This window comes from Helianthus annuus, chromosome 5 (assembly GCF_002127325.2).
Source record: "Helianthus annuus cultivar XRQ/B chromosome 5, HanXRQr2.0-SUNRISE, whole genome shotgun sequence".
Lineage (NCBI taxonomy): Eukaryota > Viridiplantae > Streptophyta > Magnoliopsida > Asterales > Asteraceae > Helianthus > Helianthus annuus.
Genome location: NC_035437.2, coordinates 157,552,862 through 157,624,950, shown reverse-complemented (window position 1 = coordinate 157,624,950; position 72,089 = coordinate 157,552,862). Strand labels below are relative to the sequence as shown.

Below are 72,089 nucleotides of genomic sequence, written 5' to 3'. Positions count from 1 at the left end.
TGTATTATAACACTATATATAAGACCATATAACACCATATAAAGACCGTATAACACTATGTAACACCATATAACACTATTTAAGACTATATAACAATATATAACACTATACATCTATCATAGACATGCTATCAGACAAAATATAATGTTATATTTGTTATATAGTGTTATATAGTATTACATAGTGTTATATGGTGTTATGTGGTGTTACATAGTGTTATACGGTGTTTATATGGTGTTATATAGTGTTATATATAGTGTTATAATACACTTCTCACACTTCTGGATTAATGTACATGATCCTCAACCTATATATATATATATATATATATAAAGTGTATCATACATTTTGTCTTAACGTATAAAGCGTACACAATGACAAGTTCGCATGTTATAACAAAGGTCGCATGTTGTAAAAGTTTGAAGATCGCATGTTCAAAAGAAAAAAAAGAAATCGCATGTTTATAAAAAAAACAATTTCGCATGTTGATTATATATATATATATATATATATATATATATATAATCAATAGTGACATGCTTCAGAAGCATCCCAACAACATCGCCTGAAATTCTTTCGGCCTTGATTTTCCGATGTTGGATCTTAGCATCTGTTTCTTTCTCGAGACGCTTCACGTTTGCACCCGAGTCTCCTCTAGTCTGTAATCAGAAAATAAATGCACAAAAAAAAAATCCCAAAATCACTATATTCAAAATATTATATCATTAATGAAATAAAACAAATTTTTTTGTCTTTGAGCCAAAAGTGTGGTCAACCAGAACCGTACAAAAATACTTTTTGACCCATTAGCAAACCCGCTTGACCCGCCAATTTCGCAACCATTCTATTGCCCTTTGGCTGCAAATATCGGTTACATTGTAATGAACCATTGGAATGCAATATTCGTTGGACTTTCGCTGCAATATTACACGCGATTGTAATGCACTATCAGATGCAATATTGGCTCCACTTTGGCTGCACTTTGGTAGCGATATAACAAGCAAATCTAATGCAATATTGCTGCACTTTGGCTGCAATATTTCTGCACTTTGGCTGCAATATTGGCTCCAATATAACAAGCGACTTTGATTGCAGAACTAAACCAAATAACCTAGCCTACTACATTCATATACAGAATTGTAATGTTTAAATAGCCCATACATTGATTAAAGATAAATGGTTTAAATCAACCAAAATACAATTTTAAGCCATACATAGAAAAAGTTTTTAAACCAAAAGACATACTAAAAGACTACAGTAACATCCAAAACATGGTTTAAACCAACCAAAAGACAGTTTTAAGCCATACAAACTGTAGTAACATCCTAAGACTGTTCTTGTCCCTTGCAGGTCCTGCTATTATGCCTTGCTTTGCCACACTTTGAACAAGTCTTTATAGCCCCCCTCTTTGAAAGTCTTCCACCTTTTGTTGCCTCTTCCAACTCAATTGTTGACTTCTTTCTAGCCTTTTTGGGCCTACCAATAGGCTTGTGATACTTGGGTGCTGTCAGAATGCTTGGGATATTAGTCTTAGGCCACAATGTCCTGCCATTGATTGGATAAATCTTGAACCTATACACCTTCTGTATTGTTGGGATAATGCCCTATTTTGAAACAATCAACATAAGTAATGGCAATCAACACATAAAAGCTAGGTTTCGCCAAACAACAAAGTAATAATAGGAGTTACCTTTTGCCTGTCACTAATGAAGGTAAAGTATGAGTTATGATCTAAGTTTATATCAACACCAAGGCATTGGAAGAACCAGGTCCAAGAATCTACATTTTCAGCCTTAACTATTGCATAGGATAGTGGGTATATCACATTGTTAGGGTCAACACCCACAACACACAGAACCTGACCAGGGTAGGGACCCTTTTATAAAAGCACCATCAAGACCCAATAATGGCCTACCAATAGCCTTAAACCCCTGCTTTAGTGAGCCCAAACATACATATATTCTTCTTAACTTTCTAGTATTAGATCTTGGATCTGTGCATGGTCCTACCTTGTAACACCTCGAATTTTTGCGTCCAATAATGTGTTAACACGTGTCATTTGTTTACACGTGGCATTAATATTAAATAAAGGACTAATTTTGACAAACCTTGAAAATATATAAATTCGAGGGTTATAAATGACAACAAGGGTAAATATACTGTATAGTAACCCTAAATAATGCTTGTACCTTCAAACGAATAAATCATAAATCGTACGGAAGCGAAACGCGGAAGAAAGTGAGAGATTACGAGCTACAGGGGTTAACTGTGTCAACATGTTTAATTATACCTCTGAGTGACCCTTTAACGTTCCCAAGGCTTCGTAACAGTATTATACGCTCACTAGAATATACTGTATAAATCCCGCGAAGTTCCGTCTTAAAACGAGAGAGTTATACTCAAATTCGTATGAGAAGGGTTAAAAGCGTCAAACAGTGAAAGTTAAGGCTTTCCAAATAATTAATAAACTAACCGGGGACTTAACAACGCGGGTAAATAACACGAGGCCCCTATCGGTAAATAACCGAGGGCCAAACCGCAAAGTTACCCCTTCAAACCCGAAAGGTCAGGTAAATCATTACGAAAGATTTCGTTATTAATTACCGGATTCTGATAATCATTACAAAAGATTTTAAAAATCTGAAAAACAGACCCCTCGCGACCCGCGTGAAGGTTATGGTTAAGTTGAGGCGGGCCGCGAGCCTCCTCTATTACGCGTCTGTTATTTGAATCCCAGGCGACCCGCATTAAAATGGCATGGAACTTCCATGCGGGTCGCGTAAAGTGCCCAGATGCAGAAACTTTGTAGTTTCTTGCCTTTTGAGCATTGTGAACGATCAAAACTCAATAAATGAGGCATGGGCACCCTACACTTGACCCATACACCTTAGGGACACCTGCCCATGATCCATGATCAAATGTAGGCTGAGTTGTGATGATCTTGAGGGCTTAGTTTCACTATAAATAGCCAAGTTTGGCTCATAACATTCACACAACACAAAACACACTATCTGATCATTCTAAGAAGCTCTCAAGCATCCCTCTGAGTTCTTAAGTCTTCACTCAACTTCTGTAAGTGATCTAACCCTTTGTGGTTTCACATTTCCTTAGTAAATGGCTAAAAACCAAACCGTCGTAAGTACGGTTTGACCTTAAAATAACTCAGTGATGGTTCAGTCTTATGACGAATCAAAAGTGGTTATGAGTTGGTATTTATGTGGGTAATAAACCTCTAAAATGGTTCCCCCTGATCACCACTCTAACTATGTCAAATATCGAGTCAAACGTGCGGTTAAAAAGTCAACAGAAAGCTATTTTAGCAATTTATGCATAATCTGTAATGTATATGCTATGGAACCTGTTTTGACAATCATAAAACATGACAATAAGTATATAAACTTGTTTGCGCTCGTTTGAATCGACCGTTTGCTATATTGAACCGGTTCGGAGCCGAATGTCGCAAAAGTTTGACTTTTGCTTTGACTTCAGTTCTGACCCGTTTTAGTGAGGTATAGATATGCCTTAGAACTCTCTTAGGACCAGGTCACATGTTGGTATAAACCTCTGTGATCGGTTCATGAGTTATCCGAGTCTTTTGCGCATTTCCGTCATTCGCCTAAAAGTTGACCGTAACGACCTTTTGAAATTAAAACGAGTATTTCGGACACGTGAACGGACCAGAACCTTGCTGATTAAATTATAAGCATGTCCTTAAAGTTTCACGTCAATCCGAGGTCTAGAATGATAGTTATGCTAAATGGCGCATTTAAAGTAAACTTTTGTAATTAACGGCGCAATTAGCATAACACCTATCTAAACCAAGATTTCGTCACCAAAACTTTTACCCACTGTATTAAAATAATATTTTGGGAATTTTAAAGATTTTTAATAATTTTTACCTCGCTCATAACCTGCGGTTATGGCTACGGTTCGGTAAATACCGAATATGCCCTTTTCGGCCAAAACATGAGTTCTACAAGGTCTTTTGACCCGATTCCAATTGCTACTGGTTTTAAATAATAAATAGAGTATTTTAAGCTTTATAAGCTGTTCGGGAAACTCAGATTTCCTGTAGAACTCGAAAAGCTCTTTAAAAGTCTTTAAAATGACCGAAAAGCCCCTACGGGGCATAATATTAACTTAAACTCGTTACGGGCGTCACGGAAGGTATCCTACTGATACCACAACCCATTTAAGGCATATTGACTTAGGAAATAAGCGTACGACTCTCATGGTTAACCGTTTCGCCTATTGCGCGCACGGTTCGGCTTATGAAACTAGTTTTCATAAATTAGTCGATACGGGTCAAATTATACTATTTGAACCCCAAAATCCAGAGTGTGAACCATAAACCCGTATAAAACAAGTCTCTGAACTTGTTGGGTCAGAATCACACTCCATTCTCGGTTTTCGCCTTTCACGCGATTAAACCATATCTAAATATATCGGAACCAACCAGTCTAGGCTACGGCCATTATAACGACTCGTTAGGATTCTAAGAGGTTAATTAAAACCTTCGTTCCAGATTAGGAGCCCCAGTAAAAGCTATCGGTGATTTAATCCAAATTAATATACTTGCAAAGGTAAATACTTTAACTTATTTCCCCTATATGGGCTTGGGTTACGGTATATTAATACCGCTTGATTGAGCATTATATTCTTCCATCGCTTAGGTGGTTAATTAAATAATATGATCGGCTCATTTAAACAGTTTTGTTTCTTGTAAGCCTTTGGGGGGTTTAATGACCGTTGTCCCGGATATCCTTGGCATCATTTTACGAAATGGCCACGACCATCGACATCCCGGTGTAGGCGTACACCCGGTATATATTGTCGACATTAAATTAAAAGACGTAGCCGTTGGTTTTTATACTATGGTTTTACGCAATGTGGTGTGTCTATAAATCTTTAACCCGGCACGACCCGTGCTACTGAACGCATAAAAGAACATGTAAAACGTTCACAAGATTTTATTATAATTTTCCCAAGTTATAAAAGAATTTGTGCCTTGTGCATTCAAATCAATTTTAATAAACATTTTCAAATGTGTCAGTTGAATGTATTTACCAGTATAAACTGACGTATTTTCCCCAAAAAGATTAAATGCAGGTACTATACGTAATGGGCTGGTATAGGCGTCCTAAGCATCGTACATAGTCTCGCAAACTCGATGCTGCATCTGAATGAACAATATTTATTACCTTTTGATCCGCTGTGGATATATTCAACTTCTGTAATACATTTGATATTACAACCAGAGGTTGAAGTTTATATATTTATCTTAAGCTTCCGCTGTGCATTATATAATTGTGTGATTTGACTATATGGTTGCCAACATCGTCACGGTAATCCCCCACCGGGCCCACCGGTGAGACACGTGGAAATCGGGGTGTGACAGGTTGGTATCAGAGCCAACATTGAGTGAATTAAACACTATCCTATTGTGTTTAATCTCAATGACACAATTGCACATACTTGAGTCTAGACAAGAACTTAGGACAAATTCGAATTGTTATTCCAATTTTGTCTTTTCTTTTATTATTGGTATTTAAAGTTTTATTAAGCAGGAAAATGCCACCTGTTATATTCCGAGGAAGAGGAAGGGGAAGAAGAGGCAGAGGAGAAGTCGTGACACATCACGATAACGAAGCTGGACCATCCGGTACAAGACATCCTTCGATGACACGGAGCGAAGAGCCACAACGATGAAGAGATCTTTACGAACCCGCAAGGCATTCTACCTCGCACAGCTCGACGCCATCTTATCGACACTCCTTTGGCCCAAATTCAGAAAATGATCCCAACAACCCACAACCTTCCTTCATACCTCTACAACGTTCGGTATCGACCCGGAATTATGACGACCCTACTCCCTACTACATAGGTCAGTTTAATCCAGCTGACTACATACAGGAACCTTCAGGTTTTGTTCCACTAGGGCCACAAGATCATTTCTCCGAGGACCATATGGATGAAGATACTGATCCAACTGAACCTGCGCGTGGTACGCCCACGCATCCGATAGAAGTCTCTGATGGGTCATCCTTCCATGGCACGCCCTATCAAGGACCTGACAGTTTCCAAGCGATGTTTGACCGACATGAGTGGTACTACACACCACCTCAACAGACATCTCAACAACCGCGACATCCACAGGATCCCTCTGAGGATTCACGCTTTGAGACAGTTACGCCACCACCTCCGCCACCGGCGCAACCAGTAATACCTGATCCGCCAAGGCGTAGGAGGACAAATGCTCGTATGTCTACACGAGGAGGAGGGGGTATCCACTTCAGCACTCCTCGACATTCTAGTAGTAGCCACTATCCGCCACTACAAGAAGAAGGACCTTCAAGTCCTATACAGGAGGCGAACTCCGCACCAGCTGCACAAAATTCGCCACCATTTGGGTATGACCAACCCATACCTGCTTACACGGGTCCAACGGCTTACAACCCGTTCGAACCGTCACAAGCACAATACAACTACGGCTATGAGCGCGACCCATATGTGGTGTCGGCAAGATATAATGCGCGCTACCCCGACGGAGCACATGGAAACATGGGACCACCGGACTACTCAGTTCATGGGTATCCAATACCTCCCAGACCTCCAGTTCCGCATCAAGCGCCACAACCACGTTTCTCTCCTCCTGAACAGGAAGAGATACTCCATCGACTAGATCGTGTGGAGAGAGAGTTTGAAGAAGAGAAAAAGAGCCACCGAGGATTTCTCAAGGGCTTGGCGAACCTACTAAAGGGCAAAAAGAAGAAACGTGACCATTAGCCCTTAATAGTTGTACTAATGTAATTTCTACTTTGAAATAAGTCCCTGCGTGGACACTTATCATATTTCAGTCCCTACGAGGACTTATCTTTTAGTCCTTGCATGGGCACCTATCTTGTATTAGTCCCTGCGTGGACTTGTCACTTATTTTAAAACCTCTATGGAGGTATGTACTATTTGAAAGACCCGTTTAGGGCAATATGTAATTGTATTTGAGATTATGGAATGTATGTTATGAGTTTTGTTTTAAATATGTATAAAGTAAATCAAAACCATTCCTTTTATATTGATCTGCCTAGCTAAAGAATCTTAAAAGGTGAAACCTAGCTTGGTGTCTTTTAAGATCCAGTCAAGATGGTACGACCTAATTAAAAAGATTCTGATCCCCTGTTAACCTCTGTACGCATGTTAACATTCATGGCAGACGTGATTCGTTAAAATCACGCACGTCATTCTTATACGATAATCCTTTAAGGATTCCAAAACCCAAATAAATGATTTATAAATCATGGGTTAAATCACCAATGAAGGTGATCAATATTATTAAAACATCCATTAGTGATGTAATGCCTACGGGCCAGTATTATTAAAACATCCATTAATGATGTAATGCCTACGGGCCAGTATTATTAAAACATCCGTTAGTGATGTAATGCCTACGGGCCAGTATTATTAAAACATCCATTAGAGATGTAGTGCCTACGGGCCAACCATATTAAAACATCCATTAGAGATGTAGTGCCTACGGGCCAACCATATTAAAACATCCATTAGAGATGTAGTGCCTACGGGCCAACCATATTAAAACATCCATTAGAGATGTAGTGCCTACGGGCCAACCATATTAAAACATCCATTAGAGGTGTAGTGCCTATGGGCCGTATTAATTGTCTTATAACGACAAAAGACAGTGGTGGTCTATGACTCCCTGTCAGAAAAAGATAAAAGAACTACGGTTCAAATCTCTATGCCTTTGATTCTCTGAAATCTCGGCTAATATTATAAAACATCCTCGTGATTAGGCTTTGTGCCGCCAATACTATTTATATAGCTGAAATAGGATATATTCAAATCCTAATATGTAATGAAATAATAAGTTAACCAAATATGGTCTTTGTACCATGGTTGACAAATTGTCATAAAAAGACAATTATATAATAATCTCCTGAATAAAATTTTGTTATCTTCTGTAACAGATTCAAGTTACAATGGCAGATCCCAACGGAGAGAATAGCCATACTAATGATAATGACTACGACAATACGCCAGTACATCTGACAGGCGCACAACTGAAGGCTCTGATTAACAATGCTATTCAGGCAGCTCTTGATCGTCAATATACTGAGTCCCAAGGCAGAACCGTGTCAAAGCCACCCTCTAAACCAAAGACACACTCCAAACCACCCTCTCAACCCAAGAAAGATGACGACAAACACTCGTCCACTGAGAACAGCGTTCATCGCGATAGAGAATATACTGATGCATCAAATGCTAAGGGTTGCACCTACAGATACTTTGTATCGTGTAAGCCCCGGGAATTTACAGGGGAGAAAGGTGCTGTTGAATGTATCACCTGGCTAGATGAGATGGACACTATTGTGGACATCAGCGGGTGTGCAGCGAGGGATGTAGTGAAATATGTGTCCCAGTCATTTAAGGGCGAGGCCCTGGCATGGTGGAGGGCGTTGGTGCAAGCATCTGGTAAGTCTGCTTTGTACAAAATGACATGGGAGGAATTTATTGCTCTCATTAAGGAAAACTACTGCCCTCAGCATGAGGTTGAGAAGATCGAGGCTGACTTTGTGTCACTGGTGATGACGAACCTGGACTGCCAGGCATATTTGACGAGTTTCAATACAATGTCTCGTCTGGTCCCGTACCTTGTGACCCCAGAACCTCGAAGAATCGCCCGTTTTATTGGGGGCTTGGAGCCCGCAATAAAGGCAAGTGTAAAGGCCTCTCGGCCGACGACCTTCAGGTCAGTTACTGACCTCTCCTTGTCTCTCACCTTAGATGCTGTCCGTCTGAGGACACTAAGGAGCAAGGAGGCTGAGAAAAGAAAACGTGAGGATGATACCTCACGAAGATCAGGGAAGAAGCACCGTGGAAACGGTGAAGGCAAAAGAGGGTCGGAGGCGAAGAAAGATGGGCAAGCTGGTGACAGGCCCAACTGCAAGATCTGCAAGAAACCCCACTCTGGGAAATGCAGATTTGCATCAAACTCACAGTCGCAATCAAAGACTCCTTCCTGTGGACTATGCAAGTCCAAGGATCATAAGACTGTGGAGTGCAAGAAGATCAAGGATGCAACCTGCTATGGTTGTAATGAAAAGGGGCATATCAAGAGTAACTGCCCTAAGTATGCCAAGAAGGCGGAAGAGACAAAGAAGTCAAATGCGAGAGTTTTTCGCATGGATGCAAAGGAAGCGGTTAAGGACGACAATGTGCTTACAGGTACTTTTCTCGTAAATAATATATTTGCAAGAGTACTATTCGATTCTGGCGCTGATAAATCCTTTGTAGACCAGAAATTTTGCCAACTACTAAATATGCCTATCAAAACCCTTGACGTGAAATACGAAGTAGAGTTAGCAGACGGCACGATAGAAACCGTCTCAACTGTTCTAGAAGGATGTGAAATGTCCATTAGGAACCATTCTTTTCCTTTATCTCTACTTCCTTTCAAATTAGCGGGTTTTGACATTGTGCTAGGCATGGACTGGTTATCCCGTAATCAGGCCCAAATCATTTGCGGCAAGAGGCATATAGTGCTAAAGACTCCGAGTGGTGAATCACTTACCATTCGAGGGGATACGCAGTACGGATTGCCCGAAGACGTATCTATGCTCAAAGCTTCAAGGTGTTTGAACAGAGGCTGTGTAATTTACATGGCTCAGGTTATAATTGAAGAACCTAAACCGAAGATAGAGGATCTTCCTGTCATTTCTGAATACCCCGAGATAGGCAAGTGGAGTTCAGAATAGACATCATTCCTGGAGCGGCTCCGATAGCAAGAGCACCTTACAGATTAGCTCCGACGGAAATGAAAGAACTGAGGACCCAGTTGGATGAACTGCTGGCGAAAGGTTTTATCAGACCTAGTTCATCTCCCTGGGGAGCACCAGTCCTATTTGTAAAGAAGAAGGACGGATCGATGCGGTTGTGCATCGACTACCGAGAGCTAAATAAAGTTACCATAAAGAACAGATATCCTTTGCCGAGGATCGATGATCTGTTCGACCAGCTGCAAGGAGCGAACTACTTCTCAAAGATCGACTTAAGGTCGGGCTATCATCAACTAAGGGTCAGAGATGAAGATGTACATAAGACAGCATTTAGGACTCGCTATGGTCATTACGAGTTCCTAGTGATGCCTTTTGGGCTCACAAATGCACCGGCTGCGTTCATGGATCTCATGAATCGCGTCTGCAAGCCGTATTTGGACAAATTTGTCATAGTCTTCATCGACGATATCCTTATATATTCCAAGAACCAAGCTGACCACGAGAAGCACCTCCGTTGCATTCTCGAATTACTACAGCGTGAGAAACTCTACGCCAAATTCTCGAAGTGTGAATTCTGGCTACGAGAGGTTCAGTTTTTAGGGCACGTTGTGAGTGAGCGTGGTATCCAAGTGGATCCCGCTAAGGTAGAGGCAGTCATGAACTGGCAAGAGCCAAAGACGCCTACCGAAATCCGTAGCTTCCTGGGATTGGCAGGATACTACAGGAGGTTTATAGAGAATTTTTCGAGGATTGCTGCGCCCTTGACTTCCCTAACCAAGAAGAAAGAAAAGTTTATTTGGGGACCAAAGCAGCAAGAGTCATTCGAAATCCTGAAGCAAAAGCTGAGCAACGCACCTGTGTTGACATTACCTGAAGGTACTGATGAATTCGTAGTTTACTGCGACGCATCACACACGGGCATGGGGTGTGTGCTTATGCAGAAGGGCAAGGTGATTGCCTATGCTTCAAGGCAATTAAAGGTGCACGAAAAGAATTACACCACCCATGACTTGGAGTTGGGTGCCGTTGTATTTGCACTGAAATTATGGAGGCATTACCTTTATGGTATTAAGTTCGTGATTTATTCTGATCACAAAAGCCTCCAGCACCTGTTCAACCAGAAGGAGTTGAACATGAGGCAGCGCCGTTGGATGGAGACCTTGAATGACTATGATTGCGAGATCAGGTACCATCCCGGCAAGGCGAATGTAGTCGCCGATGCCTTGAGCAGAAAGGAAAGGGTAAAACCCATTCGAATCAATGCCAAGAGCATTGAGGTCAAGAACAATTTGATTGAAAGGATATTAGCTGCACGGCGAGAGGCTGTGTTGGAAGCTAATTACCCTAATGAAAAGCTGGGAGTAACTGAGGAGCAGTTGACTCTTAGCAAGGATGGAATTCTTAGACTGAACGGACGTATATGGGTTCCGATTTATGGAGGACTACGAGATGTTGTTCTCCAGGAAGCCCATAGTTCCAAATACTCAGTCCATCCTGGTGCTGACAAAATGTACCAAGACTTAAAGGCAAATTATTGGTGGATAGGCTTGAAAAAGTCTGTAGCCGCCCATGTAGCAAAGTGCTTGACTTGTGCTCAAGTCAAAGCCGAGCACCAAAAGCCGTCTGGCCTGCTACAACAGCCTGAGCTTCCCGAGTGGAAGTGGGAATGCGTAACTATGGACTTCATAACCAAGTTACCCAAAACCAGGAAAGGAAACGATACAATATGGGTCATAATCGATAGGCTGACTAAATCAGCTCATTTTCTACCCATCAAGGAGACGTATAGTTCCGATATGTTAGCCCAACTTTATGTTGATAAGATTGTAGCCTTACACGGCATACCTGTGTCTATTATCTCCGACAGGGATACTAGATACACATCTCACTTCTGGAAAAGTTTCCAGCAATCTTTGGGCACGCGTTTAAACTTTAGTACGACTTACCATCCACAGACGGACGGTCAGAGTGAGCGTACCATTCAAACGCTAGAAGACATGCTTCGTGCATGTGCAATCGATTTAGGTGGAAACTGGGATAAGAACCTACCCCTGATCGAATTCTCCTACAATAATAGCTACCACACCAGCATAAAGGCTGCGCCCTTCGAGGCATTATACGGTAGGAAATGTAGATCGCCTGTTTGTTGGGCGGAAGTAGGAGAGGTCCAATTATCGGGACCAGAGATTGTTTTCCAGACAACGGACAAGATTGTCCAGATCCGGGAACGTCTCAAGGCTGCCCGCGATAGGCAGAAGAGCTACGCTGATCCAAAGCGTAAGGATTTTCACTTCGATGTGGGTGAAAAGGTATTGCTTAAGGTGTCACCCTGGAAGGGGGTGATGCGTTTCGGCAAGAAAGGCAAACTGAGTCCGAGATACATAGGACCTTTTGAGGTCATTGAACGTGTCGGATCAGTCGCCTATAAGTTGAACTTGCCTGAAGAGCTCAATGGAATCCACAATGTGTTCCACATCTGCAATCTCAAGAAGTGTTTCGCCGATGAATCATTGGTGATTCTGCATACAGATGTGCATATAGATGAGAGCTTAAAATTCATAGAAAAACCTTTGTCGATTGAGGATCGGCAGGTAAAGAAGCTTCGCAGAAAACACGTACCGATTGTAAAGGTCAAATGGGATGCTCGTAGAGGTCCTGAATATACGTGGGAAGTCGAAGACACAATGAAAGAAAAGTACCCCTACTTATTTGAGTAAATCTCGGGTCGAGATTTATTTTAAGGGGGTGAGGATGTAACACCTCGAATTTTTGCGTCCAATAATGTGTTAACACGTGTCATTTGTTTACACGTGGCATTAATATTAAATAAAGGACTAATTTTGACAAACCTTGAAAATATATAAATTCGAGGGTTATAAATGACAACAAGGGTAAATATACTGTATAGTAACCCTAAATAATGCTTGTACCTTCAAACGAATAAATCATAAATCGTACGGAAGCGAAACGCGGAAGAAAGTGAGAGATTACGAGCTACAGGGGTTAACTGTGTCAACATGTTTAATTATACCTCTGAGTGACCCTTTAACGTTCCCAAGGCTTCGTAACAGTATTATACGCTCACTAGAATATACTGTATAAATCCCGCGAAGTTCCGTCTTAAAACGAGAGAGTTATACTCAAATTCGTATGAGAAGGGTTAAAAGCGTCAAACAGTGAAAGTTAAGGCTTTCCAAATAATTAATAAACTAACCGGGGACTTAACAACGCGGGTAAATAACACGAGGCCCCTATCGGTAAATAACCGAGGGCCAAACCGCAAAGTTACCCCTTCAAACCCGAAAGGTCAGGTAAATCATTACGAAAGATTTCGTTATTAATTACCGGATTCTGATAATCATTACAAAAGATTTTAAAAATCTGAAAAACAGACCCCTCGCGACCCGCGTGAAGGTTATGGTTAAGTTGAGGCGGGCCGCGAGCCTCCTCTATTACGCGTCTGTTATTTGAATCCCAGGCGACCCGCATTAAAATGGCATGGAACTTCCATGCGGGTCGCGTAAAGTGCCCAGATGCAGAAACTTTGTAGTTTCTTGCCTTTTGAGCATTGTGAACGATCAAACCTCAATAAATGAGGCATGGGCACCCTACACTTGACCCATACACCTTAGGGACACCTGCCCATGATCCATGATCAAATGTAGGCTGAGTTGTGATGATCTTGAGGGCTTAGTTTCACTATAAATAGCCAAGTTTGGCTCATAACATTCACACAACACAAAACACACTATCTGATCATTCTAAGAAGCTCTCAAGCATCCCTCTGAGTTCTTAAGTCTTCACTCAACTTCTGTAAGTGATCTAACCCTTTGTGGTTTCACATTTCCTTAGTAAATGGCTAAAAACCAAACCGTCGTAAGTACGGTTTGACCTTAAAATAACTCAGTGATGGTTCAGTCTTATGACGAATCAAAAGTGGTTATGAGTTGGTATTTATGTGGGTAATAAACCTCTAAAAGGGTTCCCCCTGATCACCACTCTAACTATGTCAAATATCGAGTCAAACGTGCGGTTAAAAAGTCAACAGAAAGCTATTTTAGCAATTTATGCATAATCTGTAATGTATATGCTATGGAACCTGTTTTGACAATCATAAAACATGACAATAAGTATATAAACTTGTTTGCGCTCGTTTGAATCGACCGTTTGCTATATTGAACCGGTTCGGAGCCGAATGTCGCAAAAGTTTGACTTTTGCTTTGACTTCAGTTCTGACCCGTTTTAGTGAGGTATAGATATGCCTTAGAACTCTCTTAGGACCAGGTCACATGTTGGTATAAACCTCTGTGATCGGTTCATGAGTTATCCGAGTCTTTTGCGCATTTCCGTCATTCGCCTAAAAGTTGACCGTAACGACCTTTTGAAATTAAAACGAGTATTTCGGACACGTGAACGGACCAGAACCTTGCTGATTAAATTATAAGCATGTCCTTAAAGTTTCACGTCAATCCGAGGTCTAGAATGATAGTTATGCTAAATGGCGCATTTAAAGTAAACTTTTGTAATTAACGGCGCAATTAGCATAACACCTATCTAAACCAAGATTTCGTCACCAAAACTTTTACCCACTGTATTAAAATAATATTTTGGGAATTTTAAAGATTTTTAATAATTTTTACCTCGCTCATAACCTGCGGTTATGGCTACGGTTCGGTAAATACCGAATATGCCCTTTTCGGCCAAAACATGAGTTCTACAAGGTCTTTTGACCCGATTCCAATTGCTACTGGTTTTAAATAATAAATAGAGTATTTTAAGCTTTATAAGCTGTTCGGGAAACTCAGATTTCCTGTAGAACTCGAAAAGCTCTTTAAAAGTCTTTAAAATGACCGAAAAGCCCCTACGGGGCATAATATTAACTTAAACTCGTTACGGGCGTCACGGAAGGTATCCTACTGATACCACAACCCATTTAAGGCATATTGACTTAGGAAATAAGCGTACGACTCTCATGGTTAACCGTTTCGCCTATTGCGCGCACGGTTCGGCTTATGAAACTAGTTTTCATAAATTAGTCGATACGGGTCAAATTATACTATTTGAACCCCAAAATCCAGAGTGTGAACCATAAACCCGTATAAAACAAGTCTCTGAACTTGTTGGGTCAGAATCACACTCCATTCTCGGTTTTCGCCTTTCACGCGATTAAACCATATCTAAATATATCGGAACCAACCAGTCTAGGCTACGGCCATTATAACGACTCGTTAGGATTCTAAGAGGTTAATTAAAACCTTCGTTCCAGATTAGGAGCCCCAGTAAAAGCTATCGGTGATTTAATCCAAATTAAGGAAATATACTTGCAAAGGTAAATACTTTAACTTATTTCCCCTATATGGGCTTGGGTTACGGTATATTAATACCGCTTGATTGAGCATTATATTCTTCCATCGCTTAGGTGGTTAATTAAATAATATGATCGGCTCATTTAAACAGTTTTGTTTCTTGTAAGCCTTTGGGGGGTTTAATGACCGTTGTCCCGGATATCCTTGGCATCATTTTACGAAATGGCCACGACCATCGACATCCCGGTGTAGGCGTACACCCGGTATATATTGTCGACATTAAATTAAAAGACGTAGCCGTTGGTTTTTATACTACGGTTTTACGCAATGTGGTGTGTCTATAAATCTTTAACCCGGCACGACCCGGGCTACTGAACGCATAAAAGAACATGTAAAACGTTCACAAGATTTTATTATAATTTTCCCAAGTTATAAAAGAATTTGTGCCTTGTGCATTCAAATCAATTTTAATAAACATTTTCAAATGTGTCAGTTGAATGTATTTACCAGTGTAAACTGACGTATTTTCCCCAAAAAGATTAAATGCAGGTACTATACGTAATGGGCTGGTATAGGCGTCCTAAGCATCGTACATAGTCTCGCAAACTCGATGCTGCACCTGAATGAACAATATTTATTACTTTTTGATCCGCTGTGGATATATTCAACTTCTGTAATACATTTGATATTACAACCAGAGGTTGAAGTTTATATATTTATCTTAAGCTTCCGCTGTGCATTATATAATTGTGTGATTTGACTATATGGTTGCCAACATCGTCACGGTAATCCCCCACCGGGCCCACCGGTGAGACACGTGGAAATCGGGGTGTGACATACCTCAATTTTAACTGTAGTACCTAGATTTGTCTTCATAAGTTCAGCACAATAATCCCTAAGAACACTATATTGTGCTTCATAATCACCATGTAGCTGTGGAAGTGCTTTATTTTTTGCTCTAAAAGCTTTCATTCTAGAGACCTCTACCTGATACTTTCTATGAAACTGATCCTGGAGTGCCTTTACAGGAATAGTTGGATTTTCCTCAATCTGCTCCATTAATTGTTTATAGAGAAAAGTTGAAGTACAATGATAAACAGATCTGCTTTCAAGACACTTATGTTTAGTGACTAAGGTCTTCGCCATCCAAATCTCAGCATTTTTTTTCTTTGGATACCAAAATAATCCAAGGGCATTCCTTCTTTTGAGGGTCTGACTTATTCCCCCTCCCACCAACATCTTTGTCTTTAATGTTGTCTTTACTACCACTGGCACCTTTAGAAGATGATTGCACATTGTGTCCTTTTCTTTTTGAAGATGACTTGTCACCTTGTTTTTTAACAGATTTCCCATTAGACTTGTCACCTTGTTTCCTAACAGTTTTCCCCTTAGACTTGGCACCACAAATATCGATTTTACTGTATACCCCAACTTCATCAACATGAAAGTTAGGTAATTGGCCCTTGCAAACAGCCTTAACTCTTGACAGATCATCCTTCACAATCATAAGCTCCCTTCTTGTTTCCACTGCATGTTGTTTGATCAAAATTCCTTTACTTCCATCTTGCTTCTAAAGATCTGGCCTAAGTGGAAGTTGCTATTGTTTTCATACTGACTCCTTAAAAACCTAAGCATATTCTTCCTAACACTTGACTCGTCCAAATCAGACTCACTACCACTATCTAATCTATAATTATCCAACACATCTTCATCATGGTTTTCAACAACTACATTGTTATTGTCCTCAACTCCCTGATCAATGTTAAGCCTAAATTCCCTCATGTCTACCTCTACATCATCCTTCCCTGTATCATCACCTATAAAGTCACTATCACTTTCATCTTCTGTAACACCCCAAAAACGGGTTTGGTAATCAAACCACGTTAACATTAACGACGGGTAAAATACCGCTAGTGGTGAAAATTTACCCGGTAAATAATAAAATTTAAATAAATAAACCTAGTATTAAACAAAAAGAAGAATAAACACTTTGAGAAAATAAAGTTTATAAGATGCCCTAGTTAACGGGACTTAAAAATAAAACGAGTTATGACTTCTATGAACCCACTAAGTAACTAGGAATGATTAACCTAGTTAGTTAATTGTTTTAAAACAATAAAGAAGCATGAACTAGAAACCTTTTTATAAAATTGAAACTAGAAGGACTAAAAGTGGCAAAAGTGAAAGAAGTTTATTTAAAAAAAACAAACACCAAAACACACACATATGTGTGTGTTTGGTCGACGTATACAGGGGGAGAAAAAAGGGGTTTCTCTTCAAGAACCCTAAACATATGAAATTCTACAAAATCAAAGAGAAATCGAGCCGGGAAATTGGGGCTTTAACTAAATTCGTGATCACCTAAGCTATGAGATCGCAAGGTATGTCAAATTTTGTAATTCGGAGATATCTTGAATTTATGATGAACACCCAAAATCGAAATTTCATGATGAATGTTGTATATATGAATGATATTGGATTGAATCTATGTCTAGGAATAAAGCCTAGATGCAAACTTGTAGAATTGTGCCATAAACAAGTGATTAGTCAAATAATCAAGTATGAACTAAGTGGGTTTTGACTAAATAACTAAAGATGATGATACGCATGTGCTTAAAATCATCATATTTGATAGTTGGAGCAGAATACTTGAACAATTTATAAGTTCGAGTGAATGCTCATACATGACTTGAAATGGGTTTTATATATTATGACGAAATTGGTGATTTTGTTCATGTAACTAGGTGTTGGAATCATGATGTCTACAAATTAATATGTAGAACTTGATTATATTAGATGTTCGGATGAATGTCTAATGCTATGATGAAACGGGTTTTACATGTAGATGAAAACCTTTAGTTCTTGCTTAACAAATGAATAATTGGCTTTGATAATCAAGAGCTAAGTTAAATTGGTGTTAATAATAGCATGAACTTAGACTTGAAAAGTAGTTAAAACGGTGGCGTAAGAATAATGCCTATCGGATAGTTAACAAGTGCTTAAATGAATTATCGAGTTTCATAGTATAACCACTTATGCTAATAGGCAGTTTGACCTTTAAAAGTCAAACTGACCAAAATGAAATCAAATGGTAAATTTTGATGTAAATCCGTAAGATGGAATAGTCATAATTAATGATTACTAATCTAACCGTCTTACGAATTATGATGGTAGTTCGACGCTTGACAAGCTAGATGGAGGCTTGGAAAGGAAGCGGGTCAAACGAATCAAGTGTGAAGGAAAAGCGTGTTTCGGATGCAAGGTGTTTTGGTCAAAAATCACACAAGGATAATGCAACCAAACTCTCTGTTAACGGGGAATGATGCTCGTAGTGATGGATAAAGTAAAGGATCACTTAAATGTAAGTTGCACAAGTGACACAAGGATTTATACGAGGAAAAAGCCCTTGATCAATGAATGATCTCCGGCATAAAAAACCTCGGGTGATGGAAACTACCGATCACCAAACTTCAATATAATAAACAATGTTTACAACTTTGGATGGTAACGAGCTAGGTACAAGGATCACTATGGTGGAGTGTGCTAAAGTGTGTAAGAAATGTGTTGTGTCCTCCGAATGCTCGAGAGTGCCCTTTATATAAGTGTGTGTGGTTGAATTTAGGTAAGTCACCTAACTACTAGCTCGTTACCCCTTTAGAAACAGAAGTAAATTTAGCCTAACTAAATGCCCGTAATTTGTGCTAAGTTTCCATATTCTCCACAACGTCTATTTCTGGTTATGCATGTGCGAAATTAGCGTGAAAGATTCCTTAATAACGTTGCCAAGACCAGGTCCAACTCGTAATTCCTGCAAAACAACATTAAATATAAAGAGAACAATCGTTAGTATGAGGATCCTTAGGATGATCCATGATCCTGATCCTGAAGCTCTTCTGAGGATCACTATCTGCCAAAGAAACAAGGATCACTTGTTAGGATATCATGTAAGGATCACAGGTCATTAAAATCCTGCCCTAACAATTGCCCCCAAAATATAAGGAGTAATTATGTAATATTAACGAGTTATATTTTGTTGATCTTATCTGTAACTAACTCAACGGATATATAGCCGTTGTGAACGAACTATCCGTTGCAATCCTGACGTCACGGAGGTGACAGCCCTGCACAAATCATGATTATAAATAGAGATAGGGATAGGATCGTTTGCATTTAAAATCAAGAACTTCTCCCTTTATAACCGCAACCAGAGGATTAAACAGGTATTCCCTTCATCTTCTCTCTCGATTGCTCTGTTTTTCTTCTTGTGTCTATTTTGTTCAAAATGTTGCTCCGGAATTCTCCTGCCAAGGATCAGCAGAAAGAAAGCCCCTTTAAGAGCCAAGGGATCATCACAAACTCTGCTAAAGAACGCTGTATCTTTGCTGATCCTCAGATTGACAGGATTCGGTGCTGTTTTCCTGCAAATACGGTGTTCAAAGCTTATGATCCTTCTGCCCTGAGTGACCACACCTCCGATTCATGGGTTGCCTTTCCTGTGATCCCGTTTTCCATAGGTTATACGTATCCCTTTCCAGCCTTCACCCAAGCCTTTTTCTCCTTGACCGGCATATCTTACATCCAGGCCATGCCGATGATCTGGAGGGTTTTGTTTACCCTTGAGAGGATCATCGAGCAAGAGGGGATTGACTTAGGTATGGCCGAGTTGGGTGAGCTATACGATCTGACCACCTTTGGTTCCCATCGTTATCTGTTCAAACGTAGACCCGGGGAGGAGCATCCGATCTTCAAGGCTACCAAGAATGATACTAATTGGAAGCGGCGGTTCTTTTTTGTAAGGAGAGATACCATCCCTGATGGGGAGGATTTGCCCAAGAAGTGGGTTACCCATGGTAGGATAGAGGATCCTGGGAAGGATCACCGTAGAACTTGTCCTTTAGTATAAGGATCAGTGATGTTCTGTTGTTTTCTTGTTGTGCAGCTATCTCCGTTTCACATCTGAAGTTGACTCCTGCTGCAAAAGAGAGACTCCTGGCCTTTAAGAACCTTGATCCTGAAATCAGAACTTTCAAGATTACCACCCAGGATTCTCAGGAAGTATCCTCTGCTTCTGTCACAATGTCAAGTAAGTATCCTTATTTAAGGAGTATTTATATAATGAGAGTCAAATAAAATTAAGATACTTATCTTGTTTTGGTTGTGCAGGCGCTGGAAAATCCACCAAAGCTTCCTCAAAGTTCGGCATTACTGATCTTACTAACGTCAAATCCTCTAAGAAGAAGACCCCTGCTGCTAGCCCAACTGCTTCGGCCCCTAAAGCACCTATCAGGGGAAAAGGAGGCAAGAAGAGAAAGGCATCTGAAGCTGAGGATTTGCAAGGTCTGCCCCTGCTCCGCCAACAGTGTCTAGATTACATCAACGAGGTAAGGATCACTGTCCTGCTTGTATATCCTGCTAGTCTAAGGATCACTTGGTTTCTGACATCATTCCTTGTCTTCCTTGTAGAAATTTGCTGAGGTAGAGACATATGTTGGCCATGTTGAGGATCAAGATCGCCAGATTGCTGACCTTCAACAGGTTGGGGTGTTGAAGGATCTCAAGATAGCCGATCTTCAGAAGGAGCTTCAGGCCACCAAGAATGATGCTGCCAAGATGCTGATCAACTTTGACTATGAGAAGCACGAGATCACCCAGGATGCCAAGGTCTCTGCCGCCATAGCTATGTACAAGATCCAGCTGCAAATGGCCATGGAAGCCCAGGATCCTGCTTTTGATAAGAGCACCTGGGATGTTGAAGGCTGGAAGGCTAGGATGGCTGAGCTGGAGGATGATGAGGAGGATGAGGAGATCCCGATGCTTGAGGGTGGAGGCACTGGCAAGGACCAAGGTGGTGAGGCAAGCGGAGCTGGTGATGATGGTGCAGCGAAGGATTGAGCTGCAGGATTGGGCGATGATGGAAATTTCGAGACTTAGCCGGAGCCCAATTTTTTTTGTTTGGTGGTTGTTTGTTTGAATAGTTTGATGGTTTGTACTTTGAACAATAGTTTTTAGGGTAAGGATCCATGATCCTTTGAACAATAGGTAGGATAATAGGTGGTGGAGGGATCCTCTGTTTGGGGGATGAAGCCACTTGTTATCCTGCCGACCTTTATTTCCTGCACTGCTATGACCGCATGAACAATGGACACCCTTTGCCAACCCATGTGGACGGGCCACGTTTTGCTAGTAGAAACGTGGGTTGGCAATTTTGACAACTTTCAAGGGTTAAATATTTTGTGAATGAATAAAACTTTTAACTTTTGACTTATCCTGTGATGTTATCCTTGTATATCTTTTAAACTTTCAATTGTTTTGATTTATACTTGTCTGAGTAAGAAAAGTTAATCAAATTATGTTTAAGAAATTTAGGATATGATCCAGGATCAAGTATCCTATAGTCGAAAACTTCCAAAAAGTAGTTCATTTTAAGGATCATAGGTTCAGTTGTCAAGGTATAAGGGTTATTCAAATGAATAATGAATGAAATTAAAAATAGTTAAGGATCATACCTGAGGATCCAAGTTAGGATCCTTACCGTTAATACTGTAACCAGGGTAAACATAAGAAAAACCTTAGTAGATAACAATGATTGAGGATCCTTAATTGTTTAACTTCGAAAACCTGAAAATAGAATATAACTTGGAACTGAGCCAATATAAAAGACAAGTTGGTAACTGGGGACAAGCCCAACAATTCAAAGGATAACTGGGGACAAGCCCAAAGGATCACTGGGGACAAGCCCAAAGGATAACTGGGGACAAGCCCAAGGATCGTAAGTGAACTGGAGTATGGCCCTTACTGGCGACTATCCAAACTTAGTGACATGATAATGGCAAAACCTTAGCTAACGTGAAAACGTTAGAAACCTTAGGAACGGATGTATGGTACGTCTACCATTATACGTAGGATCCTAGGTATAGCCAGTACGATGGAATTATCAGCCCCTAAAGCGAGTACTGGTCCCAAAGACTTGAACTATACCAGGATCATCGTGCGCTACAGGCGAAACTGGGGACAAGCCCAAGGATAACTGGGGACAAGCCCAAACAACTGGGGTTGAACCCAAGGATCTGAATTGCTTCTGAAGATTATCAACAATATGCTAAGGATACCTGGACTATCAGAACTCAAAATCTTGTGAGAGAAGGATGAAGGATACATGATCCTTATCCTTAAATAATAAGAAAATGAAATAGTTCAAGATTAGGACATTACCAGGGTAAGGATCATTGACACCTCAGGGATCCTTCAAGGATACTTCTAGTGTAAGGATCATACGTGCCAGGAGGATCCTGCTCACACGAAATATTTCTTCAAGTGGACAGCATTCCAGGCTCTTGGTAACAAATTACCTTCCATGGTTAGCAATCTATATGCCCCCTTTCCTGCTTCGGCTTCAATCAAATAAGGGCCTTCCCATTTTGGTGCCAATTTCCCATCAGCAGGATTGGTTGTATTCTGGAATGCGTTTCTCAATACCATATCCCCAACTTGGAATTTCCTTATCCTGACATTTCTGTTGTAAGCACCAGCCATTCTTTGTTGGTAGCTAGCCATCCTTATCCTAGGCAGATCCCTGATTTCCTCAATAGTATCCAAGTCTTGAGCCAGGTTTGCATCATTCTCCTCAGGATCACGGGTACTTGTTCTAGCAGTTGGAACCACCATTTCTGTTGGGATCACTGATTCTGCCCCAAATACCAAAGAGAATGGTGTTTGACAAGTAGCATTCTTGGGGGTTGTCCTATCAGCCCAAAGCACATAAGGTAATTCTTCTACCCATTTCCCCTTCTTGGATCCAAGTTTCTTCTTCAGATTGTTGATGATGATCTTGTTGGATGATTCTGCTTGTCCATTGGCTTGTGGGTGGACTGGTGTTGATGTTATCATCTTAATCCCCCAGCTGTCACAAAAGTTAGTAGTTCTGCTCCCAATAAATTGGGAACCATTATCACATATAATTTCAGAAGGAATGCCAAATCTAGTTATAATATTTCTCTTAATAAAGGATATAACTTCCTTCTCTCTGATGTTTTGGTCAAAAATCACACAAGGATAATGTAACCAAACTTTATGTAAACAGGGTATGATGCTTGGTTAGCTATGAAAGTAAAGGATCACTTCTGTGATGAATATACAAAGACACAATGATTTATACGAGGAAAAAGCCCTTGATCAATGTATGATCTCCGGCATAAAAAACCTCGGGTGATGGCAACTACCGATCACCAACTTTAATATAATAAAAATGTAGTTACAACTTCGGATGATAATGAGCTGAGTACAAGGATCACTGAGTGTCTAAGTGTTGAGAGTTGTGTCGTATGTTGTGTGTGTTCTTCCGAATGAAGAAGATGGGTATTTATACATGTGTAGGTGACTTATTTTAGGTAGATAGACCACTAATCAGCTCATTACCCCTTTAGAAATAAAGATAATCTAGCCTAAATTGCTGCCCATTAATCAAGCTAAGTTTCCATATCCGGTACAACGTCTATCTCCAATTTAGCTTTTGCCATATTTGTAAAAACGCGTCCCTGGATCATGATGTGTAGGGCATATCCTGCTAGGTGTTCCTGCAAAACAGTTTTGTAACAAGTGGAAGTGACCGTTAGTGTAAGGATCACCATATCGTCCCATGATCCTGATCCTGAAGTCTGGCTGAGGATCACTATCTGCCAAAGAAACAAGGATCACTGGTCAGGATCACGTATAAGGATCATTTATAGTAAAATCCAGCCCCAACAATTGCCCCCAAAATATAAGGAGTTAATTGTAAATAGATGAGTTATATTTTGTTTCGAGCTTATCTCTAACGGACGATTCCGGGTTACTAGCCGTTACATATGGACTAGCCGTTGTGATATTTACGTCACTGATGTGACGATCCCTGCAAATCATCATTATAAATAGGAGATAGGGTTAGGATCATTTTGTATTTAAATTCGAAGTATCTCCCTTTATAACCATCATTGAAGACTCTTGATCAGGTATCATCTTCCTCTTTCTCTTCTTTGCTCTGTTCTTTCGTGCTTTTACTCTGTTTTTCGTTCAAAATATGCTGCTCCGTAATTCTCCGCACAAGAGTCCCCAGGAGAGTCCCTTAAAGAGCCAGGGAATTATCAAGGATTCTCTCGTGGAGAGATGCTGCTTTACTGATATCCACATAGACAAGATTCGCCATTGTTTCCCAGCGAATGTTGTTTTCAAACCCTTTGATCCTACTGCTTTGAGCGATCTTGTCTCAGATGTCTGGGTGGCTTTTCCTGCTACTCCCTTCCTCATTGGGTATTCATATCCTTTTCCGATGTTCACCCAATCTTTCTTTTCTCTTACCGGCATCTCATATATCCAAGCTATGCCGATGATCTGGAGGGTTCTATATACCTTCGAGAGGATCATCGAGCAAGAAGGGATTGACTTGGGGATGTCAGAGTTAGCTGAACTTTATGATCTCACCACCTTTGGTTCTCACCGGTACTTGTTGAAACGGAAAGCTGGGGAGGATCATCCAATTTTCAAGGTTACCAAGAATGATACCAACTGGAAACGTCGATTTTTCTTTGTTAAGAGGGATTCCATCCCGGATGGAAAGGATCTGCCCAAGGAATGGGCCACTCATGGTAGGGTAGAGGATCCTTGGAGGATCACTATCAGTCCTGTCTCTTATGATGAGGATCACTGATGTCTTTTCTTTTTTGCAGCTATCTCTGTTGCTCACTTAGAGTTGACCCCTGCTGCCAAAGAAAGAGTGTTAGCCTTCAAGAAGCTTAATCCTGAAGTCAGAAGCTTCCAAATCATTATCCAAGATTCTCAAGAGATATCCTCTGCATCTGCCACAATGTCAAGTAAGTATCCTCATAGAAAATAAGTTTTATGTGAAAGTATTTAATTTAACAAGGGAACTTATCTTGTTTTTGAATTGTGTAGGTGCCGGAAAGTCTGCCAGGTCTGTTAAATCTGCCTCCATGTTTGGGATAAGTGACCTTGCCAATGTCACGTCTTCTAAGAAGAAGAAGGCTCCTGCTGCCAGCCCTTCAGTCTCAGCCCCTAAAGCACCTGCCCGAGGCAAAGGGAAAAAGAGGAAGGCTTCAGATGACCTTCAGGGATTTCCTCTTCTCCGTCAGCAATTCCTTGACTATTTTGATGAGGTTAGGATCACTGCCCCTGTTAATTGTCTTCGACAAGTCCGAGGATCACATGTGTCTGATGTTGCTTTCCTGTTGTCTTCTTTAGAAATTCTCCGAAATGGAGACTTACGTCAATCAGGTTGAGGATCAGGATCGTCAAATTGCTGACCTTCAACAGACGTGTGGGCTGAAGGATCTTAAGATTGCCGATCTTGAGAAGGAGATCCGGGCAGTCAAAGATGAGGCTGTTAAAGCGTTGATCAAGTTTGATTATGAGAAGCATGACATTACCCAAGACGCTAAGGTCTCTGCCGCGGTAACCATGTACAAGATACAACTGCAGATGGCTGCGGAGGCTCAAGATCCTTCCTTTGACAGGAGCACATGGGATGTTGAAGGCTGGAAGGCAAGGCTAGCAGAGTTGGAAGATGACGATGATGCTGAGGATATCCCAATGCTGGAGGGAGGTGATGTTGACAAGGATCAGGGTGGAGAAGCTGGTGATGGAGCAGCGAAGAAGTAAGCTGCATGATTGGGCGATGATGGATATTTCGAGACTAGGCCGGAGCCCAATTTTTTAGGATTGGTAGTGGTTTTTTGTGGTAGTGGTGTTTGGAACAATTATGGTTTGTAATCTCTGGACAATAGTTTCTTAGGGTTAAGGATCCTGGATCCTTTGAACAATAGGTAGGATTACACATGGTGGAGGGATCCTCTGTTTGGGGGATGAAGCCGTTGTGATCCTGCCGCCTGCAATACTTTTGAACCTATTATCATGGACACCCTTTACCTACCCCAGCGGACGGGCCACGTATTGCTGGTAGAAGCTTTGGGTAGGTAATTTTGACAACTTTTTGAAAGGGTTAAAGATCCTTTTGTTTAATAAATAAAATCTTAAACTTTTGTCGCTTATATTGTGTTATTATCCTTTTTGATTTTCAATTGTTTTGACACATGTTTGTTTGAAAAGTTGAGCAAATTATGTTTAAGAAATTTAGGATATGATCCTGGATCAAATATCCTATAATCGGAAATTTTCAAGATAGTTTATTTTAAGGATCATAGGTTCAGTTGCCAAGGTCTAAAGGTTATTCAAATGAATAAAGAAATTGAAAGTATTTAAGGATCATACCTGAGGATCCAAGTTAGGATCCTAACCTTTAATCGGAGTTACCATAGGTAAAACTTTTAATGGATAATAAGGATTAAGGATCCTTAATTGTTTAACTTCGAAAACCTGAAAAAATGGAATACAACTTGGGACTAAGCCAATATAAAGGATAAGTTAGTAACTGGGGACAAGCCCAAAGGATAACTGAGAATGATCCCAGAGGATCACTGGGGACGAGCCCAAAGGATAACTGAGGATGATCCCGGAGGATCACTGGGGACAAGCCCATAGGATAACTGGGGACAAGCCCAAAGGATCGTATGTAAACTGGAGTATGGCCCTTTCTGGCAACTATCCAAACTTAGTGACATGAAAATGTCAAAACCTTAGCTAACGTGAAAACGTTAGAAACCTTAGGAACGGATGTATGGTGCGTCCACCATTATACGTAGGATCCCAAGTATAGCCAGTACGATGAGGTCGCCAGCCCCGAAAATGGGTACTGATCCCAAAGACGTGAACTATATCAGGATCATCGTGCGCTGCTGGCGGAAACTGGGGATAATCCCAAGGATAACTGGGGTTGTACCCAAGGATCTGTGGTGCTTTTGGTGATCTTTGACAATTTGCTGAAGATACCTGAACTATCATAACTCAAATGGTTTGTGAGTAGAGGATGAAGGATACATGATCCTTATCCTTAGGCAAAAAGTAAGAAAATGCAATAGTTTTAGGATAAGCATATTACCAGAATGAGGATCATCAATGGCACCGGGATCCTTCAAGGGTACTCCAATGTAAAGATCACATGCATGAAGGATCCTGTTCACATGAAATATTTCTTTAAGTGAACAGCATTCCATGCTCTTGGCAACAAGTTCCCTTCCATGGTTAGCAGCCTGTATGCCCCCTTTCCTGCTTCGGCTTCAATTAAGTAGGGACCTTCCCATTTTGGTGCTAGCTTCCCGTCAGCAGGATTAATAGTATTTTGAAATGCTTTTCTTAATACCATATCTCCGACTTGGAACTTCCTTATCCTGACATTTTTGTTGTAGGCACCAGCCATTCTTTGTTGGTAGCTTGCCATCCTTATTCTGGCTAGATCCCTGATTTCCTCAATAGTATCCAAATCCTGAGCTAGAGTTGCAGCATTTTCTTCAGGATCACGAGCACTTGTTCTAGCAGTTGGGATCACCATTTCTGTTGGGATCACTGCTTCTGCCCCAAATACTAAAGAGAAAGGTGTTTGACCAGTGGCGTTTTTGGGAGTTGTCCTATCAGCCCATAGCACATAAGGCAATTCTTCTGCCCATTTCCCTTTCTTGGATCCTAGCTTTTTCTTCAGATTGTTGATGATGATCTTATTGGATGATTCTGCTTGACCATTGGCTTGTGGATGAACTGGTGTTGATGTTATCATCTTGATTCCCCAACTGTCACAAAAGTTAGTGGTTCTCCTTCCAATGAACTGAGAACCATTATCACATATAATCTCAGAGGGGATGCCAAATCTGGTTATAATGTTTCTTTTGATAAAGGATATAACTTCCTTCTCTCTGACTTGAGCAAAGGCTTCAGCTTCTATCCACTTGGAAAAATAGTCAGTCATGGCAAGCATAAATACTTTTCCACCAGGTGCTTTAGGAAGCTTGCCAACTATATCCATTCCCCATCTCATGAATGGCCAAGAGGATGGTATTGGGTGTAAGAATTCAGCTGGTTGGTGAAGGATATTGCTATGTCTTTGGCAAGGATCACATTTCTTAGCATACTCTATAGCATCCCTTTTCATGGTTGGCCAGTAGTATCCTGTTCTAAGGATCCTTGAGAATAATGCCCTGCCCCCAGTGTGGTTTCCACAATCTCCTTCATGGAAATCCTTCAACACCTCTTCAATTTCAGGATCCTCGATACATCTCAAATATGGTCCTGCAAGAGATCGCTTATATAATACATTATTCAGAATTGTGAATTGAGATACCTTAATCCTGAAAGCTCTAGGATTTTCTCCCATCGGGATCTCCCCGTGTTGCAAATATCCCATGATCGGTGAGATCCATGATCCTGAATTAGGTTGGGCTTCTTCACTAGGGATCATTGCAGTATCCTCTTCTATTTCCATGGCCACCTGTTTTTCAATAGCAGGAGCCAGGATATGGATGATAGGGATACTTATATCCTCTGGAATCTTCAAGGATGATCCTAGGTTGGCCAATGCATCAGCTTCCGTGTTATCCTCCCTTGGTACCTGTGTTAAGCTAAAAGAAACAAAAGAGAGTGCCAATTCTTTGACTATCTCTAAATATTTGGTTAGTTTTTCACCTTTAACAGCATAGGATCCATTAAAGTGATTGGCAATTAATAATGAATCTACATATACTTCGAGATACTTTACCCCCATATCCTTAGCAATTTGTAAGCCAGCAATTAAGGCTTCATACTCAGCCTCATTGTTAGTTGCCTGGAACTCACAAGCTATGGAGTGGGGTATTATGTCCCCCTGTGGCGATTTTAGTAGGATCCCAAGCCCTGTGCCTTTGATATTTGAGGATCCGTCGGTGTGTAGTATCCAAGGATCCTTGGTCTCATCCAGCTGCTGGACCTCCAATTCTGCTTCCTTTTGTAGATCACTACTGAAATCAGCCACAAAGTCAGCTAGTGCTTGAGATTTAATGGCTGTTCTTGGTTCGTATCTTATATCGTGGGCACTAAGCTTCACTGCCCACTTAGCCATTCTCCCTGACATATCCGGTTTCCTGAGGACATTCTTAATTGGAAAATTAGTTTTAACAACAATAGTATGGATTTCAAAATAATGCCTTAACTTAGTGGATGCCATGATTAATGCAAGGATAAGTTTTTCGAGGTGTGAGTACCTGGATTCGGCATCAAGTAGACTTTTACTTACATAGTAGATAGGATATTGTGTACCTTCGTGATCCTTAACAAGGACAGCACTTACAGCGGTTGAGGATACCGCCAGATATAAGGATAACACATCTCCTTTTTCCGGTTTTGCTAATGCTGGTGCTGAGGACATATACTCTTTTAGGGCTTGTAAAGCATTTTCATGCTTCTCAGTCCATTCGAACTTCTTATTCTTCCTTAGGATATCGTAGAATTCTTTGCACTTTTCTGAGGATTTCGATATGAACCTGTTCAAAGCTGCTATCCTGCCTGTTAGTCTTTGAACATCCTTGGCATTGGCAGGAGATTTGATATTTATTAATGCTTTGATTTGTTCCAGGCTTGCTTCAATGCCCCTCTGGGTTACCATGTATCCTAAGAACTTTCCTGCCTTAACACCAAAATGGCATTTTGAAGGATTAAGTTTCATGTTATAATTATCAAGGATATCGAATGCTTCTTCCAAGTCCCTTAGGTGATCCTCTGCTTTCTTTGACTTGACCACCATATCATCTATGTACACCTCCATAGTTTTTCCAATTTGATCCTTGAACATCATATTTACCAGCCTTTGATATGTTGCACCTGCATTTCTTAGTCCAAAAGGCATGGCAATATAACAATATAAACCGGTTGGGGTCATAAAGGCTGTATCCTCTTGGTCAGATGGTTCCATCTGGATTTGTTGGAATCCAGATGATGCATCCATAAAGGTTAACAGTTCATGCCCCGCTGTTGCATCCACCATGGAGTCAATGTGGGGTAATGGGAAAGGATCCTTGGGACATGCCTTATTCAAATCAGTGAAATCGACACATACCCTCCACTTTCCGTTTTTCTTTTGGACAACAACCACATTGGCTAACCATTTAGGATATTTTACCTCTCTGATCATACCTGCTCGAAGTAGTCTCTCTACTTCTTCTTGGATAATGGCATTCCTTTCTGGTGCAAACTTCCTCCTTTTTTGATGGATTGGTTTGATAGACCTGTCAATGCCAAGTTTGTGAGTAATAATATCCTTAGATATACCTGTCATATCTTCATGTTTCCAAGCAAAGGTGGATTTTCTTCTTTTGAGGAAGGATATTAAGTCTTCTTTCATTTGGCCAAGGATCCCTGATCCGATATAGATTTTTGATTCAGGATCACTAGGATCCAAGAAGATTTCGTCCACATCTTGTTCCCTTGCCTCCAAGATATTCCTCGGAGGATACTGTAATTGCTATTGCTCCCTTGGCTTCGAGGTTGGCTTCATGGATGAGGTATAACAATCCTTAGCCTCCTGCTGATCACTGTCGATCTTGATTATCCCCCATGGGCTAGGGAGCTTCACACATTGATGGTAGGTAGATGGAACCGCTTTCATGTCATGTATCCAAGGCCTGCCAAGGATAACGTTGCAACAAGACAAACAGTCAATAACACAAAATTTTTGGTAATTATGTAATCCTTCTACGTAGATTGGGAGTTTGATGTCCCCCAGAGTTTTCTTCGTTTCTCCACTAAATCCTACAAGCACGGAGGATCTTGGTGTGATGTCTGATTCTGGGATACCCATTTTCTTCAGTACATCAAGCTGGATAATGTTTACTGAGCTTCCTCCATCGATAAGGATCCTGCGGACAAAATGGTTAGAAATAAAGAGAGTAATAACTAAACTATCATGATGAGGATCCTGGATGTTAATGCGATCATCCTCATCAAAGGTTATCGTTTTCCCTTCTGAAACACTTGATGTTCTAATAGGCCTTTCTCCATTGTCCATTTTTGATTCCTTTGCATGTCTTTTGGCCGCTGAAAAGGATGTACCACAAATGTCTGATCCTCCGGATATGAAGTTGATCACTTGTGCATTTGCCGGAGGTGCTGGGGCTTTTTCGGGGATCCTTTCAGGATCCTGGGTCCTTTGCTTTTTTCTCCCCAGCAATTCTTTTAGATGCCCCTTGCTTAGCAGGTATCCAATTTCCTTTCTTAAGGCTATGCAATCTTCAGTCAGATGGCCGAAATCCTCATGGTATGCACACCATTTGGACTTGTCTTTAGTCCCGGATGGTTTATCATTCTTCCTGGGCCACCTAGCCTTTTCACCTAGATTCTGCATTGCAAGGATTAGTTCATGATTATCAACGGAAAAACAATATTCTGAGATTGGAGGATATTCTTCATCATCCTCCTCTTGGTCGACAGCATGCACATTCTTGTTCTCGTTTCTATGGTAGGATTTGAACTTGTTGCTTTTGAAGGAGGATCCTTGATTATCTTGTTTTGAGGATCCTACTTGTCTCTCCTGGATCCTCTTGTCATCCTCTAGCCGGATAAACCTGAGTGCTCGAGTTCTTACTTCATCTAAATTCCTGCAAGGTGTCATAACAAGATCATCATAGAATAATGAATCCTTAAGTAGTCCCATTTTGAAGGCTTCAACAGCCGTAGCCATATCCAAGTTGGGAATATCCAAGGATTCTTTACTAAATTTAGTTATATAATCCCTTAATGATTCATTATTATTTTGAGTTATCCTGTACAAATCACTAGTTAATTTTTCAAATTTTCTACTACAAGAGAATTGGTTATTGAATAAATTAACTAAATTAGCAAATGAAGTAATAGAGTAAGGGGGAAGACTTAGCAGCCACTTAAGAGCTGATCCAGTTAGAGTGGATCCAAATCCTTTACATAGGCATGCTTCCTTTAACTTTTCTGGGATAGGATTGATTTCCATCCTTTCCCTGTATTGTGCTATATGCTCCTCTGGATCCGTTGTGCCATCATACAGCTTCATGGTAGGGATATGGAACCTTTTGGGCACCTCTGCATCACAAATTGGTGGTGCAAAGCGTGATACCTTGTGGCTTCCATCTGCAATCTCTGGGATAGGCTTGACTACCCCTGGAACACTTGAGATCATGTCCTTTAGTTTCTGTAATTCTCTGGCCATAGCGTGATTGGTACCTGTATCCTGCATGAATCCATGGTTAGTGGTAGGATAATTATTTAAAGTGTTACCTCCCATTGGGTTCAAGTTAGGGAATCCGTATTGCTGGGATTCTGGAACAACGGAGGGACCAGTGGAAGCAATGGTCTGCATTGGAATGAAGTCCCCTTGATGGACATCTAGACTCCCTGCTTGCAAACTTTTTAGGGATCCTGGCATCTGTAAGGATCCTGGTATCTGGGATGATCCTGGAACGAAGGAGGATCCTTGAACCTGGGATGATCCTGGAACAAAGGAGGATCCTTGGCCCTGGAACGATCCTGGAATAAAGTAGGATCCTTGAAACTGCTGTGCCCCCGGATAGGCTTCCGGATTCATGAAGGATCCCACATACTGAGGATAGGATCCTGCTGGCTGAAAATACGAGCCCGATGTCCGAGTCATTGCTGCTGACTTGAGATGTAATCCTCTCGTCTCCCCTGTGATCTGTACGTCTGGGATCCCTGATGGCTGAGAGGTGACCATTGGAGTCTCAAAACTCAAGGATTTTGGCATCAGTGGGGAATGATCCTCTGCCGTTTTCTTTTGTCTTTTGAGATCTCCAATCTCCCTGAGGATCCTGTCATTAGTTTCATCCTGCCGCTGCATACGATCCTTCATCTGCAAAATTAAAGCAAACACATCACTAGTACTGGGAGTAGAAGAATTCATAGCAGAAGAAGATGGAGGTTTAGAGAAAGAAGGGGTTGGTCTCTTCTCAGCATTTCTCTGGGATCCTGCCGGTGGAGGAGGTAGAGTGGTTTGTGCTGAGGTGACTGCAGACATCGCCGTGGAGGTGTTCTTCAATGATGAAGCCATGTAACTCTTTGAAATGATTTCGAACAAAAGATTTTCTTTATGAATGAAGCACCAATTGCCCCACGGTGGGCGCCAAACTGTTTTGGTCAAAAATCACACAAGGATAATGTAACCAAACTTTATGTAAACGGGGTATGATGCTTGGTTAGCTATGAAAGTAAAGGATCACTTCTGTGATGAATATACAAAGACACAATGATTTATACGAGGAAAAAGCCCTTGATCAATGTATGATCTCCGGCATAAAAAACCTCGGGTGATGGCAACTACCGATCACCAACTTTAATATAATAAAAATGTAGTTACAACTTCGGATGATAATGAGCTGAGTACAAGGATCACTGAGTGTCTAAGTGTTGAGAGTTGTGTCGTATGTTGTGTGTGTTCTTCCGAATGAAGAAGATGGGTATTTATACATGTGTAGGTGACTTATTTTAGGTAGATAGACCACTAATCAGCTCATTACCCCTTTAGAAATAAAGATAATCTAGCCTAAATTGCTGCCCATTAATCAAGCTAAGTTTCCATATCCGGTACAACGTCTATCTCCAATTTAGCTTTTGCCATATTTGTAAAAACGCGTCCCTGGATCATGATGTGTAGGGCATATCCTGCTAGGTGTTCCTGCAAAACAGTTTTGTAACAAGTGGAAGTGACCGTTAGTGTAAGGATCACCATATCGTCCCATGATCCTGATCCTGAAGTCTGGCTGAGGATCACTATCTGCCAAAGAAACAAGGATCACTGGTCAGGATCACGTATAAGGATCATTTATAGTAAAATCCAGCCCCAACATCTGACTTGGGCAAAAGCTTCAGCCTCTATCCACTTGGAGAAGTAATCAGTCATAGCAAGCATGAACACTTTTCCACCAGGTGCCTTAGGGAGCTTGCCAACTATATCCATCCCCCATCTCATAAATGGCCAAGAAGAGGATATAGGGTGTAGAAATTCAGCCGGCTGGTGAAGGATATTGCTGTGTCTTTGACAAGGATCACACTTCTTAGCATACTCCACAGCATCCCTTCTCATAGTTGGCCAGTAGTATCCTGTCCTTAAGATCCTTGAGAACAATGCCCTGCCCCCAGTGTGGTTTCCACAATCTCCTTCATGGAAGTCTTTTAGAACTTCTTGGACTTCAGGATCCTCGATACATCTCAAATATGGTCCTGCAAGAGATCGCTTATACAATATATTATTTAAGATTGTGAATTGAGATACCTTAATTCTGAAAGCCCTAGGGTTTTCTCCCATAGGAATCTCCCCATGTTGTAAGTATCTCATGATTGGTGAGATCCATGATCCTGGGCAGGATTGAGTATCCTTACTAGGGATCATTGCAGAATCTTCTTCTATTTCCATGGTCACTTGATTTTCAATAGCAGGGGTTAGGATATGGATGATAGGGATACTTATATCCTTTGGGATCTTCAAGGATGATCCCAGGTTAGCCAATGCATCAGCTTCTGTATTTTCTTCCCTTGGTACCTGTGTTAAACTAAAGAAAACAAAGGAGAGTGCCAATTCTTTGACTATCTCTAAATATTTGGTTAGTTTTTCACCTTTAACAGCATAGGATCCATTAAAGTGATTAGTGATTAGCAATGAGTCCACGTATACCTCAAGATACCTGATCCCCATATGCTTAGCGATTTGCAAACCAGCAATCAAGGCTTCATATTCAGCCTCATTGTTGGTGGCTTGGAACTCACAAGCTATGGAGTGGGGTATTATGTCCCCCTGTGGCGATTTTAGTAGTATACCAAGCCCCGTGCCTTTAACATTTGAGGATCCATCAGTATGTAGTATCCAAGGATCCTTGGTCTCATCCAGCTGCTGGACTTCTAGTTCAGCTTCCTTTTGTAAATCACTACTGAAATCAGCCACAAAGTCTGCTAATGCTTGAGATTTGATTGCTGTTCTGGGCTCATATCTTATATCATGGGCACTAAGCTTTACTGCCCACTTAGCCATCCTTCCGGACATCTCTGGTTTCCTGAAGACATTCTTAATTGGGAAGTTAGTTCTAGCAATAATGACATGGGTTTCAAAATAATGTCTTAACTTAGTAGATGCCATAATTAATGCAAGAATAAGCTTTTCAAGGTGTGAATACCTGGATTCAGCATCAAGTAAACTCTTACTTACATAATAGACAGGATATTGTGTACCTTCATGATCCTTAACAAGGACTGCACTTACTGCTTTTGAGGATACCGCAAGATATAAGGATAACACATCTCCTTTTTCTGGTTTCATCAACGCTGGAGCTGAGGACAGGTATTCTTTGAGGGCTTGTAAAGCACTCTCATGCTTCTCAGTCCATTCGAATTTCTTGTTTTTTCTTAGGATATCATAGAATTCTTTACACTTTTCTGAGGATTTAGATATAAATCTATTTAAAGCTGCTATCCTGCCTGTTAGCCTTTGCACATCCTTAGCGTTGGTAGGAGATTTGATATTCACCAATGCTTTGATTTGTTCCGGACTTGCTTCAATGCCCCTCTTGGTTACCATATATCCTAAGAATTTACCTGCCTTTACACCAAAGTGACATTTTGAAGGATTAAGCTTCATGTTATATCTGTCAAGGATATCAAATGCTTCCTCCAAGTCTCTTAGGTGATCCTCAGCTTTTATGGATTTCACCACCATATCATCTATGTACACTTCCATAGTCTTTCCAATCTGATCCTTGAACATCATATTCACCAGTCTTTGATATGTTGCACCTGCATTCCTTAACCCAAACGGCATAGCAATATAACAATATAAACCGGTTGGGGTCATAAAAGCCATATCCTCTTGGTCAGATGGTTCCATCTGAATTTGTTGGAATCCAGATGAAGCATCCATAAAGGTTAACAGTTCATGACCCGCCGTTGCATCCACCATGGAGTCAATGTGGGGTAATGGGAAAGGATCCTTGGGACATGCCTTATTTAAGTCAGTGAAATCGACACATACCCTCCACTTTCCATTTTTCTTTTGAACAACAACCACATTGGCCAGCCATCTTGGATACTTTACTTCTCTAATCATACCTGCTCGTAGCAATCTCTCTACCTCTTCCTGGATAATGGCATTTCTTTCTGGTGCAAACTTCCTCCTTTTTTGATGGATTGGTTTGAATGACCTGTCAATGCCAAGTTTATGAGTGATAATATCCTTAGATATACCTGTCATATCCTCATGTTTCCATGCAAAGGTAGATTTTCTTCTTTTGAGGAAGGATACAAGGTCTTCTTTCATCTTGCCAAGGATCCCTGATCCGACATAGATTTTGGATTCAGGATCATCAGGATCCATTAGGATTTCATCCACATCCTGCTCCCTTGCCTCCAAGACACTCCTTGGAGGATACTTTAATTGCTATTGCTCCCTTGATTTCGAGGCTGGTTTCATTGATGATGTGTAACAATCCTTAGCCTCCTGCTGATCACTATCGATCTTGACTATTCCCCAAGGGCTAGGGAGCTTCACACATTGATGGTAGGTGGATGGGACTGCCTTCATATCGTGTATCCAGGGCCTGCCAAGGATAACATTACAACAAGACAAACAGTCAATAACACAAAATTTTTGATAATTATGTAATTCTTCCACATAAATTGGGAGTTTGATGTCCCCCAGGGTTCTCTTAGTTTCTCCACTAAATCCTACAAGCACGGAGGATCTTGGTGTGATATCTGATTCTGGGATACCCATCTTCTTCAGAACATCAAGCTGGATAATGTTTACTGAGCTTCCTCCGTCAATAAGGATCCTGCGGACAAAATGGTTAGAAATAAAGAGAGTAATAACTAAACTATCATGATGAGGATCCTGGATATCAACGCGATCATTTTCATCAAAGGTTATCATTTTTCCTTCCGAAACACTTGATGTTCGAATAGGTCTTTCTCCGTTATCCATTTTAGCTTCCTTTACATGCCTTTTAGCTGCTAAAAAGGATGTACCACAGATGTCTGACCCACCAGAAATAAAGTTTATCACTTGTGCATCTGCCGGAGGAGCTGGAGCTTTTTCAGGGATCCTTTCAGGATCCTGAGTCCTTGGCTTTTTCTTCCCAACAACTCTTTTAAATGTCCCTTGCTCAGCAGATATCCAATTTCCTTTCTCAATGCGATGCATTCCTCTGTTAAATGCCCAAAATCCTCATGGTATGCACACCACTTTGATTTGTCTTTAGTTGCAGCTGGTTTGTCATTTTTTCTGGGCCATCTGGCTTTTTCTCCGAGATTCTGCATTGCAAGGATTAGTTCATGGTTATCAACGGAAAAACAATATTCAGAAATCGGAGGATAATCCTCATCATCTTCTTCTCGGTCAACAGCATGCACATTCTGGTTGTCAGTTCTGTTATAGGATTTGAATTTGTTGCTTTTGAAAGAGGATCCTTGCTTTTCTTGTCTTGAGGATCCTGCTTGTCTCTCCTAGATCCTCTTGTCATCCTCTAACCGGATGAATCTGAGTGCCCGAGTCCTTACTTCATCTAGGTTCCTGCATGGTGTCATAACAAGATCATCATAAAATAATGAATCCTTAAGCAACCCCATCTTGAAGGCCTCAACAGCCGTGGCTATATCCAAGTTGGGAATGTCCAAGGATTCTTTACTAAATTTGGTTATATAATCCCTTAATGATTCATTAGGACCTTGAGTTATCCTATATAAATCACTAGTCAAACGTTCAAATTTTCTGCTACAAGAAAATTGATTATTGAATAAGTTAACTAGGTTAGCAAACGAAGTAATAGAGTAAGGGGAAGACTTAGCAGCCATTTGAGAGCTGATCCAGTAAGAGTGGATCCAAATCCCTTGCATAGGCACGCTTCCTTTAACCTTTCTGGAATCGGATTGATCTCCATCCTTTCCCTGTATTGTGCTATGTGTTCCTCAGGATCCGTTGAACCATCATATAGCTTCATAGTTGGAATATGGAATCTTTTGGGTATCTCAGCATCACAAATCAGTGGTGCAAAACGAGATACCTTATGGCTTCCATCTGCAATCTCCGGGATAGGTTTGACCACCCCTGGAACACTTGATATCATATCCTTCAGTTTCTGCAGTTCTTTAGCCATAGCATGGTTGATACCTGCATCCTGCATGAATCCATGGTTAGTGGTAAGAGAATTATTAAAAGTGTTACCTCCCATCGGGTTCAAGTTAGGAATACTGGATATGAATCCATATTGCTGGGACTCTGGGATGATGGAGGGACCAGTGGAAGCAATGGTCTGCATTGGAATAAAATCTCCTTGATGGACATCTGAACTTCCTGTTTGCAAACTCTTCAAGGATCCTGGCATCTGGAGGGATCCCTGAACCTGGGATGATCCTGGAACGAAGGATGATCGTTGAACCTGGGATGATCCTGGAACGAAGGATGATCGTTGAACCTGGGATGATCCTGGAACAAAGGAGGATCCTTGAACTTGGGATGATCCTGGAACAAAGGAGGATCCTAGAACCTGCTGTGCTCCTGAGTAGGCTCCTGAATTCATGAAGGATCCCATATGCTGAGTATAGGATCCTGCTGGCTGGAAATATGAACCTGATGCCTGAGTCACTATTGCTGAGCCGAAGTGTACTCCTCTTGATCCACCCACATGTTGAATGTCTGGGACCTCTGATGGCTGAGAAGTAATCATCGGAGTATCAAAATTCAAAGATTTGGGCATCAGTGGAGAATGATCCTCTGCCGTTTTCTTCTGTCTTTTGAGATCTCTGATTTCCTTAAGGATCATGTCATTAGTTTCATCCTGCCGCTGAATACGATCCCTCATCTGCAAAATCAAAGTAAATATATCACTAGTACTGGGAGCAGAAGAAGTTAGAGCAGAAGAAGATGGAGTTTTAGAGAAAATGGGAGTAGGTCTCTTCTCAGCATTTTTCTGAGATGCAGCAGGTGGTGGAGGCAAAGGTGGAATGCCCTGAGATGAACTGATTGCAGACATCGCTGTAGAGGTATTCTTCAACGATGAAGCCATGTATGCAATGATCTGGAATGATCAGCAACGGGAAACTTTCTTATGAACGAAGCACCAATTGCCCCACGGTGGGCGCCAAACTGTTTTGGTCAAAAATCACACAAGGATAATGCAACCAAACTCTCTATTAACGGGGAATGATGCTCGTAGTGATGGATAAAGTAAAGGATCACTTAAATGTAAGTTGCACAAGTGACACAAGGATTTATACGAGGAAAAGCCCTTGATCAATGAATGATCTCCGGCATAAAAAACCTCGGGTGATGGAAACTACCGATCACCAAACTTCAATATAATAAACAATGTTTACAACTTTGGATGGTAACGAGCTAGGTACAAGGATCACTATGGTGTAGTGTGCTAAAGTGTGTAAGAAATGTGTTGTGTCCTCCGAATGCTTGAGAGTGCCCTTTATATAAGTGTGTGTGGTTGAATTTAGGTAAGTCACCTAACTACTAGCTCGTTACCCCTTTAGAAACAGAAGTAAATTTAGCCTAACTAAATGCCCGTAATTTGTGCTAAGTTTCCATATTCTCCACAACGTCTATTTCTGGTTATGCATGTGCGAAATTAGCGTGAAAGATTCCTTAATAACGTTGCCAAGACCAGGTCCAACTCGTAATTCCTGCAAAACAACAATAAATATAAAGAGAACAATCGTTAGTATGAGGATCCTTAGGATGATCCATGATCCTGATCCTGAAGCTCTTCTGAGGATCACTATCTGCCAAAGAAACAAGGATCACTTGTTAGGATATCATGTAAGGATCACAGGTCATTAAAATCCTGCCCTAACACAAGGTAAGTAAAAGCTTACACCCTTTTATAGTATACATCAGTTGTGTGTATTGAAAATGAATAGAGAAAAATCCGTAATTGAATTTTGCTGTTCCGACGTGAATAATATGGGTCGGAACAAGTGAAAGTGATGAAAACCATGATGGTTGTAAAAAAAGGGTAAAAATAGTAAATTAACCATCGAGCTTTGACACGATATTTGACCAGAAGTTGGTTTACAACATAAAGGATGTTTAGTAATTTTTATAGATTTTTATAAAGTTGTTTGACGAGGTTTTCGCGGATGTTTTGTCAATAAATTAGTTATTGACAGCAACAGTTCCGCTACTTGCATAAATTATTTCGAGGTCTTAACCATCGAGTTTTGACACGATATTTGACCAGAAGTTGGTTTACAACATAAAGGATGTTTAGTAATTTTTATAGATTTTTATAAAGTTGTTTGACGAGGTTTTCGCGGATGTTTTGTCAATAAATTAGTTGTTGACAGCAACAGTTCCGCTACTTGCAGAAATTATTTCGAGGTCTTAACCATCGAGTTTTGACACGATATTTGACCAGAAGTTGGTTTACAACATAAAGGATGTTTAGTAATTTTTATAGATTTTTTTAAAGTTCTTCGACGAGATTTTCGCGGATGTTTTGTCAATAAATTAGTTGTTGACAGCAACAGTTCCATTACTTGCAGAAATTATTTCGATGTCTTAACTATCGACTTTTGACATGATATTTGGCCAGAAGTTGTTCAACAACATAAATAATGTTTGGTAAGTTTTATACAATTTAGACATAAGCCTTTTTGGGTCAAGTGCCTATAAACGGTTCTTTTCCGTAAAACATCCAACCGAAGTGTAGAATTCGGGAAAATCGGTCAAATATACTAAATCCACCACGAGTATAGTTGTGGTGAAATATAAGTAGATAATTCAAATTTGGGAAAACGATGGGTGAAAAGAATGAGCGAAATTTAAACTTAAAAGTTTAAATTCTCTAAACGGGTCAAAACGAATTACGCGCATAACTTGGGTATTGGTTGCGTAATTCACAAAAGTTAAAAATCTGAAATAAAGATTTTGAATTAAATACTTTGGTGTATGATTTATGATTAACTAGAAACAAGTGTGTGATGTTATAGTCAAACGGGTCGAATAATCATATAAAGGATTTATAAGCCAATAGCTTATAATTCAGATTTTTATGCAAACCTAGGTGATAAACGGATCCGTAATTTAATTACGGACGCGTGGGAAAAAGAATCACGCAAAACAGACTTCTAGCTAAAAAGTTATGGCAAATTTGAAGTTTGTTATTTTTGTAAAAATGGAGCTGGGCAAATATGCAGGTCCAGAGAATGGACCTGCTGGAAAACAGACTTCCCCGCGGCACGCGAGGGGATGAGTGAATGCTGGCGCGACACGCGGGGCCTGTCGCGGTCCGCGAACGAATTAAAGAAATCTCTCGCGTGGCGCGAGAGACTTAGATCTGAATTTTTATTTTTGATTTCGTTTATTTGATATTGGAACTTGTTTATTCTTGTTTCTATAATTATCAAAACTAACTTTTAAGTTGGTTTTGATATTAGGTGAATGTCGTTACCATCCGGATGCCGATCAAGCAACGAAGTGAACCGAACACATACTTAATGAAGCTTCCGCGATATCTTTCTTTTGTTTAGTTTAAAAATGACAGTTGTAAACACTTGATACTATATTTTGAATACTCTAATTCTGTATAAATGTTAACTTGTCAAAGTTTTTGAAATGTCGCGTATTTAATATTATAATTGTATTAAAATGAGACGGGTCTTACATCTTCATCATTCGTTTCATCTGAACTATGAACTTCATCATGTATAACAGTTGACTCAACAAAGTTTTCATTGTCATTTTGATCATGTTTGTTTTATGACCTAATAAAGGATCAAATTCATTCATGAAATCTGAAAAAAAAAAAAAAATTGTACCCTCTTGTGCTTCCCTCTCTTCTGTAGTAATACATCCCTCGAAATCCTTTTGTGACTCACCATATTATTCATCAACTTCTTCTTGTTGAATGTTTGTACGGGTACACAACCTCGAAATCCTTTTGTGACTCTCCATTTTCATCCAACTCTCTGAATGGTTGAACTAGGGTTTTGTGGAGTATTAATTGTGAAATTGGTAATCAGTCTGGTATATATGAAGTATGTGAAGAGTTTTTGTGTAAAATGGTCTTTTTGCCCCTCACATGAGTGGCACATGAAAGAGATTAAGGGCATGTTTGGCTAAGCTTTTCCACCCTAACTTATAACTTATTGACTTTTACAAAAAGCTAATAAGGAGATTTAGTGTTGGCAAACCCAAAAAGACTTTTCAAGATGACTTTTTGTATAGGATAAAAAGTCATTTTTGAGAAGTTAGGATGTTGTGACTTTTTGAGGAGCTTATAACTTTTCAAACACTTTTAGTCATTTTACATCAATAAGCTAAGCCAAACACTTTTTGAAAAACAACTTATTGACTTATTGGTTATTCTCACCCCATAAGTTAATCCAAACACTTTTTTTTAAAAAAACTCAGTTTCAAAAAATCATAAGTCAATAAGTCTTTTTCACAAAAAGTACTTTTTAACTTGAATAAGCTTAGCCAAACATGCCCTAAATCGTAAAGGACATGGATTTGGAGTGTGCTTAATTTAGTCGTAAAGGACATGAAGTGTGCATTTTAAAGACAAAGGACAGAAAATGAAATTTGATAGATAACTAAAGGACAAGTTGTGTAATTTTGTCATAAAATTATTTTGACCATTTATTATTTTTTTCTAAATAATCTAGTTGATGATTTGGTTTCATATAAATAATTCAAGGAATATCAGCAAATGACACTTTATATACATATACCTTTGTCAAAGAATATATGTCCTTAAAAAGTCATATCATATAGACATATACATCATGTTGTTATTGATTTTTGTAGGCTTATAAAACTACATTATGACATTATCATGATGTCTATGAAAGGAGTTGCTCACTTGTTTCATTTTACTATTTATATTCACATTAGATTGAATTAAACTATAAATTTCCCCAAAAATAAGTAAACGGTTCTAAAAACTTTCATTCTTTTTCTAGACAATTTTATGTTCCCATGTTCATAATCGCTAGTTTTGTCATTTTATTATTTTAATAGTATTTTATACTATAAAATTATAATAAAAACTATTGTTAATTTACAATATATATACACACAAATTTTAAATGACCCGTTTACAGTCTATATACATCTACATAAAAAAAAAAAAAAAAAAAAAAAAAAAAAAAAAACAATTCATTGTATAGAACTTTCATGTCATAATGTGAGCTTTAACAAAACTAGTACCGAAATTACAAACTTTTATTAGATATATTATAATGAAATAAATTTATATTCACAGATTTACTTCAATTATTTTACAATAGACAATTTTATAGCCAGAAGGGTCCGTCCATTAACAAAACTGTAGTATTAACTATTAAACGCCTTTTTGAAATTGCAAAACTCTATTTTTCTTGTATTTCTTTCATTTTTTTATATAAAAACAATTATTTTCAGATATTGCAATTTTCATGGAAAATGTGAGTTTGACAAAATCAATTACCAACCCAAAAACAAAAATTAATAGCAATAAAAAGTCAGTGGAAATACTATAGAAGAAAAAGACGCTCAATTTTGAATAATATTATTGTCATCAACCACTATTTTGACCTAACTATAATTCATTATTTGTTTGTTTATATGTGTGTATATGTATGTGTATATAATATATATATATATCCTCAATCGGGATCACCTCAACCATTTTTTCTCTGTTTTTCTTGTAATTCTTCTCCCTTTATCCATCTTCTTCTTAGTCTTGTTTTTGAAATTTATGGTTTTGGGTCATCAATACAAGTGCTCAGATTTCCATTGTATAGGTGACATGCGGAATCAAACCGTTATTATTTTCACTATGAAGTGACGATGGTAAAGTAATGATATTGGAACGGCTCAATCAAATCAAATCTCCTGAGTAGACAGACAAGGTCTTTTAATTTGATTGAGTCGTGCCAATATCATGAACTACTACTTACGTTATTGTTTTAATGCTTTAACTTGATCTTGTTGACCGCTAAAGTTTTTGTAGGCCCGTATTTCAGTTATGGTTCAGGTTTTGAAGGTTTCATACACGCGTATGCATGTGGTACATTTGACCTAATGACTTTTTTTCATGTGGTAAACTTCTTGGGTTATATCATATTGGCTTATAACATAATGATCTTGATATATTTTGTAATGGCAGGAACATCTATCCCTACAAAGCAAAGACAAATTATCCCTACAAAACAAGGTTGTTGATTTTACATATCGGGCACACGGTCTTCACATGTTTGCTTTGAAATGGGTAATTATTAAACCTGGGCCGGGCCGGGTTGAATTGACATGTCTTGACCTTTTCTGTCGGTTTCTTGAATTTTATAAATAATTGATGTATTGAAGATGTTTTCAATAATTATACTAATAATATAGCATATTGTAGTTTTTTTATATTATATATTTTTGGAGTTATAACTATTCGAATTCAATTTTGGCGAGCATCAACCCGTTTGTCCTTCAACTCATTTGACCGGTTTCATTTTAGGCAAGATTTCCTGTTTTACTATTTAAAAATCAACTCAATTTTACGGATTACCTCAAAGAGCTCCTCCAATGGATGTTTATGAGCATCCACAAACAATTAGGTGAAAAAGAATGGGCCGATGTGAAGGAGCGAGAGGGAGGGAGAGAGAAAGCGAAAGTCTATGATGGTACGAAGGATACTCCCCGCAACCCCCCGCGCGGAGGGGGGGGGAATCCAAGAAATAAGTGAGGATAGAGAAAGAAATACATTTATTATATAATTATATAAGTTTGAACAAACAACATATTTACAAAGAAAAAACCAAATATGAAAACGGTTGGACCAGGTTTTCAAGAGGCCCATATGAACAAATACAAACTTGTTCAGACTTCAATTTAAAATTTGCATATGTAAGAGTTGAACTTTATTTGAATGCTTTCAAAAATATCAATGCAAATTCAACCCAAAGTTTAACATACGACTCAAAAATCTCGATAGAAACTTAAACTGAGTTTTTATAAACTCGAACTTCATTACTTAAACATTAGGAACCCCTTATACTTGCCTAGTTTTGAAGAAAAATTATGGAAAAGACCCAACATGGTTGCGGTCTGTACTTCAAACGGGACTTGTGACAAAATGATACGAACCTCATTTTAGAGTAGGGAATTTATATTTGGCGCTACCGGATAATAGTAAGCAGAGCTGGCATTTCGTGTCAACCCAACCTGTTAATATCCGAACATGACACGAAATCTTATTGTGTCAGATTTCCAAACATGAACACGAACCTCATAATATACAGGTTACACGAAATGACATGTTAAGACACGAAAAAATTACCAGCGTATCATACGCCATGTTAAGACACAAACACGGCCTGTTATTAAATATACAAACTTTACTTCTGTGTATTTTTTTTATTTAAAATCAGGAGCCCCACATGTTTTTTTATTTAAAATTATAAACGTGTCATTAATGGGTCCTAACAGGTTAACATGTATTTAACCTGTTAAGACATGAAATTAAACAGGTCTTAACGTCAGTGGCGAAACTTGAAAAAAAAAAGTTCGGGGGTCGGAAGGTAACGGACCTAAGAAAAAAATTTCTATCGCGTAGTTTCGAGGTGTATGATCGGGTCGGACGTCAGTGATTCGATTCGGGTCGGGTCAAACATTAATATCAAATAAAAAACGTTCTCAACCATTAAAACGTAAACATTGTTTAACAAACAAACGAACAAAGACATCAAAACATTAAAAAGGAGAGAGGAAGGTGGGTACTCGGTTCATTATTCGCTTCATTAACCGGTTCGCTTGTTGAATTTTTTTTTTATGTTTAATCTCATTGTTTCCATCAACAATTCACTCTACTAGTTCTTCATTCTTTCTTTTGAAAAAAGAAGTTATTATTTTATTCTTTCCCCATAGCATAATCTAATAACAAAACAAGTTAACAAATCACCTTAAATTCCAAACTCTAATTTCTATCTAAATCAAATCACAATAAGATTAAACAAATAAAATTAGACATAGTTACAGAAAGATTCAACAAGTTTAGGGCAAAAATTCAGACCAATATCACCCCTAATTTCAACCTAAATCACATAATTTGCAGCCCTAAATTAAACCTAAACATAAAAAAACACATACCTTTAACCTTATGAAGATTGAAAAAGTCGAACAAGAGTACAAGATCACAACAACGAGCAGCGTTTTGGCTTCTGTTCTCGAACAAGAAGCTGAAGTCGAACAGTTCTGGAAGACTGGAACCTGTGTTTTCCCCCCTTCTGCAGTTCTGGATTGTGGCTTATGTTCTTTTGGTCGATGTCCTAAAGTAAACGAATTTGGATTTTGTTTATATGGTGGGTTTTTAAGTTGGGCTAGATAATGATTTGATTTGGGTTATATAATATACATTCTAGTATTCTACCAAATATAATGATTTTCGCTATAATATTTGGGCTAATTAAATATTTTATTTGGGCTATATAAATAAAAAAAAATTAAAACCGGGGGGTCGAAAATGTATATACCTAATTTTTTTATAAAACGGGGGGTCGAAAACGTATATACCTACAAAGACCTATACGAAACGTACATATATAACACTACTGACCGAAAAGTTCGGGGGGTCGGGCGCCCCCTCTCGCCCCTTAAATCATGCGCCCCTGCTTAACGTGTCGACTTGTTATAGACACGAAACTTGTTAAGGTTAAACACGAAACCTTTTAACTTCATGTAGGTTTGTGTCATGTTATCGTATTCGTGTAGAAATTGTTAGCCCTAACAGCAAGTGGGCTAGAAAAAAAACTCAAAACTTAAAATGAGCTTAACGTTTTGATTCGTTTGATATTACAGAACCGATAAGATATGCATAAAATTGTCTCAATGGCCCTCACCTTCGGACATTTCCGCTTTACATCATTAAATAACCACAAGCTTAGAACAAAGGCCATATATTCATGTAAGCATGTTTACTTATAAGTTATGTTACATACGCGTGAACACACACACGAACACATGTGAACCCATAGACGCGAACACAAACATATAGTGAATATACACGTTGCTACACAAACGAACATGCCACTAGACGACTTGTAAATATTTCGTCGTACGCCTCGACTTTAATTAACAAAATAAAAATGTCACAAAACAATCAAGAATTAATAGATAACAGAGAAACCAAAACATTTCTAGCATAGCAAAGAATAAACACACCAACTACAAACTAAAAATAAATCAAAACAAACCAAATCTAATCTAATCTAACAAACTCCCATTCAAATTACAAGCAAATAGAATTTTCAATAACTCTACTTATTCCCAGTAGAAAGGAAGTGTTTGAGGAGCACCATCATCAGGAGATACATGATGATGATGGTTATGGTAATGGTTATGATGACCCATAATCGAATCAAGCCCACCACCATAACCTGCACCCGGATCCAACGGGTTAGGTGTTGCAGTAAATGAGTTAGGTGGGTGCATCACATGGCTCAGCGTTGTACAAGATGTTTGTGACGGTGATGATGACAGAAGAGAGAGAGCACAGTCCGATTGCACCAACCGAGCCGGTGGGGGATACCCGTTACAAAACAGCTTATCATAGTTGTTATTATTACTATTATTAACCTCAAAATTAGGTAGTTGCTGTTGACTGACTTTTGGCTGTGATGTCTTGTGGTTGAGTTTAAGGTGTGAACCCGAACCATCGTGAAACAGACTGAACCGTTGTTGTCGTTGCTCTCTGGTTGGTTTTTTAATACCTGAAGATGATTCCGGAAACGGGTTTTGTTTGTGGACCCGGGTTGAGTATGCAGGTTCTTCTTCAGACTTGACCATTCCGGTCCATAGAGGGCCTGTGAGAGTTGCGGTTTGGTACACATGTGGACTTGAGAATTGTAACATTGTGGTACCTGAAACGTAGCAGACCGTTTACGTAAAAACTTCAAATAGATGTACTTAATTAGTTAATTGTACACCGGATCGAAACGGACCTTGATGAGTGGAGAAAAGAGTTGCAGCACGCGAGGTATCAGGTTGAGGTTTTCGTCTCCTACGATTATGGCCATCGAGACGTTTTCGGCAGCTTCGTTTTCCGTCATCAAATTCCTCTAGTGAATGAAACCTAAAACTCATCCCAAAATTTTTAGAAATAAAATTTAAACCCTACAAAAGTGACACATTTATTATCAGGGGAATGAAGATGAAGAACTGAGTGACATGTAATGACGTAATGTTTACTGTCAATCATGGGCGAAGCTTTTAAGGGGCAGGAGGGGGCGGCCGACCCCCCCGAACTTTTCGCTCAGTAGTGGAGAGTATGTAGTTTTCGTATAGAAATTTTTGGGTATATACGTTTTCGACCCCCCGGTTTTATAGAAATTTTTAGGTCCGGTGACTTCCGCCCCCTCGGTCGGAAATCTCAAGCTTCGCCACTGAGTGTCAATTGAAAGTAAAAATAAAGGGTATTGAAAAACACCATGTGGGCAGTACAAGTTTTATTAATGTTTCAAGGTTGAGCTTTAAATACTTGTGAGTTATGGTGGTTGAGATACTTGATGATCCAAAAGTTTGACCACAGTAAGGAAAAAAAAGATTCATAGATACATTAAAAATAACATTTTTTTTATAAATACATGGAAATAAATGATCTGAAACTGCTATAAAAAACAAGTTATTTCACCTTATAATAAGTGGATAGCATAAACAAGTTTCTTTATTCAAACACTAATAAGTGATTAAGTTCTTATCTACTCTTAACAAACACAAGAAACATATAAGTTGTTTAACAAAAGCAAACGCCCCTCTGGCCCGCTCGATATGAATTTTGAAAGTGATTATGTGGGACTGTGGTCCGGAGTAATAAACATGAACTATAGAGCTATAATATAACACGGTGTAGGATATCGTGTTTGGATGTGGTCCTGCAACTCAAAGTTGTAATAACACTTTCAATAAATTCTGATTATTTTAGACCTTTTTGATAATCGGTTTTCCTATAAATAACTCGTCCATTTCAAAACCAATAATATGTTAGAAAACTGCAAGAAACGCAACATAATGCATTTGTATATTTTGTTTCAAACGTGATACACAAGACCGTTATGTAACCACATTTTTTTATCTTTCCTTGATTATCTTTTATACACAGTATACAAATGCATTATACAGTTCTCACGGTTCTCAACATATTACTGGTTCTGAAACACAGATCCAAACACTCGCTAACAAAATTATATGCGGAAACAACCAACCAACCAACCAACAACAAAACATTAACCATAAAACATGAAACACAAAACAAACACATGTATGATGAATGATCAACATTTAACCATAAAACAAACACATACCGACTGCATTGCTGGCAAAACCGTTGCTTTTGGCCATTAATGGAAACCTGTGGAGTCTTGGAATGGATTTCACAGACCTTATGGCGCCTATGATACTCCTTGCAGTTACTAAGGTCTGCTTTGCACCCATCCACAAGACAAACAGCCCCCTGAACCGAGTTATTAACGGGTCGGGCTCGTTTCGATGACCCGGAAGGCGACAACACCATTTTTGAACCTGAAACTGAAACTGAACCTGAACCCTTGAACTCACTTCCTGAATCAATAACTTGACCAAGTTTTAAATCCACAGAAAAATGGGCTTTATGTTCATAACTAGTTGACCCACTGGTCAAATCAATGTTGGGAATTGTTCCCTGTTCATATTCTGTGAAATCCCAACAAGGTGGCATCTTCAAGTTCCAGTCCATAATTGATAAACAAACAAACAAACAAACAGACCCCTTTCACTTTCTTTAAATCTTTTGACTCTTTCACTTTTTTTGGGTCTTTTTCCTGTTTTGTAACTTCTTATTTCTCTCTGCAATCCATTGATCAAAAACAGCACAAGTTTGGTGATTTCTACAGATGTTTAGCTAGTGTTTTCACCTGTCAATTCCCAGCTAGATATGTAAAACAGGGTGAACAGTAAAATGATTAAATGAATGAATACATTGAAGATTGATGGATGATAAGTTAAGAGAGAGAGAGAGAGAGAGAGAGAATGTACTTACAGAGAGAGAGAGAGAGAGAGAACTAGCTTTACAGCCTTTTAAAGCCTGTAATGGAATCCATGTAAAAGAAATGAGTAAAGTAAGAAATTAAGTAGTCTGTGAGGCATTTCATCAAACAACTGGTGGGCATATTAATAAGAAACAAGTTGATCTGGGATTTATTTATCAACAAACAAAGGGCATACTTATTATTAACTAATCAATAGTAGACAAAACATTGGGACTTGAAACAATTGCACTTGTGGAAATAGAAAGAAACCCTAAAGAAATAGGAAGAGAATTGGGGTTTGTTTAAATGAATGAATGGTGGAGGGGTGGGGGGTGGGTCATGGGGTTTCTTTATTGAGGTGGGTTCAGTGATGTTTGATAAAGGAGGATGACAGGGACAAGATGTCTCTAGTAAAAGTTAAACAAGGGTTTTCAAGTACAAATTACATTGGAGGAGGAAAGAAGGATTTGCATGTCCTTTATTTGTGTCTTCTTCTCTTAGTCTTGTGTTTCACATTTCTTGGGCATGTTTTTTTCAAACATAAGTACTCTAAAACATAGTACACTAACATGTTTTATTTTCTTTTTCTTAATCTTCAAATTTGCCTAATTTTATGTTTATTTCACAACTGTTTTACATACAACAACAACAACAACCGTTCCTCGTAAATCCCATCAGTAGTGATGTTATTGGTAGAGGTTTGGGAAATTGTACCTTATCCGTAAAGATAAAGAGGCTGCTTTTAGAAAGATCCTCGACTCCACAACAAGTACACTTTAAATATACAAGGGAGGAATGTGCCACTTAGGGTAAGTACCCTAACCCGCCCAACCATCATTCGTCACATCAAAAAGTGCACAAAGTACACATTAACTAGTGAGTGGTGGCGGCGCCTACCTTAGCCGCAAACTTTGTTTTTTTATTTTTTTAATTTAATTAATGTCAAATGTTAATATAAAAAATAAACTTCATTAAAACGAAAATAAAAATACATAATTGAAATTAAACTAGAAACCGGAAAATAAATAAAGAAATAACAATTTTTAAATCAAACGATCTAGAAATCCGGTAAATAGCTCGTTTGCCAACCACATTTTCGCGCAAGTTCTCGTTTGCAGACTATAAAGACTTTTTGCACTTTGACGGTGAGATTTTCGCGAGGAGTAATATACGTTTGAAAATCTTTATCTTTCCCCTCTTGGAAGACCATTTCGCGTTGTTCGTTAATCAAGGCCGTAGAGGCTTGATATTTTCTTCTCATGCATCGGCCAACTTTTGCATCCATGCTTTCTTCTTTTTGGTGTAAACTCTTATTTTGTCGCTTACCGATCCATGTTGGCTTGTAGTTTGGCTTGACGAACCCAGAGTTCTAACTTGTGCCCTCCTCTTGGGTTGTGTTGGACTAACTTCGTCGTTTAAGTCCGACACTGACTTTTCAGAAGCCCTGAAATTAGCCGAAAACTTGCATTTCTTCCATGTTTCTTCATTTTCTTCTACAAAATCACATGGGTTTCTATACGACCCAAACGGTTCGGAATTTTGAATCGCTTCCGGCGAAAAATCTGGTCGAACCGATGGAAGCATATGTTGTGAAAAAATAGTTAGGTTGTTGTCCAAAAATATAGGCCAGTAGAATGGGTTGAGTAGGAGGCGGTTGTGGCATATACACTTCACCACCAAAAACAACACCTCGGCTTGCACCGACGCTTCTTTTACTCGAACCAGCGCCTCTTTTACTCAAACCGGTTGCTCGTTTGCTTAAACCGGCACCTCTAGTTTTTTTTGTGAATCCATTGCAGAGATTTTATTTAGGGTTTTGGTAAGAAAGGATTACGAGAGTTTGCGTGTTTAAATTATTTGGATGAAAGATATATATATATATATATATATATATATATATAGGTAGAGGATCCTGTAAAAAGTGGGACTTTTGTGAGAAGTGTGAGAAATAATTTGGGAGTGACAAGTGTCCTTTATTCTAATTAATTCAAATGGGTATATTAGTAATTTGACATTTTTATCATTTAATTGATTTCCAAGAATAACTGCCAAAAAAAAAAAAAAAACCTGCCGATGAGTTTTTTAAGGTTTGAATCGAATTTTGAATTAGGAGAAATTTTAGGAAACATTATACATCTGATTGTTTTATATTCTTTATCATCTTTTAATCGCAACATCTTTTAATCATACATTGTTCATGGCGTGGTGTTTTAAAAAACTGGAGACATTGACTATAATTCAAGTCATGGTGTTTTATCTGGAGACATTATTCATGGCGTGGTGTTTTATCTATGACTTGAATCATAGATTGTTCATGGCGTGGTGTTTTAAAAAACTGGAGACATTGACTATGATTCAAGTCATGGTGTTTTATCTGGAGACATTGTTCATGGCGTGGTGTTTTATCTATGACTTGAATCATAGATGTTTAAAACACCACGCCATGAACAATGTCTCCAGATAAAACACCATGACTTGAATCATAGTCATGGTGTTTTAAAATCTGGGAATGTTTTGTTTTGATAAAACACCACGACATGAACAATGTCTCCAGATAAAACACCATGACTTGAATCATATATGTTTAAAACACCACGCCATGAACAATGTCTCCAGATAAAACACTATGACTTGAATCATAGATGTTTAAAACACCACGCCATGAACAATGTCTCTAGATAAAACACCATGACTTGAATCATAGTCAATTTTATCCAGTTGTTTTAAAACACCACACCATGAATCTGATTACAGTTCTCTTTATGATAATGTATGACGAATATGTAACCAAAGACCTCCTACAATTAAGGTGAATCATTAATTCCTATATTTAAGAAAAAAGGAGTGAATGTAGGAGGTTTTGGTCGTGTATGATATGGTTACCATATTTCAAACATTGAAAAAGACACTCTTGCCCTTCAATTTTACATAAGACCCCTCTAATTAAAACACAATTTACATTTTTATACCCTATTGATCTCAACCATTAGATCAAATATCCAATGGTTTAAAACACTTCTTACCCTTCTTACATTTTAGACACTTTTTACCATATCCCTACCCTATATATATATATATATATATATATATATATATATAGTTTTAAAAAAATAATTTTTTTATGAATTTGGCCGTTGAAAAACGATCGGATTTCTCGAAATCAACACAACTCATACGGGTTTCTCTCCTGGCTTCGCCAACCCTCCCAGCCAACCCGCTAGTGGGGTGTCGGCAGTGAGCTGGCACGTGTTAGAACCCGCTGGTGGCTACCCGAGCAGTGCCCCCCCCCCCCAAAAAAAAAAAAAAAAAGATAGATACCAAATAGTGCAAGAATGTAGTGAATGAGTAACATAGAAGAGTAGAAACATATATGACCTTCTAGAACGACATATAGACATAAAAGCAAGAAGACTCAAAAGTACCTTTACCTAGACGTCTTTAACTTTAATCACACGTCTCTACAAACTCCCATCAGAACAGTTTTACATATATAGTCGTTTTTCGTTTGCGTGAACTTTTTATTTTGTATATACTTTACTTGTCTAAATAGTATATGTGGTACGTGAATATATATGTGGCATGTTGTCTTGTATAGCTAAATATTTCATGTTATACGTGATTATATATGTGATCCGGTGTCTTGTATCACATTAGATGGACGGTGGTAGACGGTGGTGGTGGGTGGTGGACGTGGACGGTTGACGGTGGTGGGTGATGGTGGTGATGTTTAACCCTCTGCAGATCTTAGAAGTGGATGAGTCAAGTCTGCACCAAGAAGATCCCGCACACGTTTTTTAGTGAAACATTTTCGGAAAAACAAATAGTATGCAGATGAAAATGTCTGTGTATGATCTGCGTGGCACGGAAAGAAGAGTCTGCGTAAACACCACCTTAATCTGATCTAGTTTCTCACTAGACAAATGATTTAGTCGATTAGTCCTGTCATTGATATATAAGTATAACGCAACCAAGAAAATAATTATTTTTGTGATTTTTTTCTAAATTAGTTCTAGATAATTTACTTTTCTCCCGATTTAGTTTCGATTTTTTTTTTTTTTTTTGGGTTTGAGTGCTATATTATTTAAAAAGAAATTAATATAAGCTGTGTGAAGGAAGAAACGAAAATATGGCGAACGCGAAACGATGCAGTGTTTAATAATAAAAGGGTGGCGGTGGCAAACGTGGTGAACGAGATCAAGGTTTTGAGTTTTCTTTGGCTTAAATATCGGGCGAAGGCTGCGTCTCTTACTTGGGAGAACTGGTGTATGTTCGATTTAGTTTGTATGAATGTGTAATCTTTCTGGCGGATGTAATGTTTTGGGTTAACTGATGTTAACCGAACTTTATAGTATAATATATATCTTTTGTTGGCCGTTCAAAAAAAAGCAATAATATTATTTAACCGAAAATTAATAATACTGAGTTATTATTTTTAACTTGTATGGTTGTATTCATTATGTTTTTGTCGATTATTTCTGACATGATCAGGTCAATAAAATTAAAGAAAATGAGGTAGTGCGCTAAAATTCATTAAGAATATTCTCAAGTATCTCAAGCTGGAAATTACTCAGTATTTGTTGAAAGAATATGCTTATTTCTTGGGTTGTGTTGAGCATAGTCCTACTAACCCTTACTTTATTTGCACCCAACTGAAGAGACTACTTTCTATTTAATATATTAAAAATAATTTATATGTTTTAATATTAACTTATATGTTTTAATTTATATCTTTGGTGTAAAGTGGTGGAAGCTTGCCATTTTAAGAATAATCAAAAGAGCTTCCTTCCGTTTAATGGAAACATGTCGGGGTGTTGGAAGAACGTGGTTAAGTTGATATCTTTTAAGAAATTAAATGGGAAGGGGCTAAACCGTTTAATTGGGGGTAAGGTGAGGGATGGGGGGCGGGCGATCTTCCCTTTATGGAAAGATGGTCTCACTTATTTGGTTTGGAGCTTTTTAAAATGTGCAGGGTCTCTGAGAGAATTGTCACGAATCAAGGGATTGGTGGCTTTTCTTGGCACTGGTCCAGACAACCTGAGACAGAGATGGAGCTAAAGGAATGGAAGGAATATATCGAGGTCATCATATCTGTGAGGCTCTCCAATGATAAAGATGCTTGGTCTTGGAATGTTGATAGTCTGAATGGTTTTTCGGTGAAATCAGTGAAAAAGGCTATGATCATTGATAGAGGGGATTGTCACCCTCCTAATTTTTAGTGGTGTAAATGGGTGCCCATCAAATGTAACATTATGAATTGGAGAGGCAATTTGGATACGCTTCCAACTAGAAGAAATTTAAGAAGAAGGAATGTGGATATAGCATCGATTATGTGCCCTCTTTGCGACGAATTTGAGGAAACGGCGGATCATTTGTTCACTGCTTGTTCGGTGGCTATCCGGGTGTGGTCGACCTTCAGCGTTTGGTGTAACAACTCGCCGCTTTTCTTCTTTGAATTCAAAGACATTCTCGAAATACACAAGGTCATTAAGAGCGGCAAGAAGACGGAAAAGATTATGTATGGGATGGCTTTGATTGCTTGCTGGTGCATATGGAAAGAAAGGAACGATGTGATTTTCAATTAGACAAAGTGTAGCCCGCAAGATATCATAGGGGAGATAAAATCGAAAAGCTTTGCATGGGTTAAAAATAGATTTGCTTGTAATTATATTAGATGGGCGGAATGGTGTAAATATCCGTTGTATATGTTGTAATTTTCTTGCCCTTTGCCCGTTTGGGTCGGGGGCGTTGTTGTGTGTTTGGCCTTTTGCCCGTTTGGGTCGGAGGTTGGTTTTAATGAAGTTTAATTTTCAAAAAAAAAAAAAACTTCTGTATTGTATTAGGCTTTCGGTCAGTATTGATTTGATTTGGTTTGGTTTGGCATGGTATGATATAGCAACCAAAACAAATATATTCAATACGATATCGATACAAGTATTAGATCGATCGAAAACCATAAAAAGAAATACCAGTACTAGTGTCAATCGTCATCGGTTCAATTCGTCATGGTACCATTAACGTACCACCACTCCCTGTAACTTACGGTACCAAAACAAATATTCTATTGCATATACAACTCCATTTTTAACAAATTTAATACCGTCACGTCGAGAAAACCATACAAACGAATATGGTACCGGCGCTGATGTTGTTCATATGGTTTTGGTTCGGTGCACGATAAGGAAAAAAACTGCTATATTTGACTTGTTCAAAAAAACTTTTATCAAAATCATCAATAAAAATAAATGTGTCGCAACAATATATTTTAAAGTTTTATAAAATATCATATTTTATTTGGGTTGTTAGATTTTAGTAATCCAAACTTTGACATGTTGGCCGGCAATAATCCCAACTTAAAAAATTCCCCCTGGCCGGTAAGTTGGGACTGCTAGGGGAAATTTTTTAAGTTAGGATTATTGTCAGCCAATGGGTGAAAGTTTGAATTATTAAAATTCAATATCCCTTTATATCACTAAAATAACGAAAAAGATAAACAACGTCACTTTATATAATAAAACCAAATCGGGCCAGCTTTGATGACACATACGCCTGTGCTTCGATCATCTGTAAAATTACTATTCACAACTTGGTTTTGAGTAAACTTATATTTTGACGTAGATAAAAATAAACACATTACAACAAGATACTTAGAATTTTATGTAATATAGTATATTAAAAGTTATAAACGAAAAAAATATATGCTTCGAAACAAAAATAATAATAAAATAATAAAAATCTTGCTTCTAATAAATGATTCAAACTAATGTCATAGTGCCCTCTCTCCTCCAATCTTACAGGTCTTACTTGTATTTTATTTTAATATATTTTTTTTACTAATTAATGGATGGATATCACTTATTATAAATACTAGGTTATAAACCCGTGTATTACACGGGTCGAATAAATGAATTTTATATACTAAATAATAAAATAATATATCTTTAAAAATCTCTTTTATTGTGCGGGTTGAATAAATATAATTTTATATATTAAATAATAAAAAATTATATCTATAAGAACCATATTTTACGGCTTGAATAAATATAATTTTATATACCAAATAAAAAAGTTATATTTTAAAACCGCTTGTTTTACACGAGTTGAATAAATGTAATATTGTTTACCAAATAATAAAATAATACATCTTTAAGAAACCTCCTTTATTACACGGGATTAATAAATGTAATTGTATATACCAAATAATAAAAAAAATTACATCTTTAAAAATATGTGTATTACATGGGTTGAATAAATGTAATTTCCTTTACTAAATAATAAAAAATATATATTCTTAAAAAAAACCCCGTGTATTGTACGAATTGAATAAATCTAATTTTATATATCAAATAATAAAAAGTTATATCTTAAAAAACCTCATCTATTACAACACGGGTCGAATAAATGCAATTTTGTATAGTAAATAATAAAAAAAGGTATATCTATAAAAAAGCATTTGTATTACACGGGTTTAATAAATCTAATTTTATATACCAATAATAAAAAAGTCATATCTTTCAATATACTAATGGATATTATTATTATTATTATTATTATTATCATCTAATATAATATTTTGGTAAAATAATATAAATATAAATTTAAAATTCAAACATAGATCATTGTGTAATTTTATCACCATACACGTGAATATTAACCATAAACTATAAAAAAAATAATACCTCCAAAAGGGTTAGAAAAAAAAGACGTTGAGGGTTCAGATGTTGAAAAATTCCTCTTTGGACTAAAAAGATAAAAGTGATATAACCACATTGGCCAAAATCGTAATTTACTCTAATATCAAATTAGATAACTAAGTTTGAAATTGAAGTAAATAGATAAATATAAAAATAATAATTAAACTAAATAATATTTAGTAGAAGGATTATCTATAATTAATTAGAAAAAAATAAACTAAAATTATAATTATCCATAAGAGATCGCTTAATATGATGACAAGTGTCCTCAAAATGGTTTCTTTTATTATATGTATAGATATGAATACCGAAATTTTTGATAAACTAGATATTCAATATTGTATTTTATGGTAATTGACGTAATTTCAAATATAAACTAATACGAAATTATTTCCAAACTAAATTTTGTTATTATCTTGAATTTTGAAATTATGATTTAAAATCCTCCTATATTTCTTCTTTAATAACTATTTTACTATTAAATTTAATAATACATGTGGTCAAAGAAGACAATTTTCTCTTACTGCATGTTTCAAGATTATGTTAAATAAAATTCAAGGACAATCTCTATCTAAAGTTGGTTTGTTAAAACAAGTCGTGTTTTCACATAGTCTGTACATGGTTTTTTTTAAAGATAAAAGTGGAGAGCAACTTAAACTATTAGTTATTGATTTGCCATTCAAAAAAAAGTTATTGATAAAGATGACAATCTCCCGAGTATGACATCTAGTGTTGTCTACAAAGAAGCTTTTAGAGATTTGTATATGTATTTGTATTAATAGATTTATAAATTAATGTAACATTAATTTGAAGTTTTTCATTATTAATATGTTATTAGTTATTATATTTTTTAATGCATTATTTTTTATACCCAATCGGTATAGTACACGGGTCTATAAACTAATATCATAATAAAACACAATATAATAATATAGCAACATCTATTATATATAATAAATGAAAGTTATTTGGGCCACGTGTCACTTAATTAGGGCATCCTCAGTTCTCTTTTTCCGCCCAACAGTACCACACTTCAGTCCCTTTTATACTCTTTTCGTCTTCTTTTTTCCTTTTCAAATCCCTAGATCTGGATCTTCTTCTCTTTCTCCTTCTCCTGTACTCTACTCCGTTCTCAATCAAAGATCAAACCAAATCATCTCATCATGAATCATTCCAAGCGTCACCAGGTAAGCCCTAATTTCTACTTCTAATCTCATCATATGGTTCTAGGGTTGTTCTCATCGATTGTCATCAAAGTTGAGATCCGCTTACCTGCGACTAGATTTCCGCCATGAACTAGTATGTTTGAATATGTTCAGAAACTAAGTGTTTTTTTCTTAACTGTGATGATATAAGTACAACATCTGTTGATTATTGATATGTGAATATGTTCACCGATCATTCTTTTGAAATTAGGGTTTCATTTGCTTGAGATTTGAATCTTTCGATTGTTGAAGCCTTTGAAGCCGATCCTTTTAAATTTCCAGTTCCCGAGGTATTATCTGTTTGTAACAGCAGTGGTTCAGCATCTACTGTGGATTCAACATCAGGTGTTTGGTTCTCATCTCTGATTATTTGTTTCTTTTTTCTTTGATTATTTGTTAGATGTACAGATTCTACAGATTGTAGTTAAGAGCCGGTCATAAATGTGACTAGTTATGGCTTCGGTAAGTATCGGTAAATTGTCTTTGATTTGTTATTGTTTATTCAGATGTTTGCATTGGTGTACCATATGATTACCAGTAGATTGATTTTTATATGTTTGTAGTTTTTGTTTTTCGGAATCTGTTTTGTTGTTTTATTCACCCATGTTTCATTCATAGATCTCTATAATCCATATTTATGGTTTCAAATCTTTTTCCTGAGTTATTTACAGTTGTAGCACACCAAATATTTATTATTTGTATTTAGTTGGTATACTGGGATTAAATACTGAACTGGTGGAATTATAGCAAGTGCAGGTTATGCTTCAAGCTGTCTCTATCTCTTTGGAGCTGGTTAGGTGACTTTGGGAGGTCTGAAAAACAGAATTCATAAATTTAGAGAAAATGGGATTGAAAGATGATAACCCAATAGTTGAAGATCTCATTCTACAGCTTTGATAAATTAAGGGTTATTTTCAAATAATGCTTCCTAGATGTTTGAAGACCGACAAATGTTCGAAGAAGCTGCTTTGAGGACATTTGTCTGTCTTTGTCGTTCTTCAAACATCTAGGAACCATTATTTGAGAATACCCCTAAATTTATTGGAGCTGTAGAATGAGATCCTCCACTGTTGGGTTATCATCTTTCAAATCCATTTTCCCTAAATTTATCAATTCTGTTTTTCAACAGGGATGTAATGCAATGACTCCTCTCAATTGAATAGACGGACACTTGCTTCCTCTCCAATGGTTATGGAGTGGTTATAACAGCTGATCATGCTAAGGACTGTTATAATTAACCATTGCTCCTTATAAAGACTAATTGACTTAAAGACTAATGAGGCCTATCCACTGTTGAAGACAAAGCCATGTTAAAGACAAGTACTTATGTACCTAAAGTCTGATCAACGAAAGGAAAACCACTGCTCAGAAGCAGCAGTGGTTCATCATTTACAGCGGATTCAAACTCAAAGACGAACCACTGCCCAACAACAACAGTGGTTCATCATCAACAACAGATATTCTACCTTTGTTTATGTTAACAGTGTTTATATGTAACAGTATTTATCACATCACTGTTTTATACTCTGTTAGATTGTTAGATGTCATATCACTGAGATGTTTATATGTAACAGTGTTTATCACATCTCCCCAGCATGCTAACTGATCTGTACTATAAATTGATCAGTGGTTTGATCTTTATACTACTAAATAAAAATGAAGTACAATTGGATGATTATTAACCTCCTCATTTTGATTGTTTGGGTATAGTATTTTAAAAATTGGTCTTTTTTTGCAAACAGATGTTTATGGGCAAACATTTGTTTAAGCTCAAACTTTTGTTTAAGGCGAATCATCTGTTTATGGCCAAACTTCTGTTTATGGGCAAACATCTGTTTGAGGTCAAACTTCTGTTTAAGTCCAGACAACTGATATATAAGGCGAAATATTTGTTTAAGCCCCAACATCTGTTTAAAAGCTTGTTGCAACCACTGTGTTGGTTGAAACATTTGATTGTTAAAAGTTATCCACTGTTGAAATACAAATTTTGTTTCTTCAATCTTCGTGTTGACCACTGACTAAGCAAACATTAGTGTTTAAAAAATTGTTGAGTATCCACTGATAGGAAAACTAGAATTACAATAAAATTACCATTTTACCTAATCGTTACATTTCAATGAGATAAGAGTTCCTCCAACATTGTTTTCATGATAAAATTTAAAGTTAAATTAAAAAATATAAAAAATTCTTGATGTCTATTTGTTGCAAATCAAATCAGTAATTAATGCTAATTTCTTGAGCTTTGGACATTTAAAATATTCGAAATGTGAATTTCAAACTGACGGTTACTATCTCTTAATTAAAGTTAAAATAAAAATTAGAAAAGTTATCATGACAATTGCTTTCAAATCAGTTCAGTAATTACTGATAATATCATTAATTTTGAAATTGAAAATACGCAAAATAGTAATTTAAAATTGACGTTCTCTCTATTTTTTTCCTACTTTGCATATCATTTCTAATATTTAATTACTTTAACTTTAATAAACCAGGATATACACTATTTACCTTTCAGTTCCCAATAAACATCATGACAATTGCTTTCAAATCAGATCAGTAATTACTGATAATATCAGTAATTTTGAAATTCAAATTTCAAACCATATATTCTAATCTTATAAATAAGATATAATTATCTGGTTTCACATTGTAATCTTTAAAATTGAGCGTATCTCTTTCTCTCAAATGCATCTTTCTCGTGATTCAGCCGCTAATCTCCGATTACTTTTCTTTGTTCGAATGTTTGTTGATTATGTTTACATGGTATCATTCCAGTATCATTGTTCCAACATCGTTGTTTCAATGAAGTTTTCTATCACACATCAACATTTGAATATCGATGTTGCAATATAATTGTTGCAACATCGTGAAAAGTTGCATGTGCTATTGCTGTATGATAAGATTTTATCTTACTAGAGCAATGGTCTTTCCTGCCTTTTTTGTATTAAAAGTAGCTTAAAGTTTGGTTTAAAGCAGCTCTTTATGAACAAGGTTAAGGATTAAATAGATGATGATGATGATTGTTCTACGGTTGTTTCCAGTATCATTGTTCCAACATGGTTTAAAGTATGTGTTTTTTGCTACTCCAATTTTGAAATTTTGAGTTTTTTATTTTGAAGTGATATACTCTAATTCTCTCTTTATATTTCAGTCTAATCACAGTTGTGTGAAATTCATACAATCTGCTGCGGGTTATTATAGGTTTGTATTAAAAGAAGCATAAAGTTAAATTAAAAACAAAGAAAGATTTTTAAATCTACATTTAAAATAATTTTTGCTGCTGACTAAATGATGATTATATATGACTCTAGGCAGATAATGATGATGTAGAAGCCGCAGTAGTTCCTACTAAACGCAAGAAAGCATATGCTATTGCTGTAAGATAAGATTTTATCTTACTAGAGTAATGGTCTTTCCTGCCTTTTTTGTATTAAAAGAAGCATAAAGTTTGGTTTAAAGTAACTCTTTATGAACAAAGTTAAGGATTAAGTATATGACGACAGGGCTATTCTTCAACATCCGAAGAAGTGTTTTCATGTACTGCATCTTGGTCTGTTCAATAGAGATCAGGTTTCTAAAAATCCTGATGTTGATGCATTGAGTACTTCCGTGGAGGTCATGGCGATTGTCGAAGATATACATTGATGGGGTTTAAAGCTAAAAGCACTAAATTTTAAGCTAAAAGCACTAAATTTTTGCTGTTAGGTTCGTAAATTTCTTGGTGTTGTTCTTAGATTCTAAATTTTTGCTGTTAGGTTCCTAAATTTCTTAGTTTCGTTTTCTTGAATTCTATGTAATTTTGTAAACAAGTACAATAACAAACAGGGCTTTTGTCACACCCCGGTTTCCACGTGTCTCACCGGCGGGCCCGGTGGGGGATTACCGTGACGTAGTTGGCAACAATATAGTCAAACCACAAAATTATATGAATGCACAGCGGAAGCATAAAGATAAATATATTTCAACGTTAAATGTAATATCAAAGTATCACCATTGTTGAAATAAAATCCACAGGGGATCAATAATAATAATAAAGTATTGTTCAACAGACTTCAGGCATCTTAAGCTTGCGAGACTTCTAATGATGCTAAGGAGAAATCCCAGCCAATTACGCATAGTACCTGCATTTAGTCTTTTTGGGAAAATACGTCAGTTTACACTGGTAAATACATTCAACTGACACTTTTGTAAAATGTTTAATAAAATTGGTTTAAATGCACAAGGCACAAACTCTTTATAACTTGGGATAATTTATAATTAAATCTTGTAAAGAATTACATGTTTGCTATGCGTTCGGTCGCCCGGGTCGTGCCGGGTTAAAGGTTAATAGACACGCCACAAAGCATAAAGCCGTGGCGGGAAAACCAACGGTTATACCTTTAATTAATATAGACACAATGTCGGGTGTACGCCTACACCCGGATGTCGAGGTAGTGGCCATTTCGTAAAATGATGCCAAGGATATCCGGGACATGGTCATTAAACTCCCAAAGGCGTAAAGCCAACAAAACAGGTTTTTAAACGGATCACATTTATAATACCCAACTACTAATGAGTTGGGGTCAATTGCCCGACCAAGCGGTATTTTAAATACCGTAACCCAAGCCCGTATAACGGAAAATAAGTTAAAAGTATTTACCTTTGCAAGTATAAATCCTTAATCGAAATAAATCGCAGATAGCTTTTACTGGTCTCCTATTCTGGAACGAAGGTTATAAAATAACCTATTAGAATCCTAACGGGTCTTTAATCTAGCCGTAGCTTAGACCGGTCAGTTTCAAAGGATAGATACGGTTTAATCGCGTGAAAGGCGAAAACCGGGAATGGAATGTGATTTTTGACCCAACAAGTTTGAAGACTTGTTTTATAGGGGTATAATAATCACACTCTGGATTTTGGGGTCAAAACAATATGGTTTGACCCGTTTCGGCTAGTTTATGTAAACTAGTTACATAAGCCGAACCGTGCGCGCAAAACGCGTAACGGGTAACCGTAAGAGTCCTACACTGTTTTCCTAAGTCAATATGCTTTAAAGAGGTTGTGGTATCAGTAGGATACCTTCCATAATGCCCGTAACGAGTTTAAGTTCATATTATGCCCCGTAGGGGTATTTCGGTCTTTTTAAAGATTATAAAAGAGGTTTCTGAGTTCTACAGGAAATCTGAGTTTCCCGAACAGTTTATAAAGTCTAAAATACTTTATTTATTATTTAAAATCAGTAGAAACTGGAATCGGGTCAAAAGACCTTGTAGAACTCAAGTTATGGCCGAAAAGGGTATATTCGGTAATTACCGAACCGATGCCATAACCGCAGGTTATGAGCAGGTTAAAAATAATTAAAAATCTTTAAAAATCCCAAAATATTATTTTACATCAGTGAGTAAAAGGTTTGGTGTCGAAATCTGGGTTTAGATAGGCGTTATGCTAATTGCGCTATTAAATTACCAAAGTTTCCGTAATTTGCGCTATTTAGCATAACTCCTATTATGTACCTCGGATTGACGTGAAATTTTAGGGACATGCTTAGAAATCAGTAACTAAGGTTATGATTCTTTCACATGTCTGAAATTCTCGTTTTAAATCAAAAAGGGCGTTACGGTCAACTTTTAAGCATTTAACGGAAATGTGTAAAAGACTCGGACAAACAACGAACCGGTCACAGAGGTTTATACCATCATGTAACCTGGTCCTAGGAGAGTCCTATGGCATATCTAAACCAAACTTTAACGGGTCAGAACTGAAGTCAAAGCAAAAGTCAAAGCTTTTGCGACTTTCGGCTCCGAACCGGGTCAAAACAGTAAATGGTCGGATCAAACAAGCTTAGACTAGTTAATATACTTATTATCATGTTATATGAGTGTTTAAACAGGTTACATATCATCTACATTGCTGATTATGCAAGAAATCGCAAAATAGCATTTCTGTTGACTTTTTCTAAGCACGTTTGACTCGACATTTGGACTAGTTAGAGTGGGAATCAGAGGGTGCCCTTTTAGGGGTTTAAAGCCCACATGATTACCATCATATAACTATCTTTGATTCGACAAACCACTGGACCATTTGTGATTTATCGCAAAGTCAATCGTTAATTACGACGGATTGACTTTTAAGCTAAACTATGCATAAACTAAGCCACAAAAGGGTAGACACACTTACAGAAGCTTGGTGCACGATTAGGGATGATAGAAGAATGGTTTAGAGCTCCAGAGATGGACTAGAATGCAGATTTGAGGTGTGTTTCATTTATGCACAATGCCTTGCCTTTTATAGTGAAAAATTTGGCTTAGGATCATTACAACTCACCCTACAATGGATCATGGATGATCAGCAGGTGGCCCTGGGTGCTAGGGGTCATGTAGAGGGCGCCCATGCTTCATTAATTGCCTCAATGATCGTTCACAAGCTCAAACAGTAAGTCTGTCCAAGTATTCTGCATCTGGGACTCGTACGCGGCCCGCATTAGGATTCAGCAACTCGGACGCGGGCCGCATGAATCCTAATGTCAGAAAACGTATCTTCAACTGGCGCGCGGCCCGCATTAGCTCAACCATAACCTTAACGTGGCCCGCCTGAGGGTTAAATTCCAAGATTTTCAAATCTTTTGTAATGATTAACCTGACCTTTCGGTTTCGAAGGGGTAACTTTGCGATTTGGCCCTCGATTATTTACCACTAAGGGCCTCGTGCCTTTTTCCTGCATTGTTAAGTCCCCGGTTAGTTTAATTACTATCCGAAAAGCCTTAACTTTTATTGTTGACGCTTTTAACCCCTCTCATACGAATTTGATCATAACTTTCTCGTTTTAAAACGGAACTTCGCGAAATTTATATCGTATATTCTAGTGAGCGTATTTTACTGTTACAAAGCCTCAGGTTCGTCAAAGGGTCATTCAGAGGTATAAATTAAACATGTTGACACAATTAACCCCTGTAGCTTGTAATCTCTCACTTTCTTCCGCGTTTCGCTCCGTACGATCCATGATTTATTCGTTTGAAGGTACGAGCATCGTTTAGGGTTACTATATAGTATATTTACCCTTCGTTGACATTTATAACCCTCGAATTTACATACTTTCAAGGTTTGTCAACCTTAGTCCTTTATATAATAGTTAGCGCCACGTGTAAACTCATGACACGTGTCAACACATTATTGGACACAAAATTTCGAGGTGTTACATCCTCACCCCCTTAAAATAAATCTCGACCCGAGATTTACTGAAATAAATAAGGGTATTTCTCTTTCATCGTGGATTCAACCTCCCACGTGAATTCAGGACCTCTACGGGCATCCCACTTGACCTTTACTATAGGTACATGCTTCCTTCGAAGCTTCTTTACCTGTCGATCTTCAATTGACAAAGGTTTCTCCACAAATTTCAAGCTCTCATCTATATGCACATCTGTATGTGGTATTACCAGTGATTCGTCAGTGAAGCACTTTTTCAGATTGCAGATGTGGAACACATTGTGAATTCCATTGAACTCCTCCGGTAAGTTTAACTTATTGGCAACTGACCCGACACGTTCGATAACCTCGAAAGGTCCTATGTATCTCGGGCTTAGTTTGCCTTTCTTACCGAAACGCATCACCCCCTTCCAGGGTGATACTTTAAGTAACACTTTTTCACCTACTTCGAAGTGAAAATCTTTACGCTTTGGATCCGCGTAACTCTTCTGCCTATCTCGGGCAGCTTTGAGACGGTCTCGAATTTGGACAATCTTATCCGTCGTCTCGAAGACTATTCGGGTCCTGATAATTGGACATCTCCAACTTCCGCCCAACAAACAGGCGATCTACACTTTCTACCGTATAATGCCTCAAAAGGCGCAGCCTTTATGCTGGTATGGTAGCTATTGTTGTAGGAGAATTCGATTAATGGTAGGTTCTTATCCCAACTACCACCCAAATCGATAGCACATGCACGTAGCATGTCTTCCAACGTTTGAATAGTACGCTCACTCTGACCGTCTGTCTGAGGATGGTAAGCCGTACTAAAATTCAAACGTATGCCCAAAGATTGCTGGAAGCTTTTCCAGAAATGAGACGTGTATCTAGTATCTCTGTCGGAGATAATAGACACAGGTATGCCATGTAAGGCTACAATCTTATCAACGTATAACTGGGCTAACATGTCGGAGCTATAAGTCTCCTTGATGGGTAAGAAATGAGCTGACTTAGTCAGTCTATCGACTATAACCCATATTGTGTCATTTCCTTTCCTTGTCTTGGGTAACTTGGTAATAAAATCCATAGTTACACATTCCCACTTCCATTCAGGAAGTCCAGGCTGTTGTAGCAAGCCTGATGGCTTTTGATGCTCAGCCTTGACTTGCGCACAGGTCAAGCATTTAGCTACATAAGCGGCTACAGACTTTTTCATGCCTATCCACCAGTAATTTGCCTTTAGATCCTGATACATCTTATCAGCTCCCGGGTGAACAGAATATTTGGAACTATGGGCTTCCTGGAGGATAACATCTCGTAGTCCTCCATAAATTGGAACCCATATTCGTCCATTTAATCGTAAAATTCCGTCCTTGCTAAGAGTTAACTGCTCCTCAGTTACTCCCAGCTTCTCTTTAGGATAGTTAGCTTCCAACACAGCTTCTCTCTGTGCAGCTAACAACCTTTCAATCAAATTATTCTTCACTTCAATGCTCTTGGCATTGATTCGGATGGGTTTCACCCTTTCCTTTCTACTCAGGGCATCAACGACTACATTCGCCTTACCGGGATGATATCTGATTTCACAATCATAATCATTTAAAGTCTCCATCCAACGGCGTTGCCTCATGTTTAATTCCTTCTGATTAAACAGATGTTGAAGGCTCTTATGATCAGAATAGATCACAAACTTGATACCATACAGGTAATGCCTCCACAGTTTTAGTGCGAACACAACGGCACCCAGCTCCAAGTCATGGGTGGTGTAATTCTTCTCATGCACCTTTAACTGTCTTGAAGCATAGGCAATAACCTTGCCTTTCTGCATAAGTACGCATCCCATGCCAGTGTGTGATGCGTCGCAGTAAACTACGAACTCTTCGGCACCTTCAGGTAATGTCAGCACAGGAGCGTTGCTCAGCTTTTGCTTCAGAATATCAAAGGACTCTTGCTGCTTAGGGCCCCAAACGAACTTTACTTTCTTCTTGGTCAAAGAAGTTAAGGGCGCAGCAATCCTTGAAAAATTTTCGATGAAACGCCTGTAATATCCTGCTAACCCCAGGAAACTACGAATCTTTGTAGGAGTCTTTGGCTCTTGCCAATTCATGACAACTTCAACTTTAGCGGGATCTACTTGAATGCCACGCTCGCTGACAACATGTCCTAGGAATTGGACTTCTCGAAGCCAGAATTCGCACTTAGAGAATTTGGCATAGAGTTTCTCGTGATGCAGGAGTTTGAGAATACAACGAAGGTGTTTCTCATGGTCAGCTCGGTTCTTCGAGTAGATAAGAATGTCGTCGATGAAAACGATGACGAATTTGTCTAAGTACGGCTTGCAAACGCGATTCATGAGATCCATGAACGCAGCCGGTGCATTTGTGAGCCCAAAAGACATCACTAGGAACTCGTAGTGACCGTAACGAGTCCTAAATGCGGTTTTATGTACGTCTTCATCTCTGACTTTCAGTTGATGATAGCCTGACCTCAAGTCAATCTTCGAAAAATAACTTGCCCCTTGTAACTGATCGAACAAATCGTCGATCCTCGGCAAGGGATATCTATTCTTTATCGTGACCTTATTAAGCTCGCGATAATCGATGCACAGACGCATCGATCCGTCCTTCTTCTTGACAAACAGAACAGGTGCTCCCCAGGGAGACGAACTAGGTTTGATGAAACCTTTAGCTAGCAGTTCATCCAGCTGGGTCCTCAACTCCTTCATTTCGGTTGGTGCTAGCCTGTAAGGTGCTCTAGCAATAGGTGCTGCTCCAGGGATGATATCAATTCTGAATTCCACTTGCCTATCCGGTGGCAGACCAGGTAGATCCTCAGGGAAAACTTCTGGATATTCCGAAATGACGGGGATGTCTTCTATCTTCGGTTTAGGCTCATCAAAAATCACCTGTGCCATGTAGATGACACAACCCTTCTTTAGACATTTTGAAGCCTTGAGCATAGTCACTTGCTCAGGAAATCCGTACTGGGTATCTCCCCGAATGGTAAGCGATTCACCAGACGGAGTCATTATCACCACTTGCTTTCTGTTGCAGACGATTTGGGCCTGGTTGTGAGATAACCAGTCCATACCCAATACTAGGTCAAAACCGGCCAATTTAAAGGGAAGTAGAGATAGAGGAAAAGAGTGGTTCTTAATGGATATCACACATCCATCTAACACAATGGAGACGGTTTCTATGGTGCCATCTGCTAGCTCTACCTCGTAGTTCACATTTAAGGTTTTGACAGGCATATTTAGCAATTTGCAAAATTTATGATCTACGAAAGAATTATCAGCGCCCGAATCAAAAAGTACTCTTGCAAAGATATCATTTACGAGAAAAGTACCTGTGATCACGTTATCATCTAGCACTGCTTCTTTCGCCTCCATCCTGAAGACTCTTGCATTGGTCTTCTTGGCTTCTTCAGGCTTCTTGGCATATTTAGGGCAGTTGCTTTTAATGTGCCCTTTCTCGTTGTAGCCGTAGCAGGTTGCATCCTTTATCTTTTTGCAATCCACGGTCTTGTGGTCCTTGGACTTGCATAACCCGCAAGCATACGACTTCGACTGAGTCTGCGAGTTTGATTCGAGTCTACACTTTCCAAAGTGATGTCTCTTGCAATTCTTGCACTTAGGCTTCTCACCAGACTGTTGCCCATCCTTCCTTGACTCAGACCCTCTCTTGTTGTCACCGTTTCCACGGTGCTTCTTGCCCGACCTTCGTGAAGTATCATCTTCACGCTTTCTCTTCTCAGCCCCTTTGTTCCTCAGCGATCTTTGTCGGACCGCATCAAGAGTAAGGGACAAAGATATGTCGGCTACAGATCTAAAGGTCGCTGGCCGAGAGGCCTTTACGCTTGCCTTTATTTCGGGGGCTAATCCACCGATAAAACGAGCTATTCTTTTTGGCTCCGGGGTTACCAGATACGGAACCAACCGAGACATCGTGTTGAAGCTCGTGAGGTAAGCTTGACAGTCAAGGTTCGTCATAACCAACGATAGAAAGTCGGTCTCGATCTTTTCAACCTCATGTTGAGGGCAGTAATTCTCCTTGATGAGAGAAATGAATTCCTCCCATGTCATGCTGTATAGAACAGACTTCCCCGAGGCCTGAACCAGAGACCTCCACCAAGCCAGGGCCTCGCCCTTGAATGATTGTGAAACAAACTTTACCACGTCTCTTTCTGCACATCCATTGATGTCCACCACGGTGTCTATCTCGTCTAGCCACGTCATACAATCAACCGCGCCTTTCTCCCCGGTGAAATCTCGAGGTTTACAAGATACAAAATACTTGTAGGTACAGCCCCTGGCGCGAGATGCATCAGTATACACTCTTTCTGGACGGACACTGTATTCATTAGATGAGTGATTATCATCGTCCTTTTTGGGCTTAGACGGTGGTTTGCTGTGAGATTTTGAGTGGGTTTTCGGCTTTGAGTGTGGTTTGGATATGGTCCTGCTCCGGGATTCAGTATACTCCTCGTATTGTCGATCCAGGGCTGTCTTAACAGCATTGTCGACAAGATCTTTCAATTCTGCGCCCGTCAAATGAACCTGGGCGTTATCGTATTCGTCTTCCTTCGAATGACTATTCTCCCCACTTGGATCAGCCATGGTAACTTGAATCTGCTACAGAAGATAACGAAAAAATTTTATTTAGGAGTTTATTATGGAATTGTCTTTTATGGCAATTCATTAACCATGGTAAACAGAGACCATATCTGGTTAATTTGTTACTCACTTTTATTTAGGATTTGATCATACTTATCCTAATTACAAACAATATTGTTATTGGCATAAAAGCCTAGTCACGCGGACGTTTTTATAATATTATCCGGGATTACAGAGAATCAAGGCATGAAGGTTTGAACCGCATTCCTTTTACCTTTTCTGACAGGGAGTCATAGACTACCACTGCCTTTTGTCTTATATGACAATAATTATGGCCCGTAGGCACTACATCACTAATGGATGTTTAATAACTTGGCCCGTAGGCACTACATCGCTAATGGATGTTTTAATAATTTGGCCCGTAGGCACTACATCGCTAATGGATGTTTAATAAGTTTGGCCCGTAGGCATTACACCACTAATGGATGTTTAATAATTGATCATCTTCATTGATGATTTAACCCATGATTTATAAATCATTAATTTGGGCTTTGAAATCCTTAGAAGGATTCTTATACAAGAATGACGCGTGCGATTTTTAACGAATCACATCTGCCATGAACGTTAACATGATTACAAAGGTTAACTGGGAATCTGAATCTTTTAATCAGGTCTTACCATCTTGGCCGGATCTTATAAAGACACCTGGCTAGGTTTCACTCTTAAGATTCTTTATTTAGGCAGATTTAAATTTAAAAGGAATGATTTTTGATTTATTTCATATATAATAACAAAATTGAAATCCATAACATAACATTCCATAAATTTCAAATATGATTACACGCTGCCCTAAACAGGACTTTTTAAATAAATAATTACCTACGCAGAGGTTTATAGCAAAACATATCCACGCAGGGACCAAGTACAAGATAGATGTCCGCGTAGGGACTAAAAGATAAGTCCACGTAGGGACTGAAATACGATAAATGTCCACGCAGGGACTAAATTGTAAATACAACAATACATAAGGAGACTAATGATCTCGTTTCTTCCTCCCTTTTAGTAGGTTTGCTAGGCCCTTGAGAAATCCACGATTACTCTTTCGTTCTTGTTCGAAGTCTCGTTCCACACGATTTAAACGGTGGAGTATTTCTTCTTGCTCCGGTGGAGAAAAACGTGGCTGCTGCGACGGTTGCTGAACTGGAGGTCTAGGAGGTATTGGATACCCACGAGCTGAGTAATCTGGTCTCCAAGAGGTTCCATGGAGGGCATTGTAATTAGCCGCTACCACATATGGATCGGCATCATAGTTATAGTTGTAGTGTGTGTGAGTCAGCTGCTCAAACGGATTGTATGCGGTGGAAGCGCCGTACGCTGGTATCGGATTGTCATATCCGAAAGGTGGCG

The 72,089-nt window shown here is 38.6% G+C and overlaps 3 protein-coding genes and 1 long non-coding RNA gene across 9 annotated transcripts; 3 read left to right on the top strand and 1 right to left on the bottom strand.

The window, feature by feature from the left end:
* The first annotated feature begins 17,344 nt into the window (after positions 1-17,344).
* Positions 17,345-41,507, top strand: LOC118492372. Its single transcript, XR_004893411.1, has 3 exons — positions 17,345-17,478; positions 18,272-18,359; positions 41,414-41,507. It is a non-coding gene; the product is annotated as an uncharacterized LOC118492372 (long non-coding RNA).
* Positions 41,508-43,644: 2,137 nt separating this feature from the next.
* On the top strand, positions 43,645-44,377 carry LOC118492371. 3 transcript variants are annotated; one of them, XR_004893410.1, is made up of 3 exons: positions 43,645-43,762; positions 43,972-44,028; positions 44,128-44,377. XR_004893410.1 is itself a non-coding variant. In XM_035990308.1 (3 exons), exons 1-3 carry the CDS (start codon positions 43,717-43,719, stop codon positions 44,308-44,310), a joined length of 318 nt encoding a protein of 105 aa, XP_035846201.1. In that variant the 5' UTR covers positions 43,645-43,716; the 3' UTR covers positions 44,311-44,377. The 3 variants fall into 3 exon arrangements, 1 of the variants encoding a protein (XP_035846201.1); XM_035990308.1 differs by having other exon boundaries at positions 43,972-44,060; XR_004893409.1 differs by having other exon boundaries at positions 43,645-44,028.
* A 2,753-nt stretch (positions 44,378-47,130) lies between these two features.
* On the bottom strand, positions 47,131-50,358 carry LOC110941790 (squamosa promoter-binding-like protein 13A). 4 transcript variants are annotated; one of them, XM_022183455.2, is made up of 5 exons: positions 50,205-50,358; positions 50,020-50,064; positions 49,307-49,908; positions 47,948-48,078; positions 47,131-47,866 (listed from the first exon to the last, which is right to left on the bottom strand). In XM_022183455.2, the coding sequence occupies exons 3-5, from the start codon at positions 49,714-49,716 to the stop codon at positions 47,268-47,270; spliced, it is 1,140 nt and encodes a 379-aa protein (XP_022039147.1). In that variant the 5' UTR covers positions 49,717-49,908; positions 50,020-50,064; positions 50,205-50,358; the 3' UTR covers positions 47,131-47,267. The 4 variants fall into 4 exon arrangements, with proteins under 4 accessions (XP_022039147.1, XP_022039148.1, XP_022039146.1 ...); XM_022183456.2 differs by having other exon boundaries at positions 49,307-49,894; XM_022183454.2 differs by having other exon boundaries at positions 50,020-50,358.
* A 4,899-nt stretch (positions 50,359-55,257) lies between these two features.
* LOC118492196 lies at positions 55,258-55,590 on the top strand. Its single transcript, XM_035990030.1, has one exon. It carries the CDS (start codon positions 55,258-55,260, stop codon positions 55,588-55,590), a length of 333 nt encoding a protein of 110 aa, XP_035845923.1.
* Positions 55,591-72,089: the final 16,499 nt, after the last annotated feature.

Coding starts and splice junctions, on each gene's coding strand:
- LOC110941790 (XM_022183454.2), bottom strand. CDS start 49,716: ATGGACTGGAACTTGAAGATGCCACCTTGTTGGGATTTCACAGAATAT. Junction 48,079..49,306: donor TTTTGCCAGCAATGCAGTCG/GTATGTGTTTGT, acceptor GATGAGTTTTAG/GTTTCATTCACTAGAGGAAT. Junction 47,867..47,947: donor TCTTTTCTCCACTCATCAAG/GTCCGTTTCGAT, acceptor GCTACGTTTCAG/GTACCACAATGTTACAATTC.
- LOC118492371 (XM_035990308.1), top strand. CDS start 43,717: ATGGTTTTGGGTCATCAATACAAGTGCTCAGATTTCCATTGTATAG. Junction 43,763..43,971: donor CTCAGATTTCCATTGTATAG/GTGACATGCGGA, acceptor AAGTTTTTGTAG/GCCCGTATTTCAGTTATGGT. Junction 44,061..44,127: donor TAATGACTTTTTTTCATGTG/GTAAACTTCTTG, acceptor TTGTAATGGCAG/GAACATCTATCCCTACAAAG.
- LOC118492196 (XM_035990030.1), top strand. CDS start 55,258: ATGAATTGGAGAGGCAATTTGGATACGCTTCCAACTAGAAGAAATTTA.